Here is a 72,089-nt window from a genome sequence, read left to right on the forward strand (position 1 = left end):
GTAGAAAGCAGTGGCCATGCATAACATAACAGATGATAATGGAGGTAGAAGGGAAAAGCATATTTTATTTGTGAAGTGTTTCTAGGGTGCCTTGTGATTTGTTGATACCGGACGGGTGAAGAGCGTTGAACTTGTATATGAGATAAGACTCCCTATCACGTCTGTCACGTGTGGATCTAAACCCGGTTTCTAGAATATATAGTTTAATGTTGTCAAAATTGTGACCAGGAACGTTAAAGTGTTCGGCGACTGCTTTGGGGAGTTTGTTGGACGTGTCGGTTCTGTGTCCGGTAAGGCGGTTGTTCATTTGTTGGCCGGTTTCACCAATGTATTGCATAGAGCAGTCGCCGCATTCAATGCAGTATATGACATTGGAGCTTGTGCATGTGAATGCGTGGTTAACGGGGTGGGTGTAATTGCTCGCAGTGCTTTTGATGGAGTTAGCGTGTTGAACGTGCTTGCATGTTTTGCAGCGTGGGAGGTTGCAGGGTCGTGTTCCCGTGTACGGGGTGCTTGTTTTGCTGATTTTGGCATTGACCAAGGAGTCTGCCAGGTTTTTTGTACGTCGGTATGTCACCTGTATAGGATTTGTGAATATATTGCTAAGTCGGTCACTGCTTTGGAGGAGGGGCTCGTGCTTCTGTAGAATGGCTTTGATGTTTGGAAGTGCGTTGGAATATCTTGTGATGAAGCTTACTTGGCACGCGTCAGGACACTTGCCCAAAGGGACTATCCAGACTCCCTCCTAACCGAATTCCGTCGCAAGGCACTTACACTCGATCGAGACGAGGTTCTGGAAAACCGAAAAAATCCTGACGCGTGCCAAATAAGCTTCATCACAAGATATTCCAACGCACTTCCAAACATCAAAGCCATTCTACAGAAGCACGAGCCCCTCCTCCAAAGCAGTGACCGACTTAGCAATATATTCACAAATCCTATACAGGTGACATACCGACGTGCAAAAAACCTGGCAGACTCCTTGGTCAATGCCAAAATCAGCAAAACAAGCACCCCGTACACGGGAACACGACCCTGCAACCTCCCGCGCTGCAAAACATGCAAGCACGTTCAACACGCTAACTCCATCAAAAGCACTGCGAGCAATTACACCCACCCCGTTAACCACGCATTCACATGCACAAGCTCCAATGTCATATACTGCATTGAATGCGGCGACTGCTCTATGCAATACATTGGTGAAACCGGCCAACAAATGAACAACCGCCTTACCGGACACAGAACCGACACGTCCAACAAACTCCCCAAAGCAGTCGCCGAACACTTTAACGTTCCTGGTCACAATTTTGACAACATTAAACTATATATTCTAGAAACCGGGTTTAGATCCACACGTGACAGACGTGATAGGGAGTCTTATCTCATATACAAGTTCAACGCTCTTCACCCGTCCGGTATCAACAAATCACAAGGCACCCTAGAAACACTTCACAAATAAAATATGCTTTTCCCTTCTACCTCCATTATCATCTGTTATGTTATGCATGGCCACTGCTTTCTACTTTCTTTATTGCATGCCACAACTTTGCATTACAAATATTAAAAAAAAACAACCCTTTGCTGGTTCTGGAATTTTCCCCACGTAACCACTAACCTCCTTATCTTTCGCTATGCTTGCCAATTCTTGCCTGTTGTCCCGTTTCGTCCACGTGTTCGTGAACCTTCCATTTTTCTGTAACCGGTCTGTAGCCTAGATCACTACGTTCACATAATCCCCTCCACACTCTAACAAAGCAGCCATTCACTCCGGCCGTAAAAACCCGTACGGAACCTTTCTTCCCTCCGGGCTGTTGACCCACAATTCGCATGAACCTTTAAACACGTCACACCTAACCCTTTAAATACCATGCCAATGATGAGGACGGTGCCCAGAAGAAGAACAGTCTCTGTTCGAAATATCGGCGGCTTCTGTCCTGAGGCAACTCCCTTCCTACATTCTACCGGTTCGCTGGATTTCTACCCATCTACGTTCGCTACTGACGATCCGATGGACTCAGGAGGTAAGCAACCCGTCCTCTCTTTCTCACATGTCGCACTCCTCGGGGATAGCTGTTACAAGTACATACACGAACACATCCCACACGGAGAACACGGACCTCACATACACTTTTCAAGCGGCGCAAAAATACGAGACATCATGACACATGTAACCGCTGCCCCACCGAACATCACGCACTTCATACTCCACGTAGGGACCAACGACATCGCACGGTCGACAGCACAACATGTCATCCAGGAATTCGAAGCACTAGTTTCCTTCATCACAAACAACAGACCAGGCGCTGAAATAGTACTGACAACGATACTTCCCCGAAGACAGAACAAACACCGAGCACACATATACCAGGACACATGGCTACACGAGTTCGACAGGAAGGCGCACGCTGTCAACAACCACCTCATCCACATGCGTCAGGTACACACCAACGTTATGGTTATCACACACGCAGCTTTCGAATACCACGCTGAAGCACACCTCGCTCGGGACGGCATCCACCCAAACCACGCAGGCGTACGAGCTATGGCACACAACATCAAACACCTAATGGTCCATAGATGCCGTCCTGCACTGACAAACGCTCAAACACAACATCATCAACCAGCTTACATTTTAAGTGCCAGCACCGCAAACACGCCAGAACACACGATGGCATCAAAGGGGACCACAACGACCACTGCACCCACGCATACACACGCGGCAAACGACAACACTCCGAACACAACCCGCACACACACAAAGTTCACGCAAACTGTGACACGGAAAACCACAAGCACGCAAACACAGACAGATGACATCGAGGAACACAGCGAGTCTCCACAGCCACTGACCCCACAGCCACCGACCCCACAGACACGACGCACGCGCACATCACGCAGAAAACACCGTTGACTATCTAATCACCAGCCTACCATGCAGTCAACGAACTTTCTACGAATGCGAAAACTCATGGAGAAACGTAGCCGATACCTACATCATCTACGGATCTACACCCACCACCTGGCTCACAACACAGTACCTAAAGGCCTCAACCCTAAAACAGTTCCTGCATTAGGAAAACTGACACCTGAACTAGAGCTAGAGTGGGCATCAGCCCTTAACAACACAGCCCGTACGTTTCTAGAAATATTAAAGAAACAGTGCCACGCGCAACTCGCTACGATCCAGGCCCATATGAATAATATCAGTCTCACCGACGCGGAGGCCAACACTCTCGAACTACACATTCAACAACTCAACCGCGAGCTAGCTAACAAGGAACACTCAAAACTCGGAAAACCTAATTCCAACAACGACACGGATACCGGACCCACTAACACGACACACGCAGTAGCCGAACAAATAATTTCCAGCACCACAACCACAACTCTCCGCAACATCGCTGAGTCACCCCGAGAAAACGCTGACGCAAGCACCGTAATAGATATATCACGCTCACTAACCAGCGACGAACTACAAGTCCTCTCTAGGGGGTTAACATTCTGCCCTACACTCAATTCTGTTAACGAATACGAAATCCACAAAGACATATCAGACTTTGCGAGACGGCTACGCCTTAGAGAATTCTTCGCTCATACAACACAAGAAAACAACAACGACCTCCGACTACCATCAACCTGGACACCAAATCACGGCCGAGAACCCGCATTAGACCTGTACATTAAACAAGTAAGCAACGACATCCTTCGCGGTATTTCCCAAAGCTCGCGTGGTCACAACCTCACTAAAACACAGCGTGACATCATCAAAGCGCTAGCTGACAGAGATGATATCGTTATCAAGCCCGCAGATAAGGGTGGGAGTATCGTCATCTGGCCCACAGATAAATATGTTTCTGAAGCTCAGAGGCAACTCAACAATACGCAACACTACCTCAAACTGGACCATGACCCAACAAAGGAGTACACGGCGCCAATAACCCATACCATACAGGACCTCCACGAACGAAAGCTCATCACACGTGATGACCTCAGATATCTCACCCCATCAAACACAGGCGCAGGTCGTTTCTATTTACTGCCCAAAATCCACAAGGTACACGCCAACGAGCTCTATACGGCTGACATCCCCGGCAGGCCAATTGTATCTAATAACAACACACCAACAGAAAGACTCTCGAAATTCCTGGACCACTATTTAAACCATATTCCGACAACACTGCCATCGCATGTACAAGACACACCCCACCTCCTCAGAATAATCAGAGATATAAACAACACTCGTACATTTGGTAGGGACACAATACTAGCCACGCTGGATGTGACATCACTGTATACGAACATCCCACACAACGACGGAATCACAGCCCTCTGCAATACCCTTTCTACAACAAACACCAGAAAAGACACGGAAACCATACTCGCTCTAATGGACTTGGTCCTTAAACTGAACTACTTCGAGTTCAATGGCGAACACTACCTACAAGTACACGGTACAAGTATGGGCACACCTGTTGCACCCACATACGCAAATATCTTCATGGGGTTCTTAGAAAACAAAGTTCTCAGCGCCCTCTCATTGAAACCCACGGTGTACCTTCGATACATCGATGATATACTGATAATATGGGAACACGGGGAACATGAATTTCAAAAGTTCATAGATCTACTGAACACCGCGCATAGCAACATAAAGTTCACATCACAACAGTCAACTCACTTAATTAACTTCCTCGACACCACAATATCACTAGACAACGGCAACCTCATCACAACCCTGTACAAAAAGCCAACTGACAAACAACAATACCTTCACTTCAAGAGTCACCACCCGCGTCACTGTAAGGTTGGAATTCCTAATGGGCAGAGTGTAAGACTACGCAGAGTTTGTTCAAACGACACAGATTACGCTGAGAAGCTTGACGAACTCTGCAGTACACTTGCCCAAAGGGACTATCCAGACTCCCTCCTAACCGAATTCCGTCGCAAGGCACTTACACTCGATCGAGACGAGGTTCTGGAAAACCGAAAAAATCCTGACGCGTGCCAAATAATCTTCATCACAAGATATTCCAACGCACTTCCAAACATCAAAGCCATTCTACAGAAGCACGAGCCCCTCCTCCAAAGCAGTGACCGACTTAGCAATATATTCACAAGTCCTATACAGGTGACATACCGACGTGCAAAAAACCTGGCAGACTCCTTGGTCAATGCCAAAATCAGCAAAACAAGCACCCCGTACACGGGAACACGACCCTGCAACCTCCCGCGCTGCAAAACATGCAAGCACGTTCAACACGCTAACTCCATCAAAAGCACTGCGAGCAATTACACCCACCCCGTTAACCACGCATTCACATGCACAAGCTCCAATGTCATATACTGCATTGAATGCGGCGACTGCTCTATGCAATACATTGGTGAAACCGGCCAACAAATGAACAACCGCCTTACCGGACACAGAACCGACACGTCCAACAAACTCCCCAAAGCAGTCGCCGAACACTTTAACGTTCCTGGTCACAATTTTGACAACATTAAACTATATATTCTAGAAACCGGGTTTAGATCCACACGTGACAGACGTGATAGGGAGTCTTATCTCATATACAAGTTCAACGCTCTTCACCCGTCCGGTATCAACAAATCACAAGGCACCCTAGAAACACTTCACAAATAAAATATGCTTTTCCCTTCTACCTCCATTATCATCTGTTATGTTATGCATGGCCACTGCTTTCTACTTTCTTTATTGCATGCCACAACTTTGCATTACAAATATTAAAAAAAAAAAAAAACCCATTGCTGGTTCTGGAATTTTCCCCACGTAACCACTAACCTCCTTATCTTTCGCTATGCTTGCCAATTCTTGCCTGTTGTCCCGTTTCGTCCACGTGTTCGTGAACCTTCCATTTTTCTGTAACCGGTCTGTAGCCTAGATCACTACGTTCACATAATCCCCTCCACACTCTAACAAAGCAGCCATTCACTCCGGCCGTAAAAACCCGTACGGAACCTTTCTTCCCTCCGGGCTGTTGACCCACAATTCGCATGAACCTTTAAACACGTCACACCTAACCCTTTAAATACCATGCCAATGATGAGGACGGTGCCCAGAAGAAGAACAGTCTCTGTTCGAAATATCGGCGGCTTCTGTCCTGAGGCAACTCCCTTCCTACATGCTTAACACTGGACTGCATAGACCCATTGTGATTTATTTTGACAGCTTGAATTTCAAAGGATTAGAATTTGAAGGGTAGATTTCTTAGGGTGGATTTCAAGTTTTATTATTAAGAGTGGGTAACAGGGTACACCCAAGGTGTCACAACCGCACTCGGACTGACTACATCAAAACAATGGTGAAAGCCACAGCGACAGCGGACCTTTCTGCCTAGGACAGCTGGCCTGGACAGCTGGGCCGAGGCTGGGGCCCAGCGACAGCGACCAGCGAAGTGCAAGCGTCACCTGGTCAACTGGGAAAAGCAGGCGAAGAACGCCCTGCGAGTGCTACAAAGAGAAACCCAACTGCCAAACGGGCCAAACTGCAATAGTGGCCAACCTCAGGGCCAAGCTAAGACGTCGTCACGGCATCGCTTAGCCGCAGCTAAGTTAGCAGCCAAGAGCAACCGTCAAGTGAGTCAAGTGACTACAAGCGGCCCAGATTCCACTTAAAAAAGAAGTAGAAGAAGAAGAAACGTGACGACAACACCACCCAATAGAGCCCGCGAACCTCGTGACGTGAAGTTTGTGAAGTGAACAGTGAACACCGTTTCTCGGACAATCCCAGACATAAATTCCTATACACTAGGCATGCTGCTTGGTTTTTTGCGCCTGTGGTGCCCTCTACACACCTGGCCTGTTAAAACAGGGATTAGGCGAGACTGAACCTGTCTTAGCAGCCAATGCAGAAGCAGAGTGAGTATGACGGATTACATTATCTCGCGGAGGAGCGAGCGTGACCTCTCTGTGTCCGGAGCTGACGGACCACATTTCTTTTCATGCTTAGCTTGAACACGACTATAATTGTAACTTCGTTACTTGGAAATAGGAACGTTATACTTATGGTGATAAGAATCATGACAGCTCTCCCTGGCCGGCACATTGCAGCCCCGCATCTGGCATCAAGGTCAGAGCGCGTGGGAGAGGAGGAGAGCGTCGCGTCCTTTCCACTCTCTTCTCGACAGCCTCCGCCTCCTCACTCCCTCTGTACCACCTGTACCCGGCCGAAATAGGTGTCGGAAACTGTCTCTCGCGTGACACGCTTTCGTTCTTTGGCTTCGGCTGCTGCGGTTCAGATTAGACTTGGACCTACTGAACTGTAGCATAGACTTGGACCTACTAGTACTGTACCTGTAGCCTACTATAATGCACTATGAGCGAACGTCTGGTAACAACGGGTCATTTAATGGCGCTCAACGGTGTTTTACGCGGCGAATGGGCTGAAATACATGGCAAGATGGCGACTTTGACTCACCTAATGTTCAGTGTATTGATACCGGCATTTACGGCGCACGTGTCTTCATATCAATCGTATGCAAGAAACACGTAGATAACATTTAAATAAAAAGATATGGGCGATGCTTTCGGGTAGCTGTGTATTTTATTTGAAATGAATGGGAGGCGAACTGCAGAGAAGCGTGTCGGGGTTGGAATGCCGCTACCGACTTTCGTTGATGTCAACCTAAGATGAGAAAGGGAAGAAGAGCATGAGTCAGCTTGCGCGACACATGGCTAAAGGACACGCGTCTAGTACCCCATTAGCACTGACACAGGGTCCACATCGCGTCCAATCGTAATCAGGCTGCGCGCAAAGGCACGTGCGCACGAAGTGTGCGTTCGCAGCCTATAGTTAACAGCGCTGACATTTGACTTCCGTTCGTGACCGCGATTGCACACTTTAAGGAAGATTAAGGCAGGCACAGTGAGTTTCTTCCTCTCACACAGCGTGCCGGGCACACGCAGACATTGATGTCGGCGAAAAAAATATAATGGAGACATTGAATTCATCACGGAAGAAATTCGGCTCCTCCCCCATACACAACCTCTCCCCCCAAAAAAATAAAAATAAAAGAAAATAGAAGAACGAAACCCTCGCCTGCCCTACGTGGCACAAATACCGACCAAGTCAGTGGTTATCGTAGTGCACAATGAAGCACGCGGTCCTAGTAGACTTCTTCAATGCGCTACTCCGTATACCACTCTGTATAAGTCACAAGCGCTGCGAAGGCTTTACTTTTGCAAGAATTTGGTTCATCATGATTTTCAACCAGACAAACGTTATTCGAAACTAATATTCGGATTAAATTCATAACCTGAGCGGCCACCATCCTCAGATTCCACCGGATGGGCTCCAGGAAAACCTCGATCTAGAGGCGTGAATAAAAACGAGTGTCTGGCCATTAACGGGCCTGCCAATACCTCGAGCTGCACCACTTTTTAGGTATGTGTCCAATCACGGGTCGAAATACAGATCGCTATTTTACTGGATGTCCAAAGTTATACTTCGGCCCTCGTTTACTAGGCGACACCATGTTGGCGAAACAATATTGGTTTGGATTGAAACGGATAACTCTAGCGACATATCAAAACTATGAATTTTGCTGCCACCTTTATCAACGCCATCTGCATTGAGAGACGCACACCGGGAAGACACAGAACTGCAGAAACAGCTTCTTCGTACGCAGACCAAGAAGCTGGTACGGACCCTTAACCACGTAACGTAAGCGGATTGAATCAGAAATGTACGAAGATGCACATATAAATACAATTTAACAAAAACACGAAATTTTTTGTGTTTTCTTATTTTATGTATTATGTATTACTCCGTTTTCTAAGTGCCAAATTTTGTGTTGCCAGAATTCTACGTGTCTTATGCAATCGAACTCTCAATGTCTCGCACTGTAGTCTGCATCAAACTATTGACTTCATATGTTAGGATGTTAGAGTTAGGAATTTAATTTAGAAGTTTTTGAGAAGCATGATGGTGCATGATGGTGCTTTCTTCACGATCGCCATTACCTCACAATATGCCATTAAGGGAATTGCTGGTCGTCCCGCATCGGGATCCAGGTTTATAGTCATGCAAAGAACCACAACATTGGCGACGCCCGCTCGTTGGTGGCAGCCAAGGTCGTGCTGAAGACGGTGAGGTGGTGAGTTCAAATCCTAGCCCCGGCTGTGCTGTCTGTGGTTTTCCCGTGGTTTTCCGAAGACCTTGCAGACGAATGTCGGCACAGTTCCCCTGAAGTCGGCCCAGGACGCATGCCGACCCCCTGTTCCCCACCCCTTCCTGCTCTCCTCTCTCTATCGGGCCACATCTGTACGCCGCTCGCCACAGTTGGTTCGCGGCGCTAAGAGGGAAGAAAAAAAATTGGCGACGCGTCCAGGGAGGAGAGGTTAGATTCCGGCGATAATGGTTCATTTATTTATCTCCCTCCCCCACTAATTACACGATTGCAGTGGTATGAGGTCACTTCTCTCTGTCAGTGACGATAGGTCTGCCATTTATTTACTGCACAACTCAAGAAACATACATGTCAATATATTTCCTTATGAAATCAAAAATCACAAAACTACACATCGCAAGACAACATCGCATATCAAAGAAATAAAACTCAAATTGGGCTCGTCCCAGCTAAAGGTGCTTGAACAAGCGGTCCCATTTTACTAATGTATTGACTTTGCTTCATGTGTTTGTTCTGCAAGTACCGACAGTATTGTAAATCTAGTAATTTTGGCGATTTCGCGACCGTCATTCCCCGTGATGTTAAATTCTCGAGAAATAAGCGAAGACAGTATAGCAATTTTGTAATTTGCAACGAACGCATTTAAAGAAGTCGAACTGGGTCATTGAGTGCGATATACAGGGTGTCCACGCTAAGTGTGACCATATTTTTAAAAAATATATATAACACTTTTTCCAAGATGAAATCAATTGCAATATAGCATATGCTGAAGGGCACTCCCTAGCAGGGCATTAGCAAAGTCCAAAGGCACTGTCTTAATTAACTTTCATTAATTACCTTTTTAATTACAAAAGCTACAAAGTTGTCCCAATGAGATCGTCTGTTCCTTTCGGTCACCTGATATCGTAGCTGTTTTCAGAACAAAAATCCGTTCGATAGATCGCCCGCAAAAAATTCGTGAAGGAACGCCATTTTCTTCTTTATTTTGTTCATTGCGCTTCTTAGAAGACGCGTATTTCCTTCATCCCCAACGAGAGAGGGGGAAGGAGCACAGTGCCGCCTCATGCGTCGAAGATGAGCTTTAACTTGCGGAAACAAAACAAAAACAAATGTATCGGGTGACTCTATCGGAACTGGCCTTATCTTGGGTTGCATTTTCTGTTTCCTTTTAATCTTTTTCCAGGACGCGAGAGGCGATAGCGTGCTCTTTCTCCCTCTCACATTGGGGGTGAAAGAAAGACGCGTCTTCTAAGAAGCGCAATGAACAAAATAAAGAAAAAATGGCGTTCGTTCACGAATTTTTTGCGGGCGATCTATTGAACGGATTTTTGTTCTGAAAACGGCTACGATATCAGGTGACCGAAAGGAACAGATGTTCTCATTGAGTCAACTTTGTAGCTTTTATAATTAAAAGGTTAATTAATGAAAGTTAATTAAGACATTGCCTTTGGACTTTGCTAATGCCCTGCTAGGGAGTGCCCTTTAGCATATGCTATATTGCAATTGATTTCATCTTGGAAAAAGTGTTATATATATTTTTAAAAAATCTGTTCACACTTAGCGTGGACACCCTGTATTGTAGCATTATTTTAGCACAAAACTTTAGCAATATTTATGTTACTTGACATGGCAATAATACGCGTATGATTGTTTGTTATTAACCTCAATTTCGCGCTTACTTGAGCATCGTTCGATGTCCCACCCTCGCTCTGAACTCCATAATGTATGCAGTACGCTTGAACGTCAACGTCAAATTCACGAAGGAAGGGACTGTTGCATCCTTCCCGGTCCATCCCGAAACTATAACGGCGCTTTACTCTCCCTTCATCACCGACGATGATGCCTAAACTCCGATACGAATTAGTGGAGCAGTTTCTTTGCAATCTGATGCAGTGCGTTGCAGAATTCCCTCTCTGGAAATACGAGAAGACGTCACACGGACTAGATGAATCACGGAGCGCTCTTTGCAAGATGTAACACCATGTAACTCCTCAGAGACCGTAATATCAGTGTGAAGGAACTGTGGTTACTATAACTGGCGTACAGAAGTGGTGAGATGGAGAGAGGAAAGCCGCTAATGGGAGGCAAGGGTGGGGAGGCCAGCTAAACGGGACGTCGGCTTGCTATTCCGCAAAGAAAAAAGAAAAAGAACAGAAAAATAAATGAAAGAAAAATAAAATAAATAAAACGAAAAGAGAAGAGAAGAATTAGGAAATAAAGGATAAACTACCAAACGGTGAAAGAAGGATGAGATAAGTTAAAGACAAAGATGACAACAAAAAAAAGTAAGATGCAGGGGTTATAGTATGATTCCTGCGCGGAATCTAGGGGAAAGATGTTCGCCTGGAAAGTCCACCGGAAAAACCAGAGAAACATCGGTGAAAGGATTACAAGTAGGGTTCCCGGATCTCGGACGTATTCGAAATGTATCGCCATTCATACGAAGAAAAAAAAAAAAGAAAATCGAAAATATGCCCTATGAAATTTAGAACGATTCGAGTTTCTCAGAAAATCTCCTGATTCGGGGGCTCCACTAACCGTGAGCTCATGAAGGTTCTGCTCACTGGTTGACGGGTTCCTTCCCTTTTAAAGGAACATTAAAGTGGTATCTAACATGGCCAAAAACTGCTGTCATCTTGTAAAGCAGTATGTGAAAATCATTCCCACAAGATATTTCTGTCCAAAGTTGTTTCACCACGGTTAATTTGGAAAATCGCTGCCGCGGTAACAGGCCGGAACGCTCCAACTGCAGACCACACCTACTCTAGTGTGACGTTGGTGGTAGAGCGCCCCTCATTCGTTCGTAGGAAAAGCCGTCTGCTACGAACATTGCAAGCTGTTTCTTGTTGACTTCTGTTCTTTATATGATTTATATCACGTTTTCTAAAAAAAAAAAAAAAAAAAAGCATATATGCAGCCTGAGAAAATAAGATTACGATCACAAGAGTAATAAATCCGTGGCTTCTGTGCAATCTCACAATTCACAGTAGCAGAAAGCAAGCGATGGCGACGGTATTGTGGCGTCACCTGTTAGCCACTGAACCAACTGCGCGGTGAAAACGGTGGGACAGGCTTCACATTGTCGGGAAGCACGGGGTTTTCGCTGTAGAAGCGCAATTAATTTCGGGCTGCACAACTCGTTCTTCCCGTGGTATCTGCGGTCCCAAAAAATTGTGGTTGTGTCGTGGACAGACTTCAATCCCTCCGTTTCGGACATCACGTAGCCGGAGAACGCATGGCGTCTCCGAAGCGGTAGCAGACGGTTCGACCTGCGCGATGTTGCTCACCTCGATCATGTGATCCCAGGTCCACTGAGGAGCGTCCTCACCACTTGCGTCACATAGTGACGCGCGTGGTGGCGCTCATCACGTGTCTATCGTGAAGGCGAAGGAGGGTGTTTCGCGCACGGGAGGTTCGAGGAGCTATTGCAGGCGTCCGAATTTCGCTATGGTTGCACTAATTGTGGGAAAACTGTTTTCGGCCGCCTAACATTCCATACTGACCAAAAACAGAAACAAAGTTGTGAACCTCTAGACTGCTCCTTTAAGTCGAGATTGCCTCCCATCGCGGGTTACTATCATCCGTAACAATGAAGGGTAGCTCTCTTGGACCAGCGCCGGTGTAATGTGGGTGAACTTTTCATCCTTGCATGCTCGAGATCAGGGTACAAATAGGGTACACATCAGGGCATATTCAAGTCACTTCGGCCGTTTCCCAGGAAGATGTGGAAAACGACAAGCTCGTCTGAGTTTCGCTTTCCGTTTTTCTGTAGATTATGCTTCAAAATGCTTTCTCTCCACAGCGAAGTTGACAAGAAAGATCAGATAAATTTTGTTATTGTTGTTGTTTCCGTGTTAGCGCCGAGAAGCGACTGTGGCTATGAGCGGCGTACAGACGTGGACAGATGGAGATGGTACAGCAGGAAGGAGTGGGGGACAGGGGGGTTAGTATGCGTTCTGGGCCGATTCAGGGGGAACTGTGCCGACATTCGTCTGGCAAGTGTGCGGAAAACACAGGGAAAACCTCAGACAACACAGCCGGTGACAGGATTCGAACACTTGTCACCTCCCAGACTCGGCGTGGAAAGCGATAATCCTAACCACTATGCCAGATAACAAATTGTCTCCTTGGAAGGGCTCCTAGTCGTTGCAACTCTGACAGTTAGAGGGGACGCGAACTAAAGCTGCCCTGCGACACTGTCGAGGTATATCCTGGTTTCGAGATGTCCGCGTCGCCAGTTGAGGGTGATGCAGATGTTGTTGCCCGCAAATTTCTGCCTCAGAACAGTAGGTACTAGGGAGCTTCTCATTCTCTGCTGGAGTATTGCATCTCACAGTGGTCACTTTCTCTTCGAATTGCGTATATTAACCCAGTTGTACAGAATAAACTAGAAAACACCCCGAATTCTCCGAAAATAATAAACTCGGAAGAACGCCCTCGGAATATACCAGGACATAACCCAGATCTAAAACCCAGGACCATAGCTATATAACCCACCGCCTCCCAGTCTCAGCTTTGAACATAATCTCGGAGCTACAACCAAGTGGTGAATGTTGTATATTCACGCGGCTATACTGCCCGTGTAAGAATGTATTGTGTGGGGCTCAGTCGTAGTAGGCTTCACACACAAAATGAGTTCCCACATTTGATGTGGGTGGAACGCACATACACTTGCATATACGCCGGCAATCTTCTTGTGTTTGGAAATTGTTGTTGTTGCCTTCACATCCTCCGTAGATAAAGCTGAGACATTGCCATGTTTTCCAGTCGAAGTAATATCTGAGGATGCTTGCCCTGCATGGCCCGTCGTCCTCCTTTTCTCCGCAAGGGCCTTCGGGTCTCACTATAAGAAAAAGAGAAAAGAGTAAAATGGAGCCGCAATAAGTTTTTCGAAGTGGAGTTGGATTGGTTCCCGTTTGTTGAACAGGGTGTCATTTCAAAGGCAGGCAGTGCTAGTGCGGTGAAATACAGTACTGTCTCGTTTACCCGTAACTCAGTTAACCGGAAACCTCGTTATCCGATCTGCGTTACCGTGAATGGACCGGCTAGCGTTAGCTTTTAAGATAGTCCGGAATTATTTATCCGTACCAGATTGTGCGGTTCTAGGAAGAACTTTAACAACTCTTCCAGGGCGAACGTCATTCCTGGGGAAAGCGTTCCGTTCACGCTTCTTTACTCCCTGTGACCCCTTTCTGCTCAGCTACTGGCTAGGTTCAGGACAGTACGTCACTGCAGAGTTTTGCCGACAGCAGAGATGACTCTCGAAAGGCGAAAAAGGTGTTCCGTATCCACGGGGCTCAAAAAGTCGGTGTCCGAGCATCGGCTATCGGAACAGAAAATGTTTGTAGTCTGCAGGTCTCGGCTGAAGAAGGTCCTGTCATTGATATCGGCGAGCCTACGATTTACGACACTCTGCGGAAAAAGAAGAAGTCTTTCCTTAGACCCTTCGCAATCGCAAATAGAACGAGCGCGGATACCTTGGATCCTATAGGTCTCTCGAAAGCGCTTTCTTTGATTTGACGGCACGAAAACCTGGATCGTTGTTCTCAGTGACAACATGCTGCCCGAAAAAGAGGCTATGGTTTACGAAACCGCGTTAGGGAAGGAATGCTCAGCTCTTGGTTTTGTTCTCTGCACTTCCTTTGCTTATCCGTAAGTTCGCTATCCGGACGATAGAACGCGGGAATCCATTTGACTGGATAATCGAGACATGACTAGTGCACTTTATGAAGTCAATTGCAAATATGACATGCGTTTCGATTTTACCTTTACAGAACCTTTCACAATGGGGACGTGTGTCGAACTTGTTGCTGTTGCCACCACATCCAAGGAAAGTGAACGGTGTGCATTTCTTGGTGCGAGGATCGTGGTAGAACATAGTTCTGTTTATGGCATCTGGACATGCGTTGCCCGAGCTCTGTTCTGTGTGGCATGTTAGCCAAACCGCACGGTCTGGTTCATCGTCGGGAATTTCTTCAGAAGACTCGCCCACGACGATGCTCGTTATTTCATTGCAGCCTGCGTGAAGCAATGGCCACAGTACATTAAAATGAATGCTGCGCTACTCTATAATGAATTAATTCACTGGATACTCATTTAGCAGAGCAAGCGTTTGGGCTGGTTCTTTCATATTGAATTACAAATAATTAAAAAACCCCAGTGCTGGGTAGGACAAGGACAGAGGATAAAAGGGCAAGGACCGGCACTGAACTGCAACCAAGTGAAGTTTATTTTTCGAGCAAACCAGTGACACCCCTCTCATCCTGCAAAAACCGACCAAAAGAGAGCGCTATACACTAGAAACAAGTTCTTTCAAATCTGCTTGCCTATCTGTTGTTTCGTGCGTTGATAAATTCTTCTATTTTCTTGGTGAAATCAATGGATGCCATACTAACAAAATTATCCCCTTCCTCTCGAATGTACCTAGCCTCCTCATAAAGAAGCTTCCCTCTTCCATGCCCGTGAAAAAGAATTTGCATTTCGCGATAATCTGGGGGCTGTGCAACCATCGCAATCTTTTACGTGATCTTTTAAAGTTGAATATTGGGAGCTCGGCCTGGTATGCTCCTGCAACCTGACGTTGACGCATCTCTGCGTTTGCCCAATGTAAAATTTCTTGCAACCTAAAGGAATTTTGTACACGACATTCCGTTTGCAACCGGTGAACCTAGTTTTGTGTTTTATTATACATTCCGGTTCTTCTGGATTATTGACTTTCCTCAGAAGTGATGCCAGCGCGCCCCCTTTCCTGAAAACCACGTCGACCCCATACTTTCTCCCTAGCTTTTTCAACCTGTGTGACGCAGTATGCACATATCAGATCGTCGCGAAATTCTTCTCTAATTCTGTTTCTTTGGTTTTTCTTTGAACGACCTCCGCCATGACACGATTACATGAATCGTAAAGTCTAATATTGGGATACCCTGACTTCTCAAACCTGAATATCTGCTGACGGACGCTCTGACCTCATGACAACAGGAGTTGTCTAACGCCCTTCTTATAGCATTTTTTATGATGCTGTTTTTTACTGTTTCTGAATGGCAAGACTCGTAAGGCAAAACAGGCTTTTCCGTTCTTTGCGGGTATCTCCAACAGACGTGGGAATCGGACCTTCTAATGTACAAATCCAAGAACTATAGTTCCGTCCCGTTATTCCACTCAACCGTGAAACACATGGGTGCTCCGATTTGTCTTATTGTGTCAATGACCTCTTGCAAATCTACGTTCCCCTGGACACAGAAAAAATAATCGTCTACATAACGAATGCCCTTCAAGATCCCTAAATTTTTTTTCAACGTTGACGGTAACAATATTTCTATCAATCTCTGCGAGGACAAGTGAGCTCAAGATTGGTGCAATTCTTGACCCGATACATACTCCTGTTTTTGTCTGTACACCTGACCTTTTACCTCCATCATGGTAGACGTCCAGTAAAGCTCCAAGAGTTTTATGAACCGCTCCATACCGAGCCCTGCCCCGTTCTGAAACCTTATTAATCCGTGCGCCTCTATCGACTCTTGCACACATCTAAGAATGGCTTGACTGTCAAGGCTGTAATACATGTCAACGATGTCCAAAGAAAAAATATTGATTCCCTCCCTCTTTTCCAAGCATTTTAAAAACTCAACGACAGCCGTGGAATTCTTAAGTTCAAATGGGTCATTAATTTCCAACAATTCTAACTTCTCCTGCAAAAAAACTTGCTGAGCTCATTCTGCCAAGTCCCTTTTTCCGTTATTATGGCTCTTAGCGGGGCTCCTTCCTTGTGTACCTTTATGGTGTAAAAAGCTCTTAGGTAATCCTCAGTAGAATTCTTAATCTTAGTGACAATATTTTCTAACGCTAAGTCCTCAATCAATTTCTTCGCTGCTGACTTTCGTACGACCTGGTCTGCCTTTTACTTTTACAAAATTCTTTTGCAATGCTTCTTCCTGCTTCCTATCATAATTACTCTTATCGAGAACGACACATGTTCCGGATTTATCTGCCGTTAACAGTGAGAGGTTGCTAGATTTGAGTTTGAGTTTTGTAAAATGTTGCTGTCGAGAAGACACCTGACAACCCTTCAACAGGTCAACAGCGGTATCCACAAGATTCTTCCTGGCGCTTTCTGAACCCTTTTGAGCCAGCTCATATTCAATTTCTTGTCCATTCAATCTTGAGCTCAATTGTCCTTGCAGAGATTGATAGAAATATTGTTACCGCCAACGTTGAAAAAAATTTAGGGATCTTGAATGGCTTTCGTTATGTAGACGATTATTTTTTCTGTGTCCAGGGGAACGTAGATTTGCAAGAGGTCATTGACACAATAAGACAAATCGGAGCGCCCATGTGTTTCACGGTTGAGTGGAATAACGGGACGGAACTACAGTTCTTGGATTTGTACATTAGAAGGTCGGATTCCCATTTCTGTTGGAGATACTAGCAGAGAACGGAAAAGCCTGTTTTGCCGTATGAGTCTTGCCATTCAAAAACAGAAAAAAACAGCATCATAAAAAATGCTATAAGAAGGGCGTTAGACAACTCCTGTTGTCATGAGGTCATGAAGAGCGTCCGTCAGCGGATATTCAGGTTTGAGAAGTCAGGGTATCCCGATATAATACTTTACGATTCATGTAATCGTGTCATGGCGGAAGTCGTTCAAAGAAAAACCAAAGAAACAGAATTAGAGAAGAATTTCGCGGTGATCTCATATGCGCATACTGCGTCACACAGGTTGAAAAAGCTAGGGAGAAAGTATGGGGTCAACGTGGTTTTCAGGAAAGGCGGCGCGCTGGTACCACTTCCGAGGAAAGTCAATAATCCAGAAGAACCGGAATGCACAATAAAACACAAAACTAGGTTCACCGGTTGCAAACGGAATGTCGCGTACAAAATTCCTTTACGTTGCAAGAAATTTTACATTGGGCAAACGCAGAGATGCGTCAACGTCAGGTTGCAGGAGCATGCCAGGCCGAGCTCCCAATATTCAACTTTAAAAGATCACGTAAAAGATTGCGATGGTTGCACAAAACAGCCCCCAGATTATCGCGGAACGCAAATTCTTTTTCACGGGTATGGAAGAGGGAAGCTTCTTTATCAGGCGGCTAGGTACATTCGAGAGGAAGGGGACAATTGTGTTAGTATGACATCCATTGATTTCACCAAGAAAATAGAAGAATTTATCAACGCACGAAACAACAGATAGGCAAGCAGATTTGGAAGAACTTGTTTCTAGTGTATAGCGCTCTCTTTTGGTCGGTTTTCACGGGGTGAGAGGGGTGCCACTGGTTTGCTCGAAAAATAAACTTCACTTGGTTGCAGTTCACTGCCGGTCCTACCCAGCACTGGGGGTTTTTAATTGTTTTTAATTCAATACTCATTTATCAGCTATTTCACTGTTCACCCATCCCTTCTCTGTCCCACGCTTTGCTGTTTGTTTCTCATTAACGTCCCCATGCGGTCGTTGGGCTGTCTGCTTTCAGTTCTGTGGAAATGTTGCCCCAGATTGGTGGAGCCACCATCTGAGCGTTGTACTTCCGCTCGTCTGACGCAAAAGGAAAGTTGGACAAAACCGTAGTGTGAAAATCTTAAAGTAATTAATTACTCAGCGGTCGACAAGTCAGAAGACGAAGCCGTAAAAAAAATCACAGACAAGTGTGGCGACGTGACTTTGTGCCTGCTTAACCGATAACTAGATGTCGTATAGAAACACATATTTCATACGGCGGGAATCCCTTTCATTCCGTCATCAGTCTAGGGAGCTTACCTCGTTTAGGGACTCTTGCACTTATGTAGGTGATTTGAAGTGCCAGTGCTGACTAAATCTAATCTCGTCAGACTCTTACCGAATTTATGCAATTGCAATCCACGTGCCTGCACTGTATTCTTTCAAAATATTGTTTCTCTGCATGTGAAGCGGAATCATCATAAAAGTAATTTGTAGTCTTGAAATGTATGACGCCATAGAGTGCTCAATCTTATCGACTCCCGCTCCTCCCCACAGCTGATGGCAGACGTTGTGCGAAAAACGGAAACGCTTTTGCCGTAGGAGAGATACGTTAACACCCCAGTGATATCACTTCGTTTTGCAGAAATCTTGCAATTATGCTGTTTTGCCGCTTCTTCCTAAACTTCGTGGAGCGCGATGTTCACTGATGATATTTATATTCTGCGTAGAGAGCCTATGAGCGAGGCACAACTTCAATACCAAATAAGAAATATCATTGTGTTAGATCGTAGTGGCACTCGAAGGAAAGGAGGGGGGAGGTTGTCCCTTGCCATAAGTTATCGCAAAGTTATGTCGGATTTTTTTTTTCATTGCTATTGATCTGTATACCAAGTTTTATGGCAAAAGGGGTAATAACACGAAGAAAACGGATACCGCTAGTACTTATACTCATCCGGCTTTGACATCGCGGCACGCATTTGCACCACTAAGGTGGGAGTGCGAGCAGGTCAGGTGCTTACGACAACCAATAGGATTGACCGAGGCCGTCGCTCCCCTGACGTTAGAGCTCGATGCCGAAGTCAAGGGTTTGTACCTCACCAACCACGACACGAAGAAATCTAAATTATTTTTCTCGCTGTCCTTCGTCTCAAACTTTTCAAAAAAAAAAAGAACAAAGAAGAAAAAACCTGAAATCATCATCATCATCTTAAACACAAAGATTTAATCCACACCAATGCATTTAAAAGAAAGAAACGCCAGTTGTGTGGGTAATGGTAACACAGAACACAATTACCCCTATATTCTAAACCTCCACTAGCTCAAGAAAAGCCTTTTTTGGCTCAATTCCTTTCATTCCTCATCACGAAGGCCAAGTAAATGTCAGCACAACAAGCATGATAGCCGGCAAGATGTCTGCAGATGCTAGAATTGATAACAGCCAGATTTATGTTAAAATCATGTTCCATCACCTCCCTCCCTTTCCCTCCCTCCTCCTTTCCCACCTGTTTTTGTAATAAACATATATTCCGCCGCCCCATGTTGCATCAATCTTGTTTTCAAACTATAAACGGTCCGGACAGTGCATATAAAATACACTGCTTATAAAACTTGACATTTTACGCACACTCAATGTTGATCATATTAGATAATTTAAAATAATGTGCTTTGATAAATATTGGTAAATAAATATTGGATATAATAAATGGTACATAGGAATAACAAATACTAATAAATATTGTGTACAATAGTAATAATAAATAAACATTGGATATACTTGTGTGACTACACTTTAAACCTGCGCAACACAAACAAGCATCGGTCGCTGATAACGAAACGGGAAAAATATACCAGATACAACGATGCGAGCACTCCACACTGACCGCCTGACCAAGTAACCAACTTTCGGTTAGGGATGGCTATGCATCTATGAGGTAACCGACTTGGCCCAGGAGGCTCTCGATCGGTACTTTGTGTTTTCACTGGAGCTCGTTTCTTTTCTCAATGTTGGTTGCTGCAGCACTTCAGTTTCTGCTGGAAGTACAGCTAGTTGGTGCATTGTGTGCGTTCATTAAGCTCCTTATCACTTTCAGCAAAGTGTTACGTTGCCTATACAGAAGTGCCTAAATACTGCACACAAAATAATGAAAACACCACAGCTAAATGGTTAGAATTCTCTAATGTAACAACATTAGAGCACAAATGCACTTCAACAGAACTTAAATTTGGCATTCCAGTCCAGAACAAAATGATGAATCACGGACAGTGACGTCACTAGAGCACGCGTCACCCGATGCAGGAGCCCTTTTGTCACTCCATGTACCCCCCAATAATGGATCCCTTTCTACCCGACGGTATGCTATACATAACAATAATATAGCACAGACTGAAAAAAAAGTGACGTGATTGCAGAGGGCTCCACATATCGGCACAGAGAAAAAGAGGTATGACGCGCCGTCCTCTTTCATTTCATCGCTGGGCGCAGACCGCATCCCCCGCACAGCCAGTGACGCCACCGGTTATGGCATTCACTTTCCATGTTAGAACTCAAATGTCGCTTTTGCAATTGCTAGGGCGAAAGAAAAATTATTTCCCGGAAACAGTACCGCAAGCGATACTGCCCCGACGACCTTGTTATCGGCCGCGCTTCTCCACACCTTACCACTCACAACGACACAAATCTTCGGTGTTTCATGTGTCGTAGAATTGCATGTTTGGACATATATCTTTCTGATCGTTACGCATATAGCCACATTTCAGAGCCTTTTTCTCTTTTAATAAATATATTTCCCCATGTAATTCATTGTTTTAATGTTTGCCGTTCCCTTTTTTTGTCACTGCTTACGTGCTTGAAAAAGGAGGTGATGCGCCCAAAGCCCATGTCCCGGCTCCAAATATAAGCTTTCTCATGTAACGTTGAAGTGGATGAGGCAATTAAACACAAAAGGACAGACACAACAAAAGTCTCACAACGTCAAGTTAGTAGTATAGGGAAGACCGCTATAACAACATCCTTTTTCTAATCCAGTTCTAGGAATTTCTAATCCACTACAAGCCAGTTCTAATCTCTCTGGTTGGTGGCCCCACTTTGATTGACAGGCCCCTTTTTGGCTCGCCCATTCATGCTGATTGGTTTGAGATGACCCCACTTCGATTGACAGGCCCCTTTTTGGCTCCATCCCTTCACGCTGATTGGTTCAAAATGACCCCACTTTGATTGACAGGTCCCCGTTTGGCTCCGCCCACTTCACGCAGATTGGCCCCTCCAAACCTACTGATTGCTGATTGATCCGTCCACGTCGCGCTGATTGGCTCCTTCTAGGACAGCTGATCGGCCAACCCAGCGACCCCGCTACAGCTCTATCTTAGACAAAAGGAATACATTGCAACGTTTATTGAGTACATCATGGCTGTCTTGGAGAGATTGATTCCTTTGATGCTGGGCATGGTTCCTCGGAAGTGACGAATCATGTAGGCGGCTCTGGGACAGCGGCTAAGAAAAGTTTCATCCTCTGTGAGTTGACACATTTCACATGGTTGAAGGCACGTGCGTAGCGATCCAGTAGCGTTCTCGTCCAGCTTAATGTCAGACTGCATAGGTACCACATGTCAATCTGTGATAGCCAAGATATTGCCAGGGCATTCATTCCTTGTCGGTGTTCTTATCGTTCTCCAGCTTCAGGCGTCTTCAGTTGCAGGCATCCAGCGCCAGCGTGCATGAGACGAGCGAGAAGAGAACGAGGTACCACATCCTTCCACTGGTCCAACTGATGCTACTCCTTCTCATCCTCTCCATTATCTGAGGAGAGAAAGAATGCCCAGTTAAATCACGCTATCTCCGTCATACACTCAGCTTACCATATTCGCAGCATCCGTATGGGTACGAGTCGACGTCATTGTAGAGGTATCGTTTGTCGTCGTACGCCATCAGACTTCTTTTCACATTTCTGATGGTGTACATGCACTGTTTCTTTCCCACTATTGACACCTGTTTGTGCCATACGCTAGTGTGCTTGAACAGGGTATCGTGGTACGTATCATGGAGGAGGTGTTTGTGCAAAATGTTCTTTTTCACCCCTTTAGCTCTTGCAATTTGTTTTGCCCCAGCTAATTTGATGTAGTACATTTTGGCTTTCAAGCATATTACTTCCTCTATGGGTATGCTACCGGTTTCACTTTTGACAGCACCAAGCCTGCCATGATTCCTCTCGCTGTACAGTGGATGACCCCGATCGAAGGAAGACAAGTCTAAATGGTCGTCGGCGATCACACGTAACTGATCTTCGTAATCCTTGCAGAATAGGCCAAGGATCAAAGAATCTGTGTCAAAGTAGCAGGTAATCATCGGACAAGTGAGCTTGCGCAGCAGAGTTTGCGTAGTAGAACGAGTACATGGTTAATTTACTCTGTTCTAAAATCGTGAAGCCAATCTGCAAGGGGAAATCACATCGCACTTTTCTTTTGCGCATTTCGTACATGACACAATCGGGGGACTAAATTTTCATTCTCACGCATTCTACCTGACTCCCCAGGCGACTCGCCGTCTCCTCATCGAAGGCTACTCGAAAATCCCTCATGTTAAATTTATTTAAAAGCGTTCTTCCAAAGACCGCATTATTTGTGCTTTTATAGAAAATTTTTTCGAACGTCGGGTGCCCAAGGCAACACGCCTGGCAACATTGTCCTCAATGTAGGGACGCAGGAGTGGCGCCTGACGAAATTTTAGGATTCGGTAAATTTTTGTCACCCTCATGCCCAATCTACAGTAGAGTGCGAGCAGTGCGTAATGAACGACGTACTCGACCTTGTCCTTGCATGTCAGCAACAGCTTTTTAATGTTACCTGGCTAATACATTAATTCTTCGAGAAGACCTCGCTGGAATGGCGAGAGGAGCCAGGGGGAATTACCGCGTTAGAACGTGGATAGATTTTGGATACTCCAAGTCGAACACATACACGTACCCCACCTCCGAATATGTGGGGTGACGCATAAAATCCACAGAGCTAAAATCCTCGACCCATTCGAAATCGCCGACGGGAAGGTGCTTTACCATACTGTATCCGTAAAGATTGTTGCAATCTATGTATGATATGGGGGTACACCTCCTCTTTATCGGGATCATAGCCACTACACAGAGGGTTGCTAGCCTGCAAATGATGCCTGCTCACCTGACAGAGCCCGCCCCTAACACCCGATTCGATGGTTCTGTACATGTTCTCGTCGATGATTAACTCCAATTTTGCCTGCGTGTAATTTAGAGCACATTGCCACGAATAGGACGCCAGAGAAACACATTGAAGCAATTGCAATCCACGCGCGTCGTAGCACAGTCGTCGGAAGTGCTGCATTACATCAGCATGTAATAGGGCATCCGTTTTCAGGTACAATGCATTATAATCCCTCAGATTCGAGCATCCAAAACGTTCAAATGCTTGCAGCGCATATTGGTAGTCTTCCTCGCTTATATTCTCCCCCGTGAGATCATTTCGGAAGGCAGATTTTGCCGTCAGAGCCAGTTCGTCGTACACCACGAAAGAATTAACGTGGCTGTATGGGAATACAGCTTTACGAAGCAGAATTTCGTACCTGCTTCCGGCACTGCTTCGGAATTTCGTACTGGCTTCCAAATACCTGCTTCAGGCACTGGAACGCCTCTGCGCCCCCAATGGATTTGAAGGTTTCCATGAGCTCCCCCAGTGACCAATTTAGGTACTGCATGGTATCTTGGAATAGGAAGGTGCCAATTTCGAAAGATCGAATTTTTTCCATGGACCTGGCAACGATGAAGGGAGCTCGCTTCCACCCGAGACGGTGAAATTCCCGCAGCAGTCCGGCCAAATCGGAGGCCAGATTGTGCACCATGATCAATAATTTTTCTAAGAATTTAAAATTTCTGATCTGCTGCTCTTAAAGTGATAAAACAGTGTGCCCGCACGGGGAAACGATAACGGGCGCGCGTCATTGCGTCAAGGCTGTCCTAACTGCGTGAACGGGCCCGACGCGGCTCACGTGGGGGCACACTGATTTATCACTAGAACAGCAGCAGATCAGAAATTTTTAATTTTTGATGACTCCCACAAAGTAATGAGCTGCTGGAAACGACAAAAATAAATACAAAATTGTCTAGTCTTCGTTGCTGTTGGTGTTTAACATGGCGAGATTGAGTCTATTTGGTGCTTCTTACAAGAAAAATACGACGCGCAGCAGTTGCTTATTCTTGGGTGAAGTTTGCAGTCAATGATGATGGAATGATATTTTATCTTATTTGAATCATTAGTGACTCCCCTATTTAGTGAATGGTAGTGTGGTTATGACCATATGAAAACTGGTTTGTTTAAAAATGATAAGAGCTACAGAGTGTAGCGAATGCTGTTCTCCTTTTAACTCTGTAATATTCCTTGTGAAATATTTATATGCAAGCAAACAAAAGTACGAAGAAATGAATCCCATTCTGTATTATAATTGCTGCACGCTGTTCTTGGATGTATAGGCAATATGCATTTCTGAGGTACTGTGTTTCTTTTTTGCTTTGGGACAGTCGATTGGCGATATCGTATTACATCCGTCGGGAAGACCTATTGTTTCGCATGTGTGTTCCCCGTTTTGACGATGGTTGGATAATTATTGACGTGGATAATTATTGACATACTGATAATATGAATTTATGTGGCTGTGAATAGACTTTGGGTTTTTGCTAGTTGTGAGGCACTAAAAATGTGTGAGTATGCGTGCTCGTTTGTGCAGCTGGGACCCCACTTGACAAGTAAGTTCATTGTGTTTGACTTCAGTGATATTGCCGTATATTATGCCGACTATGATTTTTTTTGTTTGAAAAATAAGGTTTATTGCATTTTCAATAGAGTAGACTGAGCTACACATGATATATGCTTTCTCCAAGCAGCGTGCTTTATTCTTATCGAATCGCTCACGCCTGTATAACAAATTCAGAAAGCACATGTGAATGGCTGTGTTCCTCAGGTTGTGTGTTTGCCACACAAGCTGAATTTTTGCGAGTATTATAATATTCTGTTTAATAATTTTCTGGTGGTAGAAAATGTGTTTTGTCATGCTTGACACTTTGCAATTAAAGCAGAACTGCGTGTAATTTCTTATTTTTCACTGTCGCTCGTTGTGTCTGTGTTGTGTGTGTGAGCAACTGTGACCCCAATTAACCAGTTAGTACATTGTGTATGCCTTTTCGTGTGACTCGAGTGATAAATTTATGTGGTATTGCATGAAATGTTGGTTTAAAAATAAGGGTGGTTGCACTTGCATACCAGTGACTTCTTATTGCAATTTTCGCCCGTAAAAAAAAATCAGCGTATATTGTATTATGCTGCGCGAGTAGGAGTGATTTTCCCAATTCGATTTGTGTACCCTTGTTCTGTGCTTTCTTTACACAGGGACAACGCGACTGTGTATGTAGCATTATGCAAAAATTATCTGATAGCAGAAATGAGTGCCTTTTTCTCCGTTTATTAGCGTGTGCCTTGTTAATTTATTTTTTTCTCTTATAGCTATTCAAGCAAAAGTACATTTAATTTTCGCTGCTCTTTTCTTATTTTCTCTACTTTTACGCAGAAGAAAGCCTCCTGGTAAAAGGTGAATAGTGTTCTATCAGTGAAGGTGGGGTTGTTTGTTGATTTTGTTGGGTGCTCGATATTTTGATGAAGAAAGCAGTGCTTAATTTTGCAGTCATGGGTTTTTGAGCAGAAATGCTGGTATCTGAGCACAAAGTAGAAATTCCTATATTTCTCTGCTCCCTAAGGAACTTTGTACGTCGTTTTCCGAGCAAACCGCGTTTAGTTTACGCGAAATAGAAAAATGAAGTTGAGTATGCTCTATGATTTTCTGTCGCAGGCTTAGGCCTTTTCCCCGACGGGCAGTATTTTGTATGCGATGTCGCATGTCTGGACTTGTTCAGTAGTGTTGCCATTTTTACCCTTCGCTAATATCTTGTTGCTGTCATGTTGTGCTAGCCGGGTAGCGATGTGCGGTGACTCTGCGATTATTCCTGAGGTCTTATGCCTTTTCCCTGCTCGCTTACAGGGATTTGTGTGCCCTTGTCCTGTGCGTTCTTTACGCAATGACAATGCGGGTGTGTATGTAGAAGTATGCAAGAATTATCTGATAGCAGTTGATGGTAGTTTGTTAGCACGTGTTTAATTTTTTAATCTATAGCTATTTTGCTATTCGAGAAGAAATGCTGGTATCTGAGGGTTTAACGCTGAGGGTAGAAATTCCTGTCTGAGATGAAGCTGTATTTCACTGCAATTTGTTTCATTTAAGTAATATTATTGAAATTCCACAGCCTCTGTGAACAAAAAGGGATGGTTTTGTGCCTGCTCATGAAAGCAACTTGCATATCGGAATGACATGCGATGACAGCGAACTTTGCGCTCAGGTGCGGCAGTGGTGTAGGCGGACGGAGCATTACGTGAAGCCATGGGCAAGCTGCGACCTTGAACATGCAGAACAGGTTGTTTTTAGCCTATGACGACTCCCCGCACCCGTGCATGTTGGGGCATGCAGCGAGGTCGCCGCTATGTAAATGGGGAGGATGTGTAAAGAGGCAGCAGTCTTCGTATCGCTTCGGGAGTGTGCGGAGTTCGCTTCAAGAGTAAGTATTTTTTGTCCACGCTCTGTGGTGCACGTTTTCTTAGTGTTTCTTCTTTTTTTCAATGCCCAGATGCGTGTTCTGCTTCTTGGATCCTCATGATATCGGGGATGATGAGCCGTTGGAAGAGAATTCACCATCTTTTCCAGACATTTCACCTGCCACATTGCATGCTCACGTCGAGCGATCACATCCCTATGTGGACATTTCCTTCCTGCCTTTCTTTCAAACTGATAGCGCATTTCGAGGTATCGTCAAAGCGTTTGTGCTATTGGCATCTGTTCACGACCAGGGAGTAGAGGACTTGCGACAATATTTAATGAACCACCTCCACAATATAATTGATATTTTGCGAGCGCAAAGAAAACCCTATAGGTTTTACATTTGTTCTGACGTTCTAATGATGAAAGAAAATCGAGGGGATGTAACCGCACACATACCTCATTTTATGGCGCTTGCTCGCGAAGTCCACAGCAACGGAGCTATCACAAATACTTTGATGGATGTGATTCAGAAATCCACCGGGCGCATTGAAAATTACCAGCGCGAGGGTAGTGGGTTTGTATCCACTTGCGTCCAAAAAGTTCAAATGTGTATTTCTGCTGTGAAAACTAAAAAATTCGGGTGCAGTGGGGTACTTCCCACGAATCTGGCTAAACGAAGGAACACAGCCCCTGTAACGTGGCGTGCATGACGAGAGAAAAATTACCAATCATGGTGCACAATGTGGCCTACGATTTGGCCGGACTGCTGCGGGAATTTCACCTTCTCGGGTGGAAGCGATCTCCCTTCATCGTTGCCAGTTCCATGGAAAAAATTTGATCGTTTGAAATTGGCACCTTCCTATTCCGAGATACCATACAGTACCTAAATTCGTCGCTGGGGGAGCTCGTGGAAACCGTCAAATCCATGGGGGGCACAGAGACGTTCCAGTGCCTGAAGCAGGTATTTGGAAACGACTAGGAAATTCTGCTTCGTATAGGTGTATTCCCATACAGCCACGTTAATTCTTTCGCGGTGTACGACGAACTGGCGCTGCTGGCAGAATCTGCCTTCCGAAATGATCTCATGGGGGAGGATATAAGCGAGGAAGACTACCAGTATGTGCTGCAAGTATTTGAACGTTTTGGATGCTCGAATCTGACTGAGGGATTATAATGCATTTTACCTGAAAACCGATGCCTTATTACATGCTGATGTAATGCAGCACTTCCGACGACTGTGCTACGACGCGCGTGGATTGGAATTGCTTCATTGTGTTTCTCTGGCGTCCTATTCGTGGCAATGTGCTCTAAATTACACGCAGGCAAAATTGGAGTTAATCATCGACGAGGACATGTACAGAACCATCGAATCAGGTGTTAGGGTCGGGACCTGTCAGGCGAGCAGGCGTCATTTGCGGGCTAACAACCCTCTGTGTAGTGACTATGATCCCAATAAACAGGAGGTGTACTTCCCTGCTGGAAATAAAGGGCATGATCTCAATGAATTCTCCCGCAGTTCCAATGAGATTCAATGTGAAATCAGATTACCAATTCATTCAATGTGCATAAGAGGAGTATTTCTCATTGAGATAATTGGGAGTTTTGCAGGGGAGCGGCCTTCGCGACAACGTGTTCCACCATGTTGTGTGGCGAAGGCTGCGCACAGGGAATAAAGAACCAATTCAAGGAATTGGTCTAATGGGTATCAATGAGAAACGCTGACTTCCAATTGATTTGATGAGATACTCCACCAATACAAGGAATGCGAAGCCAATTGAATGAATTGGCCCAATGTGAACAAATGAGACACGATCATTCCCAACTGAAGGAATGAGATGCTACCTTTTCGGCGCCGTAGCACGTTTCCCCATCCGCGCTCCAAAATAGTTCGCGTGATTTCAAATGTTTTTGAATATTCCCTCAAAGGTACAGGATCCGTGGTATAACCTACTGTTGCGCCTAACGCTTGAAGCTATTGTGTTGCAATTCATGCAATATTGCGCACTGCACAGTAGTGGAAGCGTCCATCAGTCGCCAGCAGAATAGTCAGTCTCTCATGAATCGTCCAAGTGTGAGGATGGCGGTCGCGCATCTGCATCAATTCGCCCTTTATCTTTGTGATTTTTTTCCGTTTTAAGGTACGTAGTTGACGTGTAAGGCGTTCCTGTTCTTTGTATGCCCTTACCCCTGCAGGCATTATGAGCGCTGACGGAAAGATAGCAAGCTGAAGCGGAGTGTTTTAGTGACTGTTACCAACCGCGCTGTGTGAAAAGGTATGTAATATGCGTTGTTGCCTTCTGACATTATAGCGACGTCATTTGAAACGGTATTTGAAATATTATATGAAGTGTATCTGAAATGGTATATCGTGCAGGTTGAGCCTGTACGAGGCGGCAGGCAAGGGAGTCTTTGTCGCGATGTGGCTATCACCACGTCGTGGGAACACAGTCTCGCCTAAGTTGGAGATGCGTTAGTTTTCGCTCAAGAACGGCAGGCTAGACCGTAAATCGTGAGGCGGCAGGTGTACAAGACAGTGAAGAACATGGTCGTCGAAGAACTCAGTGCTTTAATAATTTTTTTCCACCTGGCGTTGTGCGCTGTTCGTTGTTTGGACGTTGCGAGAACGAGCCTCCATGGATTACGGTAGTGTGTGTCGGTGATGAACGGTACGCCTTCAAAGACACGTAAGTGCTGAATTGAGTATTTGTTCCTGCTATTTATTGTTTCATGTGGTTTCTCAGTTCCATGAATACTCACACATGTGCAAGTCATTTGAAATAACTTTTCGTTTTTGTGCCTTGCTATTTGTCATATTTTCACACCTACTGTATTGTTATGTGAACAATAAATTTTCACGAAGAAACCACACAGAGTGTATTTCTTTTTGCAGCCACAACTTCTTTGATTCTTCAACGTAACTTTCATTAGGAGCAACGGTTTTGAATGTTACTACTCATTAAAAAAGTGCATTGGCAGGGAGAATATCAGGCTGACTTCAGTGGGAAATTCCTTAGTGCAGCACATTGGCTCAATGGGACGCAAGACTGACCTCGAATGAGTTTGCATGGGTGCTATTCAATGTGTCTCGAATTGGGCCCCATTGATTTCTACAGAGAATTTTCATTGAGACCAATTAAAACACCAGTTGTGTCCAATATAATATTTGTTCCAAATCATCTATTGGGAATTGGAATTTCAGGTTTTTTTTAATGGTGTTTGTCTGAAAGACGTCCAATTGAATTCAATGAGTTTTTCGGGAAATCTTCAATGGGACCATTTCTAGCAGGGTTATCATACATAGATTGCAACAATCTTTGTGGATCCAGTATGGTAAAGCACCTCCCCGTCGGCGATTTCGAATGGGTCGAGGATTTTATGCGTCACCCCACGGATTCGGAGGTGGGGTACGTGTATGTGTGCGACTTGGAGTATCCAAAATCTATCCACGCGCTAACGCGGTACTTCCTCCTGGCTCCTGAGAAGGCGGTGGTCCCGGAGGAATGGCTCTCGCCATTCCAGCGAGGTCTTCTCTTAGAATTAATGTATCAGCCAGCTAACAGCAAAAAGCTGTTGCTGACATGCAAGGACAAGGTCGAGTACGTCGTTCATTACGCACTGCCCGCACTCTACTGTAGATTGGGCATGAGGGTGACAAAAATTTACCGAATCCTAAAATTTCGTGAGGCGCCATTCCTGCGTCCCTACAATGAGGACAATGTTGCCAGGCGCGTTGCCTCGGGCACAACGTTCGAAAAAGAATTTCTATAAAATATCAAATAATGCGGTCTTTGGAAGAACGCTTTTAAATAAATTTAACATGAGGGATATTCGAGTAGCCTTCGATGAGGAGACGGCGAGTCGCCTCGGGAGTCGAACAGAATGCGTGAGAATGAAAATTTTGCCCCCCGATTGTGTCATGTACGAAATGCGCAAAAGAAAAGTGCGATGTGATTTCCCCTTGTAGATTGGCTTCACGATTTTAGGACTGAGTAAATTAACCATGTACTCGTTCTACTACAAAACTCTGCTGAGCAAGCTCACTTGTCCGGTGATTACCTGCTACTTTGACACGGATTCTCTGATCCTCGGCCCATTCTGCAAGGATTACGAAGATCAGTTACGTGTGATCGCCGACGACCATTTAGACTTGTCTTCCTTCGATCGGGGTCATCCACTGTACAGCGAGAGGAATCGTGGTAGGCTAAGTGTATTCAAAAGTGAGATCGGTAGCATACCCATAGAGGAAGTAATATGCTTGAAAGCCAAAATGTACTCCATCAAATTAGCCGGGGGAAAAGAAATTGCAAGAACTAAAGGGGTCAAAAAGAACACTGTGCGCAAACACCTCCTCTATGATACGTACCACGATACCCTGTTCAAGCACACTAGAGTATCGCACGAACAGGTGTCAATAGCGGGAAAGAAACAGTGCTTGTACACCATCAGAAATGTGAAAAGAAGTCTGATGGCGTGCGACGACAAACGATACCTCTACAGTGACGTCGACTCCTCCCCATACGGATGCTGCAAATATGGTAAGCTTGAGTGTATGACGGAGATAGCGTGATTTAACTGGGCATTCTTGCTCTCCTCAGATAATGGAGAGGATGAGAAGGAGTAGCGTCAGTTGGACCAGTGGAAGGACATGGTACCTCGTTCTCTTCTCGCTTGTCTCATGCACGCTGGCGCTGGATGCCTGCAACTAAAGACGCCTGAAGCTGGAGAACGATAAGAACACCGACAGGGAATGAATGCCCTGGCGATATCTTGGCTATCACAGATTGACATGTGGTACCTATGCAGTCCGACATTATGCTGGACAACAACGCTACTGGATCGCTACGCACGTGCCTCCAACCACGTGGAACGTGTCAACTCACGGAGGATAAAACTTTTCTTAGCCGCTGTCCCTGAGACGGCTACATGATTCGTCACTTCCGAGGAACCATGCCCAGCATCAAAGGATTCAATCTCTACAAGACAGTCATGATGTACTCAATAAACATTGCAATGTATTCCTTTTGCCTGTCTAAGATAGAGCTGTAGCGTGGTCGCTGGGTTGGCCGATCAGCTGTCCTAGAAGGAGCCAATCAGCGCGAAGTGGACGGATCAATCAGCAATCAGTAGGTTTGGAGGGGCCAATCTGCGTGAAGTGGGCGGAGCCAAAAGGGGGCCTGTCAATCAAAGTGGGGTCATTTTGAACCAATCAGCGTGAAGGGGTGGAGCCAAAAAGGGGCCTGTCAATCGAAGTGGAATCATCTCAAACCAATCAGCATGAATGGGCGCGCCAAAAAGTGGCCTGTCAATCAAAGTGAGGCCACCAACCAGAGGGATTAGAACTGGCTGGTGGTGGATTAGAAATTCCTAGAAGTGGATTGGAAAAAGGATGTTCTTATAGCGGTCCCCCCTATACTACTAACTTGACGTGACCTATACTACTCAAGTTGCATACTTCAATGTAGAACCGTTTATGTTTCCAAGAGCTCGGTCACTAGGAGGAACTTAATATGCATGTTTCAAAATGCGTCACCCCGGTCTCGCCTTCTCCTGCGCTCGCCGCAATCTTTACACGGTCGTCGCAGGCTGTCGGCACTCGGCAGCGCCTCTGTTTACACACTTGCATCGGCCATGATCGGAATCTACCAATTTAATGCAATATATTACTCATATAATTGATTTCGATCGTTATTTTCATGAGACGCTTTAACTTGCTTTCTTTATTTCTATTAACGTTATTTAGATGCAAAAATACGTGTCCACAAGTGGCACAAGAGGAAATAACCACATTACGCGACGCGAACTATCCAACACATTTCAATGAGAGCGGTACAACACAATATTCTTCCAGTAAATCTACTATCTACATATTGATAATTTACAATATATCACATACCGTTCATTTCAGAAATGATTGAACCGAAAATATTGTATTATTGCTCGTTAGGAAAATAAGCTGCGAAGTAGCTACACATACTTTATATTTATAATTATCCTGTAATTTTGCTCTCATATTTTTTTTCCAATACTCTTTAAAAATCGAAGCATTTTCAAAAGTTCATTATGCTGCATTTACGGTAATATTCAAATTACTAATCAGATGAAGAAAACATACGTAAAATTCAGATGCATTGAATTTGTTATTTCAATCTATTTTTGTCTCTTTTTATCGTCGACACTGGCAGTCTTGCATCGCAAGGCGCGTTATCCTTTTCTTGTACTTCGTATATAGGAGTCACCCATGCGGCTGCGGAACTTCACCACATCATCGTCCCATTTATGTGTGTGTGTGTGTGTGTGTGTGTGTGTGTGTGGAACTTCGTGTACGCTCAGGTGGAGCGCGAAAGAATGAGCCGCACCAATTCTACGCGGACCGACGCTCGGGCGGGCAGCGTCCTCCCCATAGCAACAGGGAGGGAGTCGTTTCCGAGGCGCAAGCAGCGAATAAACGACCGCGCTCGCTCTGGAATTTCCGGCCACTTTGTTCCGCCCTTGTGGCCTCCTTTCCACCTCATTGTCACTCGCACCAAAAATAGGTGTCCCAACGCTTGGAAACATAACCAGCTCTGCTTCAATGCTGCTATCTCTGCTAGCATCTCTGACTGGCATTCTGAGTGGTCGCTCTCGAAGGCAATGAACAGCACAGCAAAGAATGACTGCACATAGCACAGATGGGCTAGGTAGTTAGCAAATTTGTCGAAATAATATGCACCAACAAAGAGGCCACATTTTCGCGATACATGCCAAAAGAGGACGTTTTTAATCATCGCATGCAGAAATATATATGTATGAGCGTTCATGCACTTTTGAAAACCAGAGTTTGGCTATTGTGGCATGGTGCAATTACCAATATGTTAATTGGTAATTGCCTTACCACCTTCATGTGCACACGTTCCAACTTCCACTTCGCATTCCTACTGCCAATAAGCAATGTGAATTTTCATTTGTAGATTTTTTATTTGTGTGTGTGTGTGTGTGTGTGTAAAAAATTACGTATTTATACTGTTCAAAGCTGCGCAAAGGCTCAGGAGCAACATTCCTGGCATCACAATATCTCTGCATATGTAGACGTTTCACACCGCATATTTGAGCACAAGTTTTGGAATATTTTGTGCAGAAAGTACCGGGAATTAGTTGTGATTATCCGTAGCATCCATGTTATGCTGTCCAAACCCTTTTGTTGTATGTACACCTTTTGTTCTAAAGTGCAAAGATGGAGGAATAGCTGTGAATATAAATGACAGTTAAATAACACCAATAAATGAAGCAGCTCAAACTATTTGTGTACCGACTCCAATTTAGTTTAAATACATTTTTGATTGCTTTGGCTTTTCCCACTTTTTTTCAATGTGCGCAGGAACAGCACCAAAGTGTCTGGTGCCTCAGGGGCAAGCGGCAGCTCTAATGATAACAATTCGTCAGAATTTGGTTTACACCTTAAGTCATTGTTTACGGGCACTGTACATAGCAACTGACTAATTCTTCTGGAACTGCAGGATTCTCTCTACTCGTTTAACGGATCACGTTACAAATTATATGCATAAGTGGAGTCTTCTTTCCACAAACGTGCATTTAAAGCAGGAAATTGACGCAGTTGACTGTTCTGTAGCTTTTTTATTTTTGATACTTCTGCATGTGCCGAGTGCCAGTACCTTGCAACATCAACAACAACTTCATTGCGAGATGATAAATGGGGAGTTTCATCGCCAGGGCGATACTCCACCCCATTGCTCGTGATGATGTGGGGAATGAAATCATGAGTCACTTATTTTGCTTTCTTATTATTGGAAATAAGTAAAACACGTGATCATGTGTGGTGCCGGGGTGCACTACAATGGAATGTCAATGTGTAGTGCAAACAATGTTTCTTCTGGTTTACACGTATTGGTGAGACACCGATCTGCTACATTGATATGTGCAACTGATCCTGATACAGCAATAATTAGCCATACTTTATCCAGCTGTCTAAGTAGTATCTTACCCATGTCTTCTTATACAGGGTGTTTCAAGAAAAATGAGCCAGAGTTGAAAAAATGGTTCATCGCACACCAAAGAGACGGACTGCATACCAGTGGTGTGAGGATGCTCGAACTATTTTTGTTTTGTAATTAAACAATTATTTAATTAAGTTAAATTAATCAGTCATTTTTAATTATAAGCATTAGAGCCAAAATATCAATGAGAGAGTTGTAACGGGGGTACAACTGCACGAAACCCGTAGATCGCAAATTGTACATCCAACGGATCCTTTTTTTTATTTTCCTGCTCTAAATACTAGCTTTCGGCTTTGCAAAAAACTGACGCTAGACCTGTCGCAGACGCGCGAGGAGTCAATTTCAATCCAAAATGTCAATGAGAACTGTGACTAATCTTCGTTCGATAACAGGGCGCTCGACAGCACTATGATCCGCCGCTCCTGGCGCGTCTGCGACAGGTCCATATGCAGTCCGTTTTTCTTTTGTTGGTTTGCGATGAACCTTTCTCTTTTGAACTTTGGATCCTTTTTCGTGAAACACCTTGTATAGAGGACAATATACGGCACTAAAGAGGATTTAACAACTCATTCAATGTGCACAGCTTGACAGGTGTTAAATATGTAAACCAGCGGCATGGCCGATAGGGTTCAGGCGTCCCACTCCGAGGTAGTTAGCCAAAGTCGTGCTGAAGACTGGGAGGTTGTGGGTTCGAACGCTACCACCAGCTGCGCTGTCTGAGATTTTCCCTGGGTTTTCCAAAGGCTTTCCAGACGAATGTAGGCACAGTTCTCCCTGAAATCGCCCAAGGACACAAACTAACCCTCTGTCCCCCAGTCCTTCCTGCTGCCCTCTCTCCATCTGTCCACATCTGTGCGCCGCTCATAGCCACAGTTGCTTCGCGGCGCTAACACGGAATAAAAAATATGCAAGGTTTACACATAAACTACAGCTTCGGACACACTTTACTATAAACTGTACATGTGCTCCCAGAGTTGAAACTACCAGAGCACCAGGCTTAGCACCCAGAGCACCTTGATAAATTACCACAAGAGAATAATACAAATTAACAAAAGCACTGATCTGGATGTGATGGTACCAGCAGCTACTGACATGCCCGCTTATTTGCTTCTGTGGACGCACATTACATTTGCAGCACTGCCGCGCATACATGTTAAAATTGATATTGGAGTATGCTGACACATTCTCCTCATGCCTACTCTGCTAATGTTGGTGTGAAATCTGTATCCGGGTTCTAGTTTGTTGTGGCTCTCGTGATCCCAACTGCGAGCAATACCATGATTTTGAAATGGGCACAGGGCGGAACGCCGACTGATCGCCGCCAATTACTGTCCACTCTTGGTATATAATGTTTATGAAGTAAAACGAGTGCGCGGAATGTGAAGTACATCAGTTCAAGAGGCGCCGATATTTGTAACAGAGACTGTTCCTCGTTTGGGCACTGTCCTCATCATTGGCATAGTACGTAAAGGGTTGGGGGTGACGTGTTAAGAGTTCATGGGTATTTTCGGTCAACATCCCAGTGGAAAGGAAAAATTCATTCACACTTTTACGACAGAGGTGAACGCTACCCTTCACATTAGCTTACCGGTTCGCATCGATTTTCTACGCTTCTTAGTGTGTGGTATATATACATATATTTTTTTTTCAGATTGAGATTGTAGTATTGTGAAGTAACCACTAGCACCCCCTAGCATATTGTGTAATCCAAGAAAATAGCATTCTAGAGACAAGGGGAACTTGTGTGAATGGCGGCGGCTTTAGAAGATCTAACAGTGTAATCAAAGTGTAATCAAGTTGAATCTTAATAAAGAAAAAGGATGACAACACAACAACTGGCGACGAGGATTAAACTCGAACCGAGAATCCGACTCCAGTGCACATGGTGAGGTGCTAGCCACTTCAGGAAGATATTTTCTCGTTATTGCGTATTCGACCGCGTTAGTTTGACAGAAGACGACATGACACCTCCGGCCGCTGGTACAGCAGCAACTGCTGCTCCCGTCCCGAATTTGCCACCACCGTCATGGATGAATATCAACGCTGCTGATCTCTATGCCGAATACAAGCTGTGGATGGAAGGATACGAAAATTATGAGATAGCCAGTGGTCTAATCAACGCCGACGGCACAGTAAGGAGGGCGACGCTGCTACACTGCATTTGACGAGAAGTCAGAAGGATCCTGTCGAACATTCCTGGAGAAAGGACGAAGTACAAGGAAACCAAAAAGGCACTGGACGAATACTACACGCCGAAAAAGAACATCGTTCTTGAGCGACACACGTTTAGAAACCGAGAACAGCGACCGGATGAGCCTGTAAGTGAAACGCACTTCGAGAAATGGCAAAATCTTGCAATTTCGGTTCGCTTGAAGACGAAATGATAAGAGATGAACTTGTGGAGAAATGTTCGTCCAAGGCGCTTCAGGACAGGCTCATTCATGCAGAAGATTTAACTCTAAAGAGTGCACTCGACATCGCCCAACGCCATGAAACAGCCGCTGTTGACAGCAAGGGGCCCTATTCCGAGCTACCGATTGCGCGTGACCGACACTGTCGGTAAGCGAGGATCGCTCGCTCTCGATCGACCTTGTGGGAACGACCCATGCAACTTTTGATATTCCAACGGCGCGTCTAACGATAGCATGCTTGAATCGCGAGGTGCACCGCACGAGCAATCGAGCTGTTTGCAACCGATGGCACGTGATGCGTGATCGCACGTGCAATCGCACGTTGCGATGAAACTCCCCACTCTCCAAGGCCGAAAATAAAGTTGTTGTTGTTGTCATGACACGTATCGACGGCACCGAGCATTTGGTATTTCATTGCCTTCTAAACGTGTCGCTTGTGAACGATGCTATCGGCTGAGTGTCGGTGCACGAGCGATTTCTCGGACCCAGTCGTTTGGCCTGTCGAGTAGCCAGAGCATTCAACGGAGATGGCTGCAAGTTACTTCGCGTGGCTGCTATCGAGGCCAACACGGTCGGAACCTATGTGCACGTCGACCTGCCTTCATCGCTCTGTGAGGCAGGAGCTGCCTCGGGCGGTGCCATATAAATGATCGTTGATGCGGACTCCGAGGCCGGCAGTGCCCGTATCCCGAGTCTCCTGCATCCCGGTCGTCGCCACTTGCCCAATCACAGAGGCGAGCCGCTCCTCCAGCTCCAGAGAGCGGTTCTTTCGGTGGGGGACCTTCTTCACTTCGTGGGGGAACACAACTTCAATCAAGTAGTGGGATATTGCAACAAAAACAACATATATATTCGGATGATGCGGGGGGGGGGGGGGGCGGTTTTCCACTCTATGAGTGGAAAGCTACCCCATAGCTAGGGGTTCTACACTCTTAAAAATGAACGTCACGGCATAGCACGCTCCTAGCCAATCATAATCCAGAATGATATGGTTATCTGCCCTGATTTGTTGAAAACGGGAGGGGTACGCCATTTTGTGACACTTATGCTGTTCATAATTGTCACAAAAAAGGCGTACGCCTTCCGTTTTCAACAAATCAGGGCAGATAACCATATCATTCTGGATTATGATTGGCTAGGAGCGTGCTATACGGTGAAGTTCATTTTTAAGAGTGTAATGTGAGTGGTGACAATGATGAGTGATGACAATAAGAGATGACGGGAATGATTGGAGCGGCGATGGCGATGATGAACGTGATCGTGATGGTGAAAATGTCTGAGAGCGCTGGTGGGGTCATAATGACTTCCTTAGGCCTGTCGCCTCAAAAGAGCCAACTACATGACGTAAGGTCGCCCTGGAGTGGGCCGCGGTGTCCCAAGGACCGACGACGGGGATATTGCAGGTGTCACTGCTGCCTCGAATTTTGAGATTTTTGTTGGTGTTTCGTATCTGATACTAATTTACGCACCTTTCTCCACCTCTCAACGGGTTTCACTGCACCACCGCTAGCGTTCAAACGTGTAGCCAGCTCGCACCAATCCCAATTTCTGTCTTGCGATGTGTAGCCAGCGGACAGCCCACCCGTAAAGAGATTACGGTGCTCCCCCACATAGTCGAGCACAATGTGAAACTGCTCCTAGGTGGGACGTGAAGCGTGTACCGGTGAATCCATCGCAGATAGAGGAAATTATACGAAAAAAAGAAAAACAAGCACAGCTTGTTCCTTTTTTTTTCTTTTTTTTTTTTTTGCGTCGTCTTTTATTGCCTATGTTTGCTTTTATCTCAAATGCACAAAGTTATATTTGCGAACGCGCTCGTGCAATCGCTTTGTCGTCGTCATCTGGGATGCGCGTGACAGTGACGTTGAACACGTCGACGGGCTGAACGATAGTACATAACCCAAGCGCGCGATCGTTAGACGTAACCCGAAATACCAAAAGTGGCATGTAAAGTTCCCGCCGCCTCGATCGCTTCGCCTACCGACACCATCGGTGGTCCGGAACTACATGTGGTAGCTGCTCAACGGATTGGGAAGTTGTCAGTGGTTCCTTTGCGTTTGCCTTTCGCACCTCCGACTGCTTTTCGCTGCATGTATTCACTGTCAGCCGTGGAAAAATTTGCTAGAGCGGAAAGCCGCTATAGAATGTAGCAAAAAAAAAAAAAATCATTACACACGTTACTAGCTTGTGAGGGTCAGAACCAGGCGGCAGTTGTCTTCTGGTGGTTCGTGTTGAAAGTTGCTCTTTTTCACGTTCCCTTCTGCTGAGCTCTCCCCGCTGAACAAGCGTGCGCATCGGTCAAACGACAGGATCGTTCACGTGCGGCTCGTCTGGAAGCACTGGAATACCAAATTCTCGGCGCTGTCGTTCGATGACATCACACACCACGTGCCGTCGCTTGCAAACGACTCGATTGCGCGAGCGAGGCACCTCGGAATAGGGCCCCAGGATACACCAGTGCTGCACGTTAAAACGCACAAGAAACGGTATGGAAACGGTCATAAGAAGAAGAAAGAACAGAGCCACAACCAATGCTACCGCTGCGGTGGACCAAATCACACTGTAGATGAATGTGGTGCAAAGTTACTTATACCCCTGTCAGACGTACTAATTTAGTGTCACTTATTTGAAGTGCACTCCGTCCCGTAATGTCACTTTCACTAGGCTCCTGCTACACGGCATAAGTAAGTGTCACTAAGCAGTCATGGTGATGACGATGGGCGAGCTTGAACTCCCACCTAACATCGGGGAGTGCGCCATGCTTTCTTGGTAAAATCATTCTTCTTAGGTCCAGAAATATTTCATAAAGATTTTCTTCGCAGTTGAAGTCGATTGAACGTCATAAATATAATTGTTGCGAACCAACACAAGTATATTTATTTGACAAATTTTCAATCTTCTTCTTCACCTCTTTGGTGGTGTTTACTATGTCTTGCGCGTGCAACTGGCCCGCGATGTCAGCATACACTTTCGCGTCTCGCTTGGTCCTCCCATGTTCTGATAGCATAGGTTTCTATCTCAGACTACGATGCCCTGTCTTTTTTGTCTTCCATTATTCAGTGCTTCACTGCGAGTATTTCGCGATTTCGCCGGTAACACTTAACCACCGCGCAATGTCAATAAATATGGCTGCTGCGAAGTGGATTACGAACTCTACTGGGCAGTCTGTGAACGAGAGTACCGGTAAATCACGCCAAAAATACTTACGTCTTTCTTATACAAATCAGCGCTGTCTTAACAAATTTGTCCAAAAATAAATTCCGATTGGGTTGTTTCTTTCCTTTTCCAAAAATAAGCTTTTTGTTACGCAATCCCTGCCCTGGAGGCTACGTACTTGATTGTCGCAGGCAAAGTGAAGTGAGTTTGGCGAACTCACTTCATCGTAAGTGTACTTTGCATTTAGTGTCACTAAAAGATGCCGTGTGACTCCCAAAGAATGACACTTACTGCAAGTGTACTCGCTGAAAGTGACACTAAATTAGTACGTCTGACAGGGGTATTAAATGCCATACGTGCAAAGATGTTGGACATTTGGCCAGAATGTGTGAACTAGTGACAAAGAAAAAGCTCCAGAAGAAGGGCAACAATCCGCTCGCTGTTCCCAAGTCTCGCAAGGTTCACCAAGTTGAGGCACAACTCAGCGAAGATGACGATGATGAAGACTCGCCCTACACATACTTTGTGGGTGGATCCTGCCACGAAACTGTGATGGTAGATAGTAAGCCAATAAAGGTCGTCATAGATACTGGAACGAAGCACAACATGATGCCAGAGAAACTGTTTCGTCGATTGTACAAGAACCACAAGAACTGTTCGACACAAAAATGAAGTTTTACGCCTACGGACAGGAGAAGCCTCTACAATGCACAGGATATTTCATGTCTCATATAACATGGAATGACAAGGCAGAAGTCCACAAGATTTACGTCATTAAGGAGTGCGGAGAGTTGTTGTTCGGAAGCAAGTCTTCATTTGAACCGGGCATTTTGCTGAACTCCAGCGCAGTTCAAGCAGTTAAGGCACACACAGTTCAGACATCTGAAAGTACAATGGTGCAGTCTATTCAAACGTTGGTTCAAGACAACGAGAACCTTTTCCAAGGTCTGGGCACTATAACGAACTATTACCATGTGGTTACTCTAGACAAGACAGTTGCACCCGTTGCACAGCGTCTGAGAAGAATCCTTTATGCTCTGAAAGAGGCAGTGAGCCAGGAGATAGATAATATGCTCGAACTTGGCATTATTGAGGAATCCAAAGAATGCTCACCATCGGTTTCAACCATTCTGGTGGTACCCAACAAAAACACAGAGGAAATAAGACTGTGTGTCGATTTAAGAAAAGTCAACAAGTGCGTCATTCGTCAAAGACACCCCGTGCCAACAATTGACGGTCTACTTGGGGAAATGTATGGAGCCAAAGTGTTTGCGAAACTGGATTTGAAGAGAACAGAAGAAGAAGAACAGAAGAAGAAGAACAGAAGAAGAACAGTCTCTGTTCGAAACATCGGCGGCTTCTGTCCTGAGGCAACTCCCTTCCTAGATTTCTACCGGTTCGCTGGATTTCTACCCATCAACTGGATTTGAAGAGAGGATTTTGGCAAGTTAAGATTGCACCTGAGTCAAGATATCTAAATACATTTATTACTCACCGTGGATGTTACCAATTCAGGAAAGTTCCATTTGGACTATCCAGCGCACCCGAAGCCTTCCAGCAGGCAATGGACATGATTCTGTGTGGACTTGATGGTGTGGTGTGGTACTTAGATGATATCATTGTGCATGGAACTAATGATGACGAGCTCACACAGAAGCTAAAGGATGTCTTTGCCCGTTTTCAAGAATATGGTGTGAAACTGAACAAATGAAAATGCTTGTTTGGAGTACCCAGTGTAAACATCTTGGGACATGTTTTCTCAACAGATGGCATTAAGCCAGACACGCAGAAGATACAAGCCATAGTGGACGCTCCCCAGCCTAAGAATGTCGACGAGTTGAGATCGTTTCTGGGAACGTGCAACTTCGTGAGAAAATTTGTTCCTGGTTATGCTATGTTAACAGAGCCACTGCATAACTTGACAAAGAAGTCAGTGCCGTGGGAGTGGACTGAAACTGTTGACCAGGCATTTCAACAATTGAAACTCAGGCTAGCAGAGCAACCTTGTTTGGCTTTCTACGACTTGGAGGTTGAAATTGAAGTAATCGCTGACGCGAGCCCTGTTGGAATAGGCGGAATCCTCACGCAACGTCAGAAGGATGGTTCCATGAAACCAATTGCATACGCCAGCAGGTCACTGACAGACACGGAAATGAGGTATTCCGAAATCGAAAGACAGGCCCTTGGATGCGTGTGGGCTATAGAGCATTTTCCCATCTGTGGGGACGATCGTTCATCCTAACTACAGATCACGAGCCCCTGATCTACATGCTGAACTCTGCAAAAGCAGTGAACCTTCCACCAAGGGTACGTCGATTGAGTTGGCGACTTCTGCCGTACTCGTACAAGATCCAGTTCATTAAAGGCCAAGAGAACATAGCCGACATGCTGTCACGTTTGCCTCTACCAGGCATGCAAGGAAGTACGTATGCAGAAGAATATGTCAGCAGAATTTGTTCAACTCAGAGTGAAGAACTTAAAGCTGTCACACTGCAAGAGCTCCAGAAGGCATCCTCCGACGACAAAGAAATCCAGATAACTCAAAAAGCTGTAATAACAGGAAAATGGCCTGTGCAGTATTCCTCTGAGACATTGCATTTCAAGAAACTTGCAGATGAACTTTCGGTATTCGAAAATTTGCTGTTGCGTGGAGAGCGGGTGGTCGTGCCACGAAAACTTAGAAAAAGAGTGCTTCAAGTTGCTCATGAAGTACACCAAGGCATAGTGCGCACAAAGCAAATTCTCCAACAACGCTTCTACTGGACAAACATGGACTCTGATATGCAGGAGCTACTTTGCAGTTGTACTGCTTGCACACTGAATCAGCCATTGAAAGCTGATTATCCCCTTCAAACTACTTCGACTACTACTCTCCTTTTCGTGAAGCATTTGTTATGAGAGACACCTCATCTTCTAGCATCAAGGTGCGGTTGTGCACACTGTTTTCCAGGATGGGGTATCCGTGTGAAATTGTAACTGACAATGGGAAACAGTTCATCAGCCACGAAATGGACGAGTTTTTTTTTTTTTTTGTCCTGCTGTGGTATTAAGCATATCCGATATTCACCTTATTATCCACAGAGCAACGGAAAGATGGAGCGATTCCACAGGTACCTAAAGAAACAGCTACTGCAGAGAACAAGGATTGGAAGACAGCTCTCTCAGACATCTTAATGGCGTATCGAGCAACACCAACGCGTGCTACAGGCAAGACCCCAAGATTGTTACTGTATGGCAGAGAGATCAGAAACAAGTTGTTCAACCTCCAACAAGGGCAAACTAAGGTGGAGAGGAAGAAAGAGGTAATGGATCACAACAAGAAGTACAGACCCAGGGAACACATGGTAGTCTACTAGACGTCCAGACCTGTTCTAACCCTAGACTTAAGGGATAGTACCCAAACTAGACGTTGAATACACGTCTAAAAGTCTTACTATTATTTAGACGTCTAAAATTAGTGATTTATTAGACATCTGGTAGACATTTAGTAATTGACGTCTAATTATAGGCGTCTCGTAGCTGGCCTTGTAAATATCACATATTAGAAATCATCAAGATTTTGTCTTATTAGGTTTTTAAGGGGTGTGAACACATTAACACATCAAATCACTAAATTATAAGAGGTGGTTCTAAGCTTAGCCTTCAGGCTTACAAAACTGAAGTTCAGCTGTTACAAAACATATGCAGGAAACTGAATTACTTGATGGCAGAGTTAACATAATTGTGTTGTTCAAGTTGTCCGTGAACTGGCCTTGGTGGCTGAGTCTGTAGTGTGTTCACCTTCTGATCCCGAGATCGCCGGTTGGAACCCGGCCAAAAACACCAGCAACTTAGTGCCAGGATACAAGTTGCTTAGACATGCCATCTTCCGCAAGGGACATGAAATACGGTGTGTTGTGTGGTGAGCTTTCATTGCACATTTAAGGACGCTCAGGTGGGCTATCCACAGACCGACTGCTGTGGCGTCGCTCATGATCTCAGTTGTCTCGCAATGTAAACCCCAATTATTATTAAGTCTTCCATGCTGGTATCTGTCCACAAGAGTCACCACAAGCAATCTAAAAAATGTAGCCAAATGTAGAAAGAGAACTGGAATTAGGAGGGTCATCCAAAAAGAAGTTTCCCAATATTTGTTCTTGAAAGGAAACACCACTAGGACAAACTGAATGGTATAGTAGTTGGGTGTGACATCCCGGCACTGCAGACGTTGGTTAATGGAGTGCCGTTCACCTATGTGTCAGGCATTCAAGCATGGATGTAATATTTCCGAGTACGTCTGACTATCCTAGTAAGTAAGAGTTATCCTACTTTTCGTTAAAGAAAAAAGAGTGCTTTAGAGAATATCCACTGACAGTTAACACCTGCTTATAAAAAACACTTTACAGGCATTGAAATGGTGTGTCCTCTATACAGGGTCGTGAAAATCTGCACAATGAACAGTACAGTGGGAGATCAGCTATAACACCACGAAACAACGTTTCTTTTCTGAAATTCCGAGAATTGTTAACGGAGACTGGCGGGTCACTGGTACTGCACTGTGATACTAATGGGAACAAATTTCCTTCAGCTTGGTCAACGAAAGTTATGCGAGATGGGGCCACATTTGCTCGGTAACGTTCGTAAAGAGCAACGAATGAATGCAGCTTGCATTTTCCTTCAATGGTATCAAGACGGTCAAGATGAATTTCTTGGAACAATTATTATTAATGAAACGTGGGTGCATTATGCAAGTGCTGAGACAAAATACCATAGGACGTCATGGTGGGTGCCCGGCGAAAGCATTCTGAAGGAGGTCAAACTCGCGTTTTCGTCTGGAAAGGCTATGCCGACAGTGTTTTAGGACTATCGTTGTGTGCAACTTGTAGATCATCTCACGCGCACAATCACAGTAAATGCAGATGTACTGCGAGGTCCTGGGTAAGCTTCAAACTACAATGAAACAAAAACGCACAGGACTTGGAAGGGTGTAGCGTACCACGTCAACGCTGTCTGCACTTGTCTTGAAAGACTCGGGATTTGGTCCAGAAATTCATCTGGAAATTTTCCAAAGAGAGCAAAAGTACACAAGCGAGCTGGTACAACGTTGAAGTAGGAAACATCAACTTGAGCATGAGGAGAATGAAGTATACAGGAGACACACAAACGTGAGTTTCCTTTTCGTGAGCTTCCTGTATACTTCGTTCTCCTCATGCTCAAGGTGATGATTCCTACTTCAATGAAAATTTGCCCAATTTGCTGTTCCATCTTCCTCTCAAAGCGCCCCTCGGCAGTCACCAATTCGCAAGTGATCATGAAACACAAATTGATCAGGTGAAATGCCTCACTTTGTAAACAGGACATAGCATGGCACAGACAATACAGTATTGAATACTTGATATCACAGCACCAAAAATGTTCTGCTAAATAAAGTGACTATATTAGGCAGTAACGTTAAGCTCTAATCTGTACATGAATTTTTTCAATGTTATGCTATAGATTTATTGTTTTGTTCACAGCAGAGGAACTTTTGTTGGATGATCCTCATACATGAAGGAAATTCCTTATTCTGTTACTTTCCATCAGACATGTGTGAAGCAGCAAGTACAATCTGTTTGCAAATCACCATACTGAGGTAATAAAACTGGACTCTGTAACAGCTTCCACAAACTATGCACGAATGGACCACGTTAACTTTGTCCAATTATATTATGACCAAATGGATAGTATGTAGTCTTTCATGATATGTGAGTTGTATGCCCATATATTGTAACAAAAGATCAGTCAGATGAAGGCAGTCTGACTGAGGTACGTAGAAAATTTAAATAATGTCTATACATATGATGATCCGAGTTTTTTTGCCTCACTGGCATACATATATATAGCATCCACAACTAGAAGACATTACCAGAATCTAAGTGCTGTGAGGTAATATTTTATTTTACTAAATATATATCTTTTTTTCTTAACGAAAGCCCGCATTTGTTCGGGGCAATGTTTCTCGATCTAGCGTTCCTGATGGCGTTACCGTTGCTGGTAAATGTTAATCTTGTACGTCAGTAACTCCCCTGCAGAATACTACGCTACACCAACTTAAAGAAATCAGCAACTAAATTATCGAATCACTTAAATGCCAATAAAAAAGTCGACGACTCCGACGAATCGTTCAGCGCAGCACTATAAACCATTGCTTCATAAACACAGAAGCACTTGCACGTACTGTGGGCAGCAGATGGCAGATGTTGATTTACTGCACATAACATTTTCCCACAAGCTACACAGCTGCAGCAGCAAAATGGAATCTGACGTGACTCAGGGATTTCAGGACCCTTAAAAAAATCTTGAAACTGCCCATGGTATCTCTTTGAAACCGCTGAACAGGCAATACGGTACATATTAGGCGCACCTGCAGCTCAGTAGCAAAGGCACTGATAAAATGTTTGCAAAAAGAACAGCGATTTTCAACACACACAGCACCAAAACACGACACTCGTCACTCGTCGCTGCAACGACGATGGCGATGGCATAATGATGATGATGTTGGTGTTATTTAACATTTAACCTCCGCCACCCAATTATAATGAACGGTGAGTATAATATGGGTAACAGCTTGACTGGGATCTACAATATGGTGGCCGATGGCAGCAAATCTGCCTGCTAGCGACAGTGGCGGTCTCCTGTGGATGACGTCATGTGAATAAACCTGATAATATTTGATGTGGTTATACAGCTCTTGCTTTGTATTGTCTTCTATAATATACACAGTGTTTATTTTTATCCTGTACAGAATTTTCGCATCAAAGTTATGAGAGCAGCACAGTTGTTGTTTTAGCGTAATGCAGTGATGGAAGTGCTGCGCCAATCATGGAGTGGTTCGCACTCGCCTGCTCGACCAGGTAAGGTCGTGCATCACGAGAAAACGCCTGTCACATTGATGTACTTTCACCAGGTGTCTTTCACAGCGACAGCTGTTACATCCTCGTTTCCCTGAGATCCTGGCAGCGTCCACATCAGGTAGTCACGCACAAACAGATAGTCAGCTGTTTCTGCAATTCGTGTTGTGTAGCTGTAACAGACCTGTGATTTTTGTACGTGCAGCTTCTTTCTTTATGTGTCTCTCAGATCAGTGTTGAAACAGTTTTTGCTCTTATGTGGCCAGACAAGCATCCCGTGAAAGAGTTTGCATAGCCACTAAACAAACTAGTTAGAACTAGCAGGCTACATAATGCTTTCTGACATGTTTTGTTCTATTTTCTAGCCATAGTGAGTCATTGGGGGCAGTGCTGCAGCACCAACAATCACTCATTGGAAGAAAGGAATGAGGTGGCCTTCAACACCCTGCTGCCAGTTCAACACTAATCAGTCAAAACACAATGCGCCTGCTTGGCAGCAAAGTCAATCCATTTTGAGACTGAGTTTTGTACCATAGACTTCGTGTGTGGTTTACTGTGAATAAATGTTCATGCTGAGATCAATGTTGCTATCAATTATATCACATTTCTGCATGAATGCATGCCAGGACGGTAGCAGGACTAGTCATGGTCTAAAGTACGTCTAAGGGTGGCTAAAGTAAGGTACAGGAAATGTATAATCCTAGACCTGTCGCCTGAATGAAGGGACAAAATTGGTCTAGCTGTAGACTTTATGTCTAATACTTGGTTAAGTGTCTGTCCCTGTTCCAGGCATTAGGTCAAAAGAATGTCTAGATCTCGGCTAGGTACATAGACATCGGATGTCTAGGGCTAGATGGTTAGGTGGCGTAATGTTAGACGTGTTATTTGACGTCTAGTGGACGGATACTTGACATTTGGTCTAGTAGACATTCTATAGACATTCCTTATCTCTCTTTTTAGACGTCATTTAGACATCTACTAGCCCACCATGTTCTCCCTGGGAAGAGAAGATGGAACAAAACACGGACAAGAGCAACAAGCAGTTGCCTAACGTAAAAGTGGGAGACATTGTCATTGTTGTAAATCTTCCCAAAGTCGGAAAGCTATGGACAAAAGAAATACAGAGTGGAAGAAGAAATAAGCACATTCTCTTTTCGTCTAAGAAGCCTCACCGGTCAAGAGACATTGATAAGAAATGTGAAACATCTGCGTCATGCACAATGCGACAGAAATGTTTTGTGCCAACAACATGATGACCAGCAGGACTTTAATGTGTGGTGTGACGACACGGTAGTCCCACAGGAGCCTGCTGTATGTCGTGAACCCGTCCTACACCCTAATGAGGAGGACAGCCTTTTGTCTGAAAGTAATAAGAGCACCAGCCATGTAACACGGTCACACTCTAAGACAAAAAGGAGTACTTTTACTCCTTTTGGGGACTAAATGCATTGCCACAAAAAATAGTCCCTTTCGGAGTAAATGCACGGGAGTAAATGAATGTCACAGAGTGGAGACCGCATTTCAGGCGCTGTTGGTGCGCATAATTGGTGTGCATGCATGAAAATACTTTGAAGCAAACCGTCAACCGTGATATATCGAGTGATATAAACTCTTGCGCCATACTAGGGCACAATTTGCGAAGAAAGATGCGCTAACTGTTTTTACTCTGTGTGGCTGAAAAATTGTTACGTTGTCTGTGTTATACAGCCTTATGTCGTTCAGATTGACAAAGGGCACATATTTACGTAGATTGTTGCATTCAAGAGACCATTCGCGAAGTTTAGTGACAATTTGCAGTCCTGGGGAGTAAACGTCGGGACTAAATGTCGGGTTAGGGGACCAAAATGGGCAGTAATTGCAGACTAAGTGAGTAGAAGCTGCAATTACTCCCCGTTTTACTCCTTTTTTTTCTTAGAGTGCAGGAAGAACCGTTAAAGCTCCTTCTCGCTATAAATAGCTAGAAAAGCACACATTAAAGAAGGAAGGGAGCTGTAGTTGTAGTACCCTTCAGATGACGCACCCCGAAAGTTGCTGGAGAGGCGTGTTAGCTTAGCTCAATTGGTGGAGCCCTGGACCGGTAATCCGGAAGATGTGGGTTCGATCCCTACAGCTGGCTAACCTTTTCAGTGACTTTCGTCTTTCATCATCAGAGTTGTAGTAGTTTGAAGTAACCACTAGCGCCCCCAAGCCTATTGCATAATTCAAGAAAAGAGCATTCCTAGAGAGACAAGGGGAACTTGTGTGAATGGCGGCGGCTTTAGAAGATCTAACAGTGTAATCTAAATGTAATCAAGTTGAATCTTAATAAAGAAAAAGGATGACAACACAACAGAGATCTTTATTGTTATCCCACGATATTTACAGTGTACATTGATAGGAGAGGCAGGCACTACTTTCCCTGAGTCTGCGGTAGGCAGCTTGGGCATCAGAGACAGACGACTGACGCTGTGGACACGGCGTGTGTCCGTCAGTGAATCTCCGTGTCCACTTTGTCCGTCGTCTGGAAAGGAAATTCTGCCTGCTTCACGTATCCTCTAGCTCGCTTGCTACTGCTTTGTTTTTCGATTGATAAGAGGAATGAGAGGGCTATCGATGCAAAAGTCTACAAACTTCGTGGGGAAGAAAAATACAGAGAACCGAGAATACAAGTCATGCCTATGAGAGAAACAAATAGTAAACAAATTGCGCAGCAGAAAAATACAAATAACTCCAGTCGTGCGCATAAAGGGAACATATAGGAACTTAATTGCATGTCGCTCTACGTATCAGCAGTAAAGTGCTGTGTGATTGCCTTTTTAAATGATGCAGGGAAATGTCGTACCGAACCAAATTTGACTGCCCGATGAGCGAAGGAAAAATGAACCGAAATTTGTGCGATAGGTAAAGAGTTTGAATGTATTGAGCTCATGTCTGAGAGAATAGGGTGTGGCATAATTGCGTGCACATAACTGAAGTCGGCTGGAAGGTTGATAAAAAAAAGGGTGGTGCATATCCTGGGCTACCTTATACTTTAAAACCTGGTGCGTATTAATAACGAGCAATGGGGGAAAACAAACGAGATAGGCTCACGAGGATCCAAAAAGAGAATTATCCGCAGTGCCCACTTCTCCGTCACGAGAAAGGGTCGAAAGTTGTTGGCATATGTGAGGTCAACCTAAAAAAGCATATATCTTAGTACAGAGGAAGGAGAACGTTAACAGGAGCTCAGCGCTTGTATCTAGCAAAATGCGAAGAGACCGAACGCATTATTGCTCTTCAAGACGTTTACTTTCCATGATGTTACCGACTGATATTTTCATGTGGTCCAGGCCCAGAAACCGTACAGGTACCCAGGTCCCATACCCATAGTCCGTTTCAGGTCCAGAAACCGTACAGAAGATACGCGAGTGAGTTTGTGCGACCTGAGCCTAAGCATATTGTTAAGTTAAGCTTTTTTTAAGAAGGGTGAAAAACCATGTGAGATGTTTTTTTAAACATTGACCACTAATTGGACCACTGGCAAGGAGCCACATTCGGAATTTTTCCAAGACGAAAGTTGCTTTGCTGAACAGGGGAGGAAGATTTTCAACGAAAATGATAGTACAATCGGCGTAAAGAAGATATGTGTTAGAGAGATAGTCAGATAGGTCATTAATGTATACTTGGAAGAGAAAGGGATCGAGAAGTGAGCCTTGTGTCACAAGTGAGTGCAAACGTCTTTTCAGCAGAGTGAGTGGCGTACTATACTTTTCCAGTTTCGCGAGGACAATATGTCGTCTATCAGATCAAATGCTGTAGTGAGGTGGATAAAGATTATCAGTACAAGCAGCTTCCCCTCTATATTCACTTTAATTTTCTCAGAGCCCTTGGCGAATGCAAAAGTGGTAGAACTATTTTTTGCGAATACCCAAATCGAAAATCGTTAAAAAGCCGTTTGGATTCGAAGAATGCTTTTAATCGTCGGAGCATTGCCTTTTCCATAACGTTGCCGACAGATGAGAACGACGACACTGGTCGAAGATTGCCAGCGGCCCATTTTTCACATTTCTCATGCGCTGGTATTCGCCTAATAATTAATTACAGTTAATTAATTCCCGTGAGAGGTTAGCAGCTAAAAATAATTCATTGAACGATACAGACAGAGGTTGAGCCAAGAAAATAGAGAAACGTTTTAAAGATGGTGATGGTATACCGTCATCACCACAGTATTTTAATGGCTTCGAGGATTCGACTGCAGAAAAAGATAGGCATTTGGCTAGAAATCCAGGGTATAGCCAGAACCTGTGTTTTAAGACTTGGACAACATGGAAGTACGAGTTGATATTTTAGAGAGGAGCGTTGATACTTGAAAAGTTTATACTAGAAAAACAACCTGAAATTTTCTCCTGAGATAGAGTACAGGGGGAACGGACAACCAATCACGCTCTTCCCATCTCTCTTACATGTTTCTGACTCACTCATGCAGGCCCATGTTCGAATCTTGGCGTCAGCACATTTTTCCTGAGTTATTTGATTTAATTGTTTGTCGTGCATCTGGAGGCTTACATGTTGCGTTTGTCCATTAAAGGGACTATCGCATCCGGGAACGTATGTATGATACCGATAGGGTAATGTTCGTCAACGCTTCAGAGTTAACTTTGCCAACTTTCTCTTCCGATAACAGCTTACATATTACGTAAACGAGTTTTAAAGGTCCGCATTCCATCATCAGCCCACACGATGATGACGTAAGCCAGGCACACGAATTGGAGCGCAGCGCATGCGATTGTCTCCGAGATCGTCTGCTTGGCGTTCGCATCGCACTATAATAAGTGAAAAGTCCTCGGTAAATACGCTGACTTTTGCTTACCAGTGTGAGTGCAGACGTAACCATGTTACATGAAACACGGCGTTACGCTCCTGGCTGTACGAACACGTTCAATGTTAACCAGAAACAAAATCCCGCGAGCCGGTAACAGAGAAGACGCCGTCCCCTAGCATTACGCCTGGCCCGCGCGCCTGTCGGTCGGTTGCCAAGCCTACCAAGGTCCCTCCGGCCACTCCGTGATTGATATTCTCCATGTCAAAGGGCGTGCAGTGATTGGCCTCGTCCGTGTGACGTTTCCAGACAACCCCGGAACGCGTCGTCTGCTCTTGCCAAGTTTTAAGTCAAACTACACAGGAACAACGCTGCCAATTCGCGTCGGGTTTTCGGTGTTATTATCAGTGATGAACACGGAGTAAAAAAGCACTGCAGTTTCGGAATCTACCGGGACGGATGCGATAGTCCCTTTAAGTGTCGGCTAATTCGCATTTTTAAGGACCTACAAGTACATATCAGCTTTCATGCTTCTTGTGCGAGAGTTCTCGATAATGTAAAAGCCTGAGTCTGCATATACGCCACCTCGTCAATTGAGAGCTCTCGACTACACAGAGAATAAGTGTTGTCGGAGAAAGTCTGCCTTTGAAACCAGGAACCTTTTTTTTTCCTGTCTCGGGAACGAGTGCTGCTCTGAATAAAGCAGAAATGTGATGCTATCGCCGAGAGATGGCGTCACGTGCGCCAGACGGGAACGCATAAAGTTGACTTCAGTCACCCCGTGCTTCAACGTGCTCCCCATTCCCCTACCGCAAAAGGAGATGGAGTGGGTGGCTGTTGGTTTCGAACACACTGCACTAAAAGCTCACGAAGCGGACATGTTGGCAACTAAGACATCTCGGTGCACCCATAGTCTTCATCCCAGCGAAGAGCCTCAGTGTCACGCTAACCATCCTCACGGGAGTAAGTACAGAGCTGTGAATAGATATTGGGACATCCTTCAAAACGACGGCATCACGTCCCGGTCGACGTTTCGGAGTTCTCATCTTCCTTTATAAGATTCGCCATGATTGAGAAGAGCAGATAACATATTTCGTTTTTACACAAACCTGTTCGAATCTTAAGATGTTCCAAAAGCTGGGTGATGTCATGACGAAAAGAACTGTACACTGGTTTGATCCAACAAAATAACAATCTCTTCGGACGTTTCGTCCCCCTTATGGGAGACATCGTCAGTGCAGGAACAGAATGAGGGTAGACAGCAACCAGGGGATTATTATACCATCGTCACACGGGCTCATTTAGTGCCATTTTCATGAAGTGCACTCCAACCAAGAAAGTGTCTCTTTAACAACGTGCTTGCTACACGGATTGAGTAAGTGCTACTTAAGCGATGATGGCAATTACGATAGATAAGAATTAACAGCAGCAAATTTTTTAGGCTTTTGCCATAATACCTTCCTGAGAATATTTTTCGTTGATTTAGAAACAACCCTCCCCCCTGCAAATATTATTCCAACAACAAACACATTGACCCGAAACATGTGCCACAACAAAAATGACCACCGACGCGTCGCCGAGACCACAAAGTTCTCACAAGCTGTTAGCGAAAGTGATGACATGTTTTTTTCGGTACCATGCATGATGTCGGAGCGAAGCGAAAACCAGTTCCGGAAACCGAAAAAAAAACCCCGCCATTTTGGTGCGAACCGGAACGGAATCGAAACCGTATACGTTTTTTTCGCTCAAGAGGGAAACCGAAAAAAATATTTAACGGTTTTCGGTCTAAGAAAAAACTTCGCCGGTTTGGACTACGAATAGGCGAATGAAACTGACGTCGTGTGTTCTGAAGTCATGTCGTGGATACTTTACGAGGGTTATGGTTACGGTGGAATGCATGTCGGTATACTATGACCCTTAGGCTCCATTTGCAACGTTTTATCGTTCGCGCACATAGACTTAGAGGTACATGTGACCGGTTGTGACTCTCTACCAATGTGCCGTAGTGTTCGTTTTAATTTCATCCGCCCAAACTCTCCTCAACTAAACGGCGACCCAAGGGGGCCGCGTTACGGCTTCTATATCGGTAATGTCGCGCAACGCGTCCCTTGTTTGAGAGCAGCGAAGTTGAATACATTTTCGTGTCCGCGAGGGCAAGCGCGTGCGAAGTGGCCCCTCTTTTGTGGACAGGACACGGGAAAAGAAAACGGAGCCGTCGAGCGCGTTTGTGACTGAAGGTGTTCCTCGATTTGCGTCGTACCCGTGCAGTGGTGCTTGATGGCTAGGAAGCAGCAACATACATTCGGATGGGACGCGATCGCACCTATCCAGCAAGAAGGTACTTTACGTATGACATCACGACAAACAAGTCCGTCTGTATCATGCGCTTCAAGAAAGGAGAAAGCCTGTTTGAACAGATAGTCACCTTCAGGTACAAGGAGCTACCCATTTCACAGCTGCCTATTAATAATAAATACCATGTATGCGGAATAAACGGGTTTACAGTTTGCAACATTGATTTTTTTTTGGGGGGGAATGAATATGCCCACCAGAAGCGGAACCGGTTAAAACCGGTATGAACCGTTATTTTTTTGCTCCGGAGCAGAATCAGTACCGGACCGTTTATGATAGAACCGGAACAAAAACTGGAACGAAAAACGTTTCGGTTCGACACCCTGGTACCATGTCACACTGCATTACAATCTAACAAACACGCCGTTGAAAATACTTGTTTAAAAATATTGTGGTGTCGGAGCCTCTCACTTTTTCTCAATATTTTCACCCGTACCTCAAAGCCTATCGTCGAGGCTACACACTGGGTCAGCCGAAGACAAGTGAAGTGAGTTTGGGGAACTCACTAAATCGTTAGTGCACTTTCTGGCGAGTGTCACTAAAAGATGTCGTGTGATGTCACTGAGTGGAAGTGTCCCTCGTTGAAAGTACCGCTAAATTAGTCTGTCAGACAGGGGCATTATAAGAGGTCAGAATACACACTAGGGAGAGAGCCACGATTGGCGTCGCACGCTGAAGGGTCGCCTCGTATATTCCATGAAAGCTCCTCGAATCATGACACGTATGAGGCGACCCTTCAGTGTGCGACCTGTTGTTTCTGTTACGATACGATTACGATTGTTATTTCTGTTATGCCAGTGTACAGTTCTTTTCGTCTGTTTGGATTTGCAAAATACAAAGTGTTTGCTAGCAGCGTGCTGCGCGGTACGGCATACCACTAGTTCAGTCGCAGAGCATTAGCGGAACGGAAAACGCGAAAAGATAAATAAATATTCGACTTATACGAGCGTACATACGTGCATAGCCGACAGTGATGGAAAAGGAGTCACAGTTTTTCGCGGGGGTTTAAAATAAATAGAGTAAGGACGTACCGCATCTGGCGAAGAGCGCTAGCAGGAACGGCACGACACAAAGGAGTGGATGAAACATAGTTGCTGCATGGAGGAGATTCTTCCGCGTTTTTGTAGTAGAGCGTCGCGAACTTTCCGCCCGCTGACGCAGTGGGAAAGTAGTGTTTCAAAAATTCACGTTTGCACATGTTCATTAACGTGAGTTGATTGATTTGTAAAAGAAAAAAATGGATTAACGTGAGTTGATAGGTAGCCAGAGCAATGTTGTGAAGGAAAGCCTTGCACACAGCTGCTAGCGTTAACGTTGTAATGTGTTTTGTGTGCCTCATTGATATTTGAATGTCATTTCCTGAGATACAATGACGTCCTGTTTGCAGCACCTCGAAATCATTGCGCACAAACAATTGAAGGTATAGCAAGGTATAGCCGTAGCTGCTGTTGCGCCACAAAAACGTCAATCATTGGCGTCAATTGAAGGTATACCTTGTAAAACTCATTTCAGCATGCGCCATCACTAATCAGCAAGCGCTGTCAAAATAAGTGACAACAATGACAGAACTTTATGTCGAGAAACACTATCTGTGTGCGAATGAAGCGAAATTACTGTCTGGACGGTAATTGCCCTGCGAGGCTTGCCCTTCATTCTTGCTGAAATGTTCAAAAGGAAGACCGACGAGTGCACTTTTCTAAACATTGGTGGTCCAGTTGTTCGTAGGCAATGGCTGCCACTGCTATTCTCAAAAAGTTGACAGCACGAAGCAGTATCTCAGGTAGGTATCTCGGTGTTAGAATGGCTACAGTTTGTGTAACTAAGCAGACCAAGCTGTTAGCGAAGTAAGAATCTATCGCCAGTCATCGCTGCTTCTCTAAATACAGGTATCAGATGACAACGTAGGCGCACCGGCCCACGCCCGACAGAGAGAGAGAACCACGAGACACGAACGAAAGCGGACGCGTGGCCGCACGGAGAGTTTAATTTCATCCTATATCTAGCATGTAACCTACCAAATAAAATTCAGTTATCCCGTTACGAATTCACTGTGACTACGGTGCTCACAAATGACACCACACTGCATCAAGCTGTGCACAAATCCGATCATGTGACTAAACAAGTGAACGGCATGTGTCTCTTGCTTCTTGAAAATAATGATTCAAAATAAAGATCGCGGCGTGGTAATTCAATTCTCTCCTCAACCGTCACCAGCGCAGGCAGCATAACATGAAACTCCACGTAACATCGGCATTTTCCGAGGCGCTGTTACACACTTCGGGTTTACGCAGCAGCACAGGTACACAATATCACACGATATCCGAATCCGATCGGGCACAGCGATGCCTTCCTTGCTCCTTCCTTCAATGATGATTTATGATGACATTCACCTATAACAGAACAAGTAAACACCTAAACATTTGGCAATGTGGCCCACGGCTTTATCGACACACACACACACACATAACAGCGTATCAGCATTTTTGCATGATGACAAGCACACTAAAGATAACACCGTGTCCGTGCAGTTGTTTCATGGTACGAAGCATATTTTGGACCGAAAACAAGAAGAAAAAAATGCAGCTAAAGTGGCACGTCTGATCAGTCAACACAAAGCTCACAAGACATTTGGAACTATTTTCTGCCGCGGTTGTGGCGCTGTCACAAGGATCATCCGGGTTCGGCCAAGCCACGACGAATGGAAGTTGAGAACTATTTTTCAGAGCGGACAACGACAGCCCCGTTTGCTGCTATACCACTTGACTACACCGACCAATCAAATCGGGTGGATTCTGAACAGTTCATTTTTAACGATTGTAGGGACTTATCAAAGCCTTTGAGGCCGCAGCGCAGTGCAGCGCAAGAACTTGATAACCGCGCTATCAAGATTCCGGAGGTCGTCGCGGCCGATGTTGCTCGAACATTCTGGTTTACACACGTGCACTCGCAAGAGGGTGCGGAGGCGGAGGAACAGAGGTTAAAAAGGCCCACACGGGTGTGTTTGGGGGATCCCCTCGGGAGCCACGGCCGGAACGGTTCCGGTGAGGTTCGCTGTGCGACGTTGAGGAGGAGCTGGCCGCGGGTACAATGGTGAGGTCACCAATAAACCTTCTTTGCTGCTTAATAGTTCTTGTGTAGTTCTTCCGGAGGGCGACTGACTCGGGGAAGCCCTGAGAGTGGGACTGTCGGCCGGCAAAGGCCGGGACGGTGTTTTTCCCACAATTGGCGTCCAACGTGGGGCCCGAGTCAATGCGTTTGGAAGACCAAGTTTTACTCATGGCTTTTGGGTGTGCATGTCGGACGGTAGGACCGGTGAGGTCTGTTCGACGCTTTGAAGCAGCTTATGTTCTTTTTATTTTTCCGTGGCCAGCTCCCCTCTCCCGATTGGTTGTAGGCCGCGACGCAGCTGCAACCTACGGAGCATGACGAGGTACCTGCAGTTCCCCAGTCCTGCTCTTCAGGGACGCCTGGTCTGCTCGCAGCAGTGCCTGCAGGGCTCACGCGACAGTCCCACGACAACTCGACGAAGGTCGACACCGTCTCTCGCACAACTCCGCTCAGGTCGACGTCCGCAGTGCACGCGCTATCGCCACCTGATGCCGCGTCGGCTGCGCCGCCGGCATGGAGATCCGCTGCAGGCTTCGGCTGTAGCTTATGTTGAGTCATCGCATGACTGCCAGCAGCGTTCACAAACGAACTTCCCTCCCTGGATTACGAAAGCCGTTTCCCAAAGGAGCCGCATAAGCGTACTCAGCTAACGAGAGCTATGCAGAATTCGTTCGGGCTTCACTTCGGTTGTACAGTAGGGTTGGTGCCTCTGCGACCGGAGCGCGGAAGGTGGCGCGGGCTATCCGTCAGTACCACCCATGCTTTCTGCCCTAATTTCGAGCCCGTCACTTCCTCAGTAAGGAAGCGATGGTGCGGGAGGTTCGTACTATACAAGGCGACCCCTTAAGCTCGAATACCGCCCCCGTTTACGCCGGAACAGGCGTTAGAACCGCGTTGTACGAGTTCGATGGAGGGTAATCTCGCTAGAGTACCGACGTGCCGCCGTACTAAGTGAGTGTTATAGTGCTGCTTACATTGTGCGTCCTTGCAGGCCGCGTAGGTAGCCGCCGAAGCGTCGATCACTAGAACCTAGTGCTCTCGATTCAGTCTGGCATTCGATTTATCGGAGCGACTATCGTTTACACGGTACTCGCCCCGAGCCAGGAGACACCTTCTGACCTCTTTCCCTTTTTCGTTCTTTTAGACGTCGCAGCAGGATCGGGTACGAGGTAACCCGCCACGCCAAAGAGGCCGGCGCCCTGGTCCGATGCGTTCCAGCCCCCGCCGTCGGAGCCCGCCAGCTGTCCGAGCGCCCCGCAGTCAACTGTCGGTGGCGACCTGGACTGTTCTTCATCGTAACCTCCCTGTTCCTTGGGCATCTCGCTCGAGGTGGTCTTCTCAGCCACGGCCACTGAGAGGAATGGACTCTTCCTCGGTGCCTCTTCCTTTTCGTGGGCTGACCTTGGACGACAGACACCCGGCAGACCCCTCTATACCAGTATCAGCAGAAGAACAACGGATACTGTGTTCCGTCTGCGGCGTCCCCGAGATCCATCGCTCGACCCACCGCCGCGGTGATCTTCACCGAGCCAGAACGGAGGCAGCACGAGTCGAGAGGGTACGAGAGGCAGACGTCGTAGCGGCCCTGGCCATTGTTCAGCGCCTTAGGCCCGATCTGCTTCGGGGCGGCGAGCCAGGCCCAGCACCACCAGAGGACATTCTCATCGACATACTCGAGGACGATCTCCTCTAGAGGGAGACTAAGACTGGACTGTGCCGCGCGTGTTTTTCTTTCTTCAGTGTTTTTTTCCCATTTGTCCTGAACTTCGGTTCACCTGTGTCGGTGGTAGTGCCCGGACGGCGCGTTTTGTTTTGGGGTGAGGAAGTGTAGGGGCTTATCAAAGCCTTTGAGGCCGCAGCGCAGTGCAGCGCAAGAACTTGATAACCGCGCTATCAAGATTCCGGAGGTCGTCGCGGCCGATGTTGCTCGAACATTCTGGTTTACACACGTGCACTCGCAAGAGGGCGCGGAGGCGGAGCAACAGAGGTTAAAAAGGCCCACACGGGTGTGTTTGGGGGATCCCCTCGGGAGCCACGGCCGGAACGGTTCCGGTGAGGTTCGCTGTGCGACATTGAGGAGGAGCTGGCCGCGGGTACAATGGTGAGGTCACCAGTAAACCTTCTTTGCTGCTTAATAGTTCTTGTGTAGTTCTTCCGGAGGGCGACTGACTCGGGGAAGCCCCGAGAGTGGGACTGTCGGCCGGCAAAGGCCGGGACGGTGTTTTTCCCACACGATGTATTGTTAACCGTAGATTTTTGAGAATTTATTGTTAAAAGTGGATAGTTACGCGGTTTATTTTTAATGGTGGATTCTTAAGCGTATATTCTGGACGTTTTATTTTTAACGGTGGATACTTTCGCGATTATTCTTGAGCGTTTATTTTTACCGGTTTCAAATAGGTTACACCCAACGGGATACACCCAAACATAGCAACAACACACACATACAAAAATATGGCAGACAAGACAGATCACCCGGTAGAGGGTGAGTGCTTACAAGGGCAAAAACCACCAATGTAAGCTACGTCTTACTGCTATCCTCTGCGTAGAGATACATATCTATCACTCCGCTGTCGTTTTTAGCTTACATGATATATTTTCAAACTGTTTATTTTTAACAATATATTTTTCATGGTGGATTCTTGATCGATTGCTTTTTGGGCGTGGATTTTTGCACGGTTGATTGCTTATCGGGAAATTTTACGCGGTTTATTGTAAAACAATGTATTTTGGTAGTTTTTCTTAAAGGATTTGTTCTTAAAGGTTTATTAGTGTTACCCCACCACTGGGGGTTATTATGCCAGAGAGAGAGAGATAAAGCAGGAGAGGATGCATGACCAATAAAATTCGCCAGGCGCCCAATCAGAAAACATTCCCCCACTAAGTTGGGAACACTGGCCACGGGTCACATACAGAGAGACAACCTACTTCCAGTGTAGAGAAATCCTGGTTCACACTTCTTGCCCCGGCTAGCCCCAAGCGCGATGAGCGCACTATTTTCCGTGGCGGACCTAGAGCCGCCGGCTGTCGACCAATCAGGGACGGTGGATTTTAAACCGAAGTGATTTTCAGTGAGTAAAGTAAAGGTTTAAAATCACCTGTGACTAAGGTGATCTACATTTCGTCCTTTGGGCGATAGATTTTGCCAATAGAGCCACACGAGACGTTACAACCACTACCCGTTCCTCTCCTGTTCCCACAACGCAAAGCCCGTCTCGTACAACGGTTTCCGCAAAGTATATAAGACGAGGATGCTGAGTCTCAGGGCTATTCGAGCAGACTCCCGCCCTCCTGGCATCTTTTCGTGCCGAAGGAACTCGCCGTTGCATCGCACGTTTTCGCACACACGGGCACCCCGAGATCACCTCTGCAGCCTCCACTATTCCGGAGTCCGGACAACTCCCTGCCTTGCACGTATGGTACAGTACTCGTACCTCCAACTTCGTAGAGCAGTGACAAAGAAGATAGCGTCACCATAGGTAGTCTCACACTCACTTATGTACCGACAGTTCCCCTTCCTGATCCTTCTCCCAAGAGACCCACACCACTGTGTGACAACCACCTACGCTGCTACCTGAAACCCCCTCGTGCTGTCACTAGGTCTCACGACCTTCCAGGATCTAAGGAAATGTGTACACAGCATGCTAGAGCTGTAGACGAGAAGGCTGTGGAGGAAATTTGCCTACTCAGAGCGGGACGTACCACAGGCACTCGGAACAGAAAATACTATGCAATCGTGTCCTTTCAGGGAGCTGGCTGTTTATTTATTTATTCAAAGTACCCTACTTCTCCACTTACTGTGGAATTGCATGGGGGAGAGGGAAATACAACTGATAACAACAATGTCAATCACTAGTATCTAGCTAACACAAACTGAGTGCTTTCTAAGTAGCAGGAAGATTCAGACATAAATAAACAAAGGTTCCTGGAGAACCTGTTTCTACTGTTGGTGGCAACTAGGTCCCGTGAAAGGCCATTCTATTCTGATATGGTTCGCACGAAACATGAATCCTTAAAGACCGACGACCGGTGGCGATACGGCTCGACCTTGCATGCGTGATCCAGCCGTTCCGAGATAAAATGGGGACTTCGCAAATAATCGTATCGGCTAACACCCGTGTGTCCATAGTACATATCGTAAGTTTGCAGTACGTTGCCATTCAACCTCGCGGAGATTCTTGGACCGTGTTGTAACGCTGCCCACCAGATACAAGGTCTTCGTGTTCTAGCGCAGCTCTTGCGTTCCACCGATCTGAAGACGCATCTCTAAAAGTGCTTCCCCCATCATCATCCCGTCATCTGTTCCCAATGATCAATGGGGCAGTGTACCGCCACTGGGGCGGTGAATCGTCCACTTCGTCATCAATCCAACGCGCGCACGCGGGTGTTCGTGTGTGTGTGCCTGCGTGTGTTGCAAATGGTGGATTACCTGTAGTACATGGGATGAGCAACACAGCAGAGAGTGCAGAGCGTTTTAACAAGAGGCCTGAAAAATCTGCCTCGGGGTATCTCAGCCACCTCCAATGTTTCGGCAACAGCAGAGGCTAGAGAGCTGCTTTAGATGCGCCGAGAACGCAAGAAATAAATTCTCACCAAGAACAACAACAAATTCTTTCTCAGTACAAGTCGGGAGACATGTTCAAATGCTCCCCTTTTTTCCTTACAAACAAACAAACATACGCAAGAAATTGTGCGCCACTACCCTGTTGAAAAAAAAACAGTAAGATTTAAACTGGAAATGTTACTGGTCAGACCGAAAATGCCACTGGTCACACTGGAAATGCCACTGGTCAGACTAGAAAAGACTGGAAATCGGACTGGCAATATTGGAAACCAGTTCATACTCGTCACTGGATATACTGGATTTTCACGGGGTACACTGGAAACCAGTGTACACTGGTCACTGGCACTACTGGAGTTTCACTGGATAGACTGGAAACCAGTCTACCGTACTGCGGTTTCACTGGGACAAGTGAAACTGGCACTAGATATAGTGTAATGCAGTGTACACTGATTACAGATCATAGTCCCACTGGAGCAGTGTCCTATAGAGATCAGAGATGTGTTAGTTTTACTCATAACCTTCAAAAAGTAATTAGTTGCGTCACTTCTTTATAATGCATAACACTAAATTGTTACTTTTGTACGGTACGCAGTTACTGGGTCATTAGACATTACATTGTCTTCAAGTTGCTAACACAGTTACATTAGCCGTCAAGAATATAATGGCATTATACATTACACGCTGTATGCACACTTGGGTCTCGAAAACATAATGAATTACGCGCTGCCGCATTTTTGTAACGCATTACCGGTAATGCGCTACTTCAAACATGATATTACATAGTTAGTCAATTATGCGCTAGTTGCAATCAATCCGAGTAAGTCGCCCTGATATGGAAGCTATTTGGATTTCTGAATCTTTGACGTCGAGACGTCAGCGTTGATAAACTGACGAATCCCAGATGAATCTGGGATTCGTCAGTTCGTCGGCTCAATAACATAAAAACCAGCACTGTGGAAAATTTAAGTCATTAAAGTCACCAAACCGTCGCTTGTTTCGGTTTCAAACCGCTGCGTCTAGGAACCAAGTAGAAAGAGATCAAAGTACCTGGGAGTAACTATTACGACAGATCATCAATACCCAGGGGAACACGAAGCTCAATTACGGAAGAAAGCCACGAAAGCAATGGGAATACTACGAGCAAAAGCACTATGGTCCTTTAGCAGGCAAAGGGTCGTCCGAAAACTGTGGAAAGCTGTCGCAGTGCCAGGACTCATATATGGCAGTGCTGTTCTGCGCGTATCGTCAGCCACAACAACTTTTCTAGACAGGAGCAGAAGGAAGCGGGCCGCACAGCACTGAGAACCCACAGGTCAGCACATAACGCAGCAATACAGGGTGAGCTGGTTGGTCAAGCTTTAAGGTAAGAGAGAGCGCAGCCAAAATTGCATACGAAGAGAGGATTAGGACTGTACCCGACTCATGAATAGTGAATAGAATTTACAGAAAAATGATATATATGGACCAGTACACGACCATTGAGAAGAAAAACAAGAGGGCATACCAGCTCTCCGTCCCAATGTATTTCCTAAGGAACAGTTTTTATGCTTTTTCTCGGTAACCACCGCGCAGATTTTGACGCGGGTGGTTTCATCATAAAGAGGAAGACGAGATGAATATATTTACGCTACTAGATTTCTCATACATGTCGTATGTATTTTATGGCGACGTCACGAATGCGAAAAAAAAAAGCACAATTTTCTCCTCCCTCTTTGAACAGGTTTTATTAAACTTCTATAGCCATTTCGAAAAAAAAAAACTTTGCATTTACTTTCTCTGGAAATATTTCAGGAACCGATAGACATCAAATTTATATGCCTACCACTTTCCGTTTTTATAAAAAAGCATGAAACGTGAGTACGGATAAATACCGTCTGAAAGCCCCGTAAACCGCGTCATTCTGTGTCGTCCTCTAGCCGTAGCACAGGAAACACCGCGCGGAACATTTTGACCGTATCCATCCGCCGACCATGCGGCGCGCACGCGCACCGCAGTGGTGGCTGTTACGAATCGTGTGGGAGTGTGGATGCTCATTTTGCAACCTACTTTCGAGTTGGGTCTGGGTCGAGTTGGGTGGGTTTCGCTTGGTCTCGCTGCAATGGCTCGAGGATTTGTGTACGGGAAGCATAAGCGGAAGAACAGGTTCATGGCGGATTTGGGTAGCACAGGTATTCGTGTTCGACGGTCTGGAAATTCATCTGTTGAAGGTTCAAATTAATTATGTAATGTTGCATGTTTGAGTGATAATCCTCCTGATACTAGCGCGTGTTCCGCTTCGACGAGTTCGGATCTCCTATCTAGTTAGACTCCATCCATTGATGCTGACGATATAACGCTTCCAGCTGTTGTTTCTGACCCGGCCCCTCCTGTTGACGTTGGCGATAAAACTCAAACTGGTAACTTCGTGCTTGACGGGCGACGTATTGTCGAGATTGAGCATTTCTTTTCATCTTTGCAAGCTTTGTCTGTACATAGTTCATTTGGTTGTGGCCTGGGTGATATGTACGTCATATCGGAACAATGGCGAGGTCTCTGTAGTTTTTTCTGGTTGAAGTGTAAGATGTGTCTCAGGGAAGATGTTGTCTCGACGGAGAAATCACCTGGACAGCTTGTCCAACAGCGCCTAGACGTGAATTCGGCAGCTGTAAACGGAATTGTGTCGATAGGTTCTGGTTTCTCTGGTCTTTCTGAGTTTGTTGGTGGTCTCGATATACCCTGTATGGCTAGTGGCACGTACAGTGCGTATCAAAAGAGCGTTGCGAAGGCAGTCTACAAAACCGCTTGGGAAGAAATGAGAAAAGCAGGTCTTGAGGAAGCTCGTTTAGCTAGCGTGAACCTGTGGACGCCCATAGTTCACAGCGCCCAGCCGATCAGTTCACAGTTCCAGGCGATTTCCATCCTACTCCCCGCACTTGGAAAATATACAGATGACCCCTATGGACGACAGTTGCTATGCACATGTATAGTTGTCTGTTTCCTACAATAAACCATAAGTAGTACTGTATATGTGTTGCTGAACTTTCTCGATGGCTGCGAAGGGTAGAGTACATAACATTGTGTTAGTATAGTGGTTTGGTATTCAATGTTGCATGAGAGGGAGAATGCAGTGTGCCGCAAATACTCGCACTTTGCTACTCCGGCATTGAGGGTTCGCTGCTTATAATAGGCCGTACACTCTCACCAATTTCCACATAATTACGAGCACACGCACAAAGCCACAAGTTTTTTTCACGTAAAGTCAGAGATAACAGAAGTGCAGATAGCAATCAGCATTTCAGATCTAACGCCGCAATCTGTTTGTCTACATGCGTGTATTACAATGTCGAAAGTAATGTTGGAAGCACATATATTCCACCACCACATTCTTTCTCTTTATGTGTGTGTGTCAAAGTTCATTTCCTTACTCACGATAAACAACAAATAAGAAACCACACCCCGTTACTCTGGGAAGAAAAGGTCACTGGGGAAAAGGCCCCTGAAGTAAACGCCGCACGAAACCTAGCGATCGGCACGAATATCAAACGCGTGCATTATGCAAGATGTTCGGAACCTAACCTCATGTGATCTAACCAATGTGATGTATCACTTGTGAGAAATCATAATCAATAAGCATTTTCCAATTCCTGATACGCCTACGCTAGCTGTTCACTATTCTTTTATTACTGTATATTCTTTTACTGTTTGTTACAATTTTCGTCTTCTCCCCTTATTTTTACCCACGGGTTGAAATGTCCAATGAGCAACCGTCCGCACCCCCACTGACGATCCCACTTTCTTTTACGATTCACACTTCTGGATTAGAAATTAATCTTCCAACTTGGGAACGTGTTTCTATGCACAGTATGGTACAAAATTTCGATTATGTCTTTCGATTTTGCGCGAACTCAGTCCGCTAACAAAGAACAAAGCGCAAATGTTAGCCTCCGAATGAGGGACAAACACACAAAGCCCTGGACCGATAATCTAGAAAATGTGGGTTCGGGTCCTAGAGCTGGCTAACCTTTTCAGTGAGTCCCTTCTCTCAAAGGTTAGCGTGCGCTACGGCGGCTTGCTATTACCGGCAAAGAAACAACGAAAAAGGAAGGAAGAAACAAATAAAAAGAAGAAAAAAGAAATATAACAAACACAGAAGGAAAATAAACACGAAATTGGTCACGGTTCACCCAGAATGCCACAGACTCGCACGAACTGAACAACTGCCTTTGTCACTTCACTATGTTGTGTAGAGCCTAGCAACGTAGCTGGCTCATAACAAGACCGACGGGAACCATGCACATCTCCAGTATTTTCACCATTATGCAGCCTCGAGGAGCGTGGGCCACGTGCGTGCTCGTACTACTACACACGATAGGCCTACGCTACTCATAAGAATGATAGGAAGATGATACTCATAAGAAATAGCCAGATAACATTTATTTACTGTAGTTTATTTTTCAATGGGGACTTCGATCACGTTATTTTGAGATACGGCCAATTTTTCGATACCGGTTCCCTGGATTTTCCATCTTTCGACAATCCTTGCTAGTTGCACATTGGATGACCCAAAACCTGTACCCGTCTGTCTTTGGACGGCGAACAAAGGGAGGCCTTCTGAGGAAGATAAGGAAAAGCTCCGGGTCACTGGGAATTCTCCGCTGCAGCTGAACTAGTGTCTACGCTGAACGAAAGGTCTGGTGTGAAGTACCCTGTGAAAACCAAGGAGTGTCTAAAAATATAGTACTGAAGTTTCCGGGTAATAATCAGCGCAATTATGAGACGGAAATCGTGGTTCGAGACCTCGTGCGCGTCAAGTTCCTTTCATTTTATCTAGTTCATTTATACATAAAAATGGAGTTCAAGGAGTTTTAGGAGCTTCCTGCTTCTCTTTTTTTCTTTTTCCATTTTTTTAATAGCTGTTTTTAGACTGATTGAGCCCATCAAAAGACCAAAAAATCATAACGCCGAACTGTCAGAAGGCTGAAAATGGAAAGGCCAAAGAGGCACAGGGTGAGCACTCCAGTGAATGACCACTGAATGGGATGGTGTAGATTATGAAAACGTTTTGTGGCTATTGTATTAGAAATCAAATAAATGGAATGCATAGCATTTGGTGCTCGCAAATAGACTAGCCAGCGAAGATGAAAAACAACAATCTACAACATGTGTACTACGAAAAGAAAGTGTGTGGTGGGTAAAGTGAGGATAATTGTGCATTAAAAGCCCCTAAATATAGATGCCAGTAAGAACTGAAATCTAGACAGCCGATGAAGCACATCACAGCCGACCGAGTGTTATCGTTCGCTTTCCGGATTTGTTGAAATTGTGTTAATAACGTGTAGTTAAATCTACATTCCATTCAACAAGCAACATAAAATAGATATACAGGGTGTTCGGAATTAAACTTTCACTAGCACTTTATAAATAGGCGAACAAAAGAAAACTGGTGCTATTTTTTCTGTTCCTTGAGTAAGAAACAGGTGCTACATAATCAGCAGCACCTGTTTCTCAGACAAGTAGCGTAAAGTTATCATCCGGTTTCCTGTCATCGCTGTGTTTGCGTAGCGCTCGTGAAAGCTTAATTTTGAACACCCTGTAGTTCGTTGCATTAGTTCGCTATCGATATCGTTCGCTGGATGCTAGTATTTCTCTACTGTCGGTCAGACACAGGTGTTACAGTTGTCCTTACGGGTTTTAAAAGCTCTACACCCACTTATTCAGGTGTTTCATTGCGGTTTCATTGCGTTGAAAATACGGTTCATCAACATTTCATTTATTTCATTTTCATTTATTAATCCCAAAGGCCCAGGGGGCAGACATACATACATGCAACAGACAGACAGACAAACATAGAAAGTATTAGACAACAACTACAACATCATTGTCTGACCGCCACCAACAACAAAACAGAACTATACAGGGTGTCTGCGCTAACTGTGAACAGATTTTTTTTAAATATATATAACACTTTTTCAAAGATGAAATCAATTGCAATATAGCATATGCTAAAGGGCACTCCCTAGCAGGGCATTAGCTAAGTCCAAAGGCAATGTCCTAATTAACTTTCATTAATTAACTTTTTAATTATAAAAGCTACAAAGTTGTCCCAATGAGAACATCTGTTTTTTTCGGTCACCTGATATCGTAGCCGTTTTCAGAACAAAAATCCGTTCGATAGATCGCCCGCAAAAAAATTGTTAAGGAACGCCATTTTTTTCTTTATTTTGTTCATTGCGCTTCTTAGAAGACGCGTATTTCCTTCATCCCCAACGGGAGAGGGGGAAGGAGCACAGTGCCGCCTCATGCGTCGAATATGAGGTTTAACTTGCGGAAACAAAACAAAAACAAATGTATCGGGTGACTCTATCGGAACTGGCCTTATCTTGGGTTGCATTTTCTGTTTCCTTTTAATCTTTTTCCAGGACGCGAGAGGCGATAGTGTGCTCTTTCTCCCTCTCACATTGGGGGTGTCTAACAATACGCGTCTTCTAAGAAGCGCAATGAACAAAATAAAGAAAAAAATGGCGTTCCCTCACGAATTTTTGCGGGCGATCTATCGAACGGACTTTTGTTCTGAAAACGGCTACGATATCAGGTGACCGAAAGTAACAGATGTTCTCATTGGGACAACTTTGTAGCTTTTATAATTAAAAAGTTAATTAATGAAAGTTAATTAAGACATTGCCTTTGGACTTTGCTAATGCCCTGCTAGGGAGTGCCCTTTAGCATGTGCTATATTGCAATTGATTTCATCTTGGAAAAAGTGGTATATATATTTTTAAAAAATCTGTTTACACTTAGCGTGGACACCCTGTATATGACAATACTAGTATTCCGGTTGAGTTTGGAACTACGTCCGACGATATCCACGTTCAACGAGTGTGAAGTCAGAGCCTTAGGATAGTATGCATTTGCGTTTCATTTCATTGATACGAATGCAGAAGGTAATGCGTCATTGCGCTCAGTATTCTGTAGTGCTCCCCTTTATAAAAGAACACGGCTAACATATATGCCAGAAATAAGTTGAAGGTAGCAGGACCTTGGAAAATCACCAGTGATGAATCACCTCATGTCATAGCCAAGATTTATTTGTTGTTGGAGAATCGCTTCCTAATCTTACCACGTTGTCTGCATTCAGCAAACCTTGAGAGAGATGAACAGAAAGAACAGATGTAATCGGCACAATGGCAAGCGGCGCAGTGGGTGTAACCGCATTTATGTTCCTTGTTCAATGGTTTTACTGTGCATTAACATGCATGTTAATTTAAAAATCCCGTCTCCCAATTTAAACAAATAATGTGATAGCGCTTGATCGGCTATGATCCGTTTCCTAAGCTGTTCACAACGGCGCTCCTGTAATTTCCGGGATACGGAAAAATCGTCCCCGGTGGGAACCTGGGTTACAGCCGGGTCCTAGGTTAGTTTTCAGCGTTAGGTTAGTTTAGGCTTGTTTTTGACAGTTCACCGTCCACAGACCATCGCATCGTCCTCATCACATTATAACTGGATATTCCGAAATCCTAAGCTGTTTGGAGAAGGCGTTTGATCGAAGACCGCTTGGTCGAAAGCCGTTCGATCGAAAGCCGGTTGATCGACGCCGTTTGTTCGAAAGACGTTTTTTCGAAGTTTCGAAGGGAGTTCGAAGCTCGCAGCGTGTCCTTAGCACCTCTTTTTCTGTAACTTTTGACTCGAACATATGGAGCATGAGGCAATTAGCGTCCTTTCCTTTTTGTTTGTTTGTTTCTTGCTTTTTTTTTCAGCTAAAGAGGGGAGACCACTGGTTATTTGTAGACCTTTGTCATTCACGAACAGCACAGCCTTCTGGCTTTTTACTCTCTCCATCCGAAAGGAAATAAAATCGAATAAAATTGAATTGAATTGAATAGAACAATGCGGAAGTATCCCGCGTAGCAGTAGGGCACATACCGAAGAAAATGTCTTCAAGTTGGGAGCAGCCAATAGTCTGTGCTTCCTCTGGGCACGCTTTTCATTGCTGGGATCCGAAATGGGATGGTGATATGTGCACGAAAGGCACTCGAAGTTTGAATGCTAAGAAGGAAATTTCGCCATAGTATAAAATACAGATATTGTATTAACAGCCATATCAAACTTCAGTTCAATCTTGTGTAGAGTATGCATCTGCTCCAAACGAAGCAATAAAAAAATCAATCAAACGACCGCTGTCGTTTCGATCAAACAGTGTTCGATCAAATGGCTTTCGACCAAATGTCCTGCGTTCGATCAAACGGCTTTCGTTCTTGCGGAGACGATTTCTCCGGGGGACATTTTTCCCTGGGGCGGTTCTTCCTGGGGACATTTTTTTCCGGGGAGGAAAATCCGGCATCTCGGAGCTTTGATTATATGAAACGACTTCTTCGTGATCATTCCTTCATTTGGCAACTAGCGCTCATATTCACCTCTGGAAACCCCAATTTTGTAATTGCATCTGTGTTGCCCTTCAAGAATAGTGATTTTCCTAAAATACGCATACATTTGGCTCACATGGTGTCCAGTTCTTCAGCTTTTCCACAACCGAATTTCACGTTTTCAAGTTTGGATTGAATTAACTGAGACCTCAGCATGCAACACAACGAAATCTGGGGTAAAAATTTACGCTTCAGAAGTTCTTCTAAAAAAGGAAAGAAAGCATATATTATCCTGTCCCACGTAATAAGGAGGCCGAACTGCACACTTTTGCAACACTCAAACAAGAACCTGTTATGTTGTCAGGTGACCATTGTTATTATTTTTCTGCGCTGTGTCCTTCTATTTTTTGTCGAATCGTTCCTCTTGGCGTCCAGAAAAAAAAAGACGCCTTGTAAACGAATTTAGATATTTGATAATGCTTACTCACCGGAAATATACATATCAAAATGTCATTTTTGCATGAATAATAGAGTTATTATCAGGGTAAATTGCATGTAAGCGAGTACAGAAAAAAAAAATAATACCGTTTCGAGCGCTAGATTTTCCAGACTGGCATTGTAAGCGCTGTGTGCAGGCAATGTTTATCGCCTAATTTACAGCCGCTGGTAGATCCAGTTGAGAGCCTCCAAGATACCGGCATCCGTACTATCCGATCACACTTGTACGTCGGCATACAGTAAGTATGCACCAGTAAAACAATACGAAGAGCAACCAAGAATTCCATAATCAGTCAGTACCGGCGCCAGTAACTTGTGAAAACAATAATTGTAGCATAAATATATAACAACAAAATAAAAATAAAGTACTCATATAGCAATAGGAGACAAGCAAAAAGACGTGAATGTCTGGAATCGAACTGCGGACCTTTCGTGGCAAAGTCCGGCACTTTACCTCTAGACAAACAGCGCAGATGGCGCTGGCCGCCTTATACTCGCGGGGTCAACCATGCACAATGGGGATTATTCGGGAGTCGGAGGCGAACGGCGTGATAAGGACGGCGAGCGTGGCGCCATCTAGAATCGGGAAAATCGTGAATCGGAGTTGCTCCCCGACTGGTATGGCCTCTTAACAGAGAAAACTTTGACAGATAATAGCATACTGGGAATACGTACAATACGAGACTACGTCCGAACCTGGGAAACGGCGAATTGGCTAAAGAGTATGGACACCAAACCGGCATTGAAAAACTACCGGACAGGAAAACAAACAATTGGAGCCGAACACATGTACGACAACTCTACAGGAAGCACCCTACTGTTCGAAGCACGAGCGGGAGTCCTACG

At 45.2% G+C, this 72,089-nt stretch overlaps 1 protein-coding gene and 1 long non-coding RNA gene across 2 annotated transcripts; one reads left to right on the top strand and one right to left on the bottom strand.

The window, feature by feature from the left end:
- Nucleotides 1-7,548: 7,548 nt before the first annotated feature.
- LOC135376136 (tissue factor pathway inhibitor-like) lies at nucleotides 7,549-55,887 on the bottom strand. The gene is made up of 4 exons (XM_064608714.1): nucleotides 55,763-55,887; nucleotides 14,913-15,164; nucleotides 13,816-13,989; nucleotides 7,549-7,642 (listed from the first exon to the last, which is right to left on the bottom strand). Exons 1-4 carry the CDS (start codon nucleotides 55,818-55,820, stop codon nucleotides 7,638-7,640), a joined length of 489 nt encoding a protein of 162 aa, XP_064464784.1. The 5' UTR covers nucleotides 55,821-55,887; the 3' UTR covers nucleotides 7,549-7,637.
- On the top strand, nucleotides 29,254-29,594 carry LOC135376137 (uncharacterized). Its single transcript, XR_010417557.1, has 3 exons — nucleotides 29,254-29,313; nucleotides 29,369-29,448; nucleotides 29,550-29,594. It is a non-coding gene; the product is annotated as an uncharacterized LOC135376137 (long non-coding RNA).
- Nucleotides 55,888-72,089: the final 16,202 nt, after the last annotated feature.

The sequence above is a fragment of the Ornithodoros turicata genome, unplaced genomic scaffold, assembly GCF_037126465.1.
Source record: "Ornithodoros turicata isolate Travis unplaced genomic scaffold, ASM3712646v1 ctg00001046.1, whole genome shotgun sequence".
Lineage (NCBI taxonomy): Eukaryota > Metazoa > Arthropoda > Arachnida > Ixodida > Argasidae > Ornithodoros > Ornithodoros turicata.

Bases quoted from the DNA above. Each gene is read 5' to 3' on its own strand.
- LOC135376136 (XM_064608714.1), bottom strand. From the start codon at position 55,820: ATGTTTCATCCACTCCTTTGTGTCGTGCCGTTCCTGCTAGCGCTCTTC. The intron at 15,165-55,762 runs GTACGTCCTTAC...TGCTTCACGCAG, and splicing joins AGCGCTCTTCGCCAGATGCG to GCTGCAATGAAATAACGAGC. The intron at 13,990-14,912 runs GTAAAATCGAAA...TTTTTCTTATAG, and splicing joins TTGTGAAAGGTTCTGTAAAG to TGAGACCCGAAGGCCCTTGC.